Genomic DNA, 72,089 nt, shown 5'->3' on the forward strand with positions numbered 1-72,089 from the left:
TGAAGACAAGTTCGGAAAAAAACCCCGAATTTAAGCAGTAGGATTTTCTTAACATGGTGAGCTGGTGAGACTGCATGAACCAACGGCAAAAGTGGTTATTGTGAGTTGAATTAATAGGGGATGTGACAGAGAGAATGAGAGATCTAGCTGCATGGACAGTCACACCTCAGGCAGGGGTAGAGGAAGACATGCAAAAGATCAAGACTTTGATCTGTGAGCCTAAAGATGAGCTTAAATTTGTCAGCAGCACTTTGGAAACAGAAATTGACACTTTTACATTAGATCCATGCTGTTGTTACTTGTATTATTAAACAAGATGGCTTTATAATCTATTATTTAATCGTAATTCATTCATCTATTGTTTCTTTGCAGACGACTGTAAGAGTGACAGTTCAGGCTGTTACCACAGGGTGTCTCTCAGGGAAGAGTTTAGCATCCTATCAGTTATGACTCATGTCGTCTCTGGGCAGATAATTACTTTCTCTTATTTGGTCAAGATAATGAGCTTCAAAGGATTTCTTTAAATAAGCAAATCCATTCATATGATCTCTAGATAATATTAATGCTTCTTTGCTGGAGTCTTCTCAGTTACTGTTTGAACAGCACATTTTTCTGTAGTCCATTAAGGAAGATCAGTGTCTTTTGAAGTTTACTTTAATGAAAGCCTTTCTACTAATTAATATTTGCTAGGTTCCAGGATGAATTAATTGAGGAAAGTAGATCTATGTGATATTATTGCAGGAAACATTGGTGCCCATCTCTTACACGGACCAATTTATTGTAAATCCATAGAAGTGTTCACCTGAACAATAGTCTCATGCTCGGGTTTTCTGAGCCCATCCCACAAACTGTCACAATGCTACCCAAAATGCTGATTTCATACTCAGCAAAACAGACAAATGAAAGAAATGTTGTTCAGGAAATTATGATCTTTTTGATCTTTTTATTCATTTCTTCTAGGAAAGGAAGAAATGTTGTAAGAAACCTGTTAAAGGAAATTTATTCCTATAAGAAATGGAATTGCTGTCTCAACCCATGAAAACAACTTTCCTCACAAGCTCAATCATAGACATGTATTTTATTCAGAATTAGAACAGTCATGTTCTGAAGAATAGACAAAAAATAAACAGGGATTGTTTCAATAGAGGAATGACTGGGACATGTGTGCAGAAGACAGAGCAAGTTAAAAATATTTGGAGGTAATATTATATTTTAAAAGCAGTTGCCTAATTTATGGTGTGCACAGGTATATATTTTTTTGTTAAATATTTATGTGTGGGTTTTGGGTTTTTTTTTCACCCCACCATGCACTTTAAGCATTTTTAGAGAAGTATAATTATATTTTTGTTTTGGGTTATTCTGGTTTGGGGTTGATTTTGAAACTCCCATTTATCTGAAACTCTTAACAGACAATTGAGACAAATGATACACTTGCAACATCAGTGAAAAAAAAACAATCCTCCCTATGTGTATTCAACACCACTTGACTTCACTACAAACTTTAAATCTTGGTGTGGCTTTTTTGTCAGAGGAGATTTTGTATTATCTGATACTTCTTGCTTCCCCTAGTGCAGCACTGTGTTGTTTACACTGGGCTTTGCTTTAAGCATGGCTGTTACCCTCACCAACATCAAGTAGTAAATTCCACCTGAAATCATTAAGCTGCAACTAATTACTCAAGTGGCTGATAAGGTAGACTGAGACAGTGATTGTGCGTGCTGCTGGTGGTACCACACCTGCTCTGCCTGTCATCCACTTACATCCTTCCTCTGATTTAGAAATCTCAGGAGACAGTTGTAAAGATAGCTCACCTTCGGAATATTTTATGTCTGTATCTACCAAGAAAATAGCTGCCTGCCTCAGTTAATCTAAGTTATTGAAAGTATTCATGCTCATCTCTATTAGCTGTTCACTTCCTTTCCATGGAACAATTTAATGTTTGGTAAACTTAGCTTTTTATGGGACTATAGCTATCTCATTTTGTTGTTTCTGATCTTTTCTAAGTTGAAAGCAAAATGTGATGGTAAGAAGAGTTTCTGTGTAAGATTTCACTGATACTTCCATGAGATACAGTAATATTGTACTACTGGAGTTTAAAAACAGTGGGAGACTTTTATAGTGAATCAATTAAATATGGAGGGCTAGATTTTCTGTTAAGGGTAATTATGAAGAATAAAGCCTTCATAAACAGTGAACATTTGAAAAGAGAACCTTTTTTTCTTTCTTCTACATTTTATACTTTTATTTAAGGATAGATATTTCATGGTAACTAAACCATAAACACACATATTTTTTCAATAACAGCTGGAATTTCCTTAAAATGCAAGTTAATTCTCAGTGAATTAGAGATTGAGCACAGCTGTTTCAGCAGCATTCATAGCTGTTTCAGCAGCATACATAGCTGTTTCAGCAGCATACGTTGCTGTTTGATGTATAGTGAAGATAGCAAGTACTACCAAGAAAAATCTTAAACTCACTGTTCCCACCAATGTCCTATTCTTATTTTTGTGCTGCTCCAGATGTTTGAGATGTCATTTGCTCAAGTGAGAGTTATGGTCACTTGGCACACTGAGCTATGCTGTGTCATTTGGGGTCAGCAGAACCTGAGCAGATGCTGTCTTTTCTGTAAGTGCAATGAACTCACTTAAGCCTTTAATTTATGCATTCATAAATGTAAACTGTAGTTTCATTGCTATGTGAGGGAAAAAATTGGTCTCTATTACTGAAGTAATTTGGAGGGAATCCCGAGGCTTATGAAAGTATTTGCTCAAAGGCTGCCCTCACGAATGGATACATTTGAGATCCCTGGCAAGACCTATGACAATGATACAGAACATGAGCAATGATGTGTGTCTGACACAATATCTTTCTTTCCTCCCTTCAGCTTTTTGAAAGGCAGTGATGATCAGTGATGTGCTTTAGACACACTGACGATGAATTTTCTCTAAATTTCCCATCAAGAAGTATTACTGTGCATCGTTTCTCATTTAGGGGAAAGGGAGGCAGTACTTGTAAAGGAAATGTATGACACTAAGGAAGCGCTCTGGGTATTGTCCTTGAGTAATGGAAGCTGGAGCTCTGCACTGTCAGACTGCAAGGGAAGCTGGACAAGTAAAACACTGTGAAGTAATCATTTTGTTGGGGTTCACATGTTATGTAATCTGTAGTAAATGCTGTGAGATGTGTCTCCGGAAAGAGATGTAAGTGATCTGTGCGTGAAGTGGGGTTGCCTTGGGGCTGTGAATTTGACAAGATCAAAATAGGGTGATTTATTAGGATAGAAGTCTAATGATGTGAATGTAATAGCAATTTGAACTCAGCCTTAATGAAATCGTGTGGGTTTTTTTCCTGTTTTACTTTAGAAGGAGAACTAGGGTAGGAATTAGGACTGGAGAAAATTGAGATGTCATCTATTGCACTCATTTTGTGCCTTCAAATAACCTTTTATTTACTATGGGATTATTTTCCATTTTATATAGTGTTGCATTTTTCCATGGAGTGGAAATTTATGGAATATCCTACCTAGAGTCCTAGGATCTGTCTTGCTCAGTCCTTCATGTGCCTAAGAATGACACTTGGTCTGTTTTCATGCTAAGGAGATGCCGGCTGTTTCATAATTGCACTGATCGGAGTCCACATGTGGAGTTAGAAATCATGGACTCAGACTGAACTCAAGTAGGCTTTACTGCTTTCTGTTGCAGGTAGGTTTATGTTGGCACTGTGTGCTGCTTCACCAGTCTCTGCAGAGTCAGCTGAATATCAAGGGTTATAAAATGGTCCTTGAATATTCCCTCAGATGGCTGCAAGAGGATGGATGACTCAATCTTGTAAGATTTCAGACTTCAGCTCTGTAAGATTTTATATCAAGAGAAATTGTAACAGCATTATTATTTCTAAAAAGAAAAATATATATGTGTGTTTCCGTGTTTCTCCTTGTACCTTTCTCTGTGATTTTCCAAGCTGTGTTATTTCTCAGAGACACAACCATGTATGAAGACAGTCTACATATTCCCTTGCTGGCATTTCCCAAGCTGCTCAGACAGCCTGTTGTGAAAATATAAATGCATTTTTTGAGTAAAAACTCAAGGACTCTAGAACATAACTGACAGTGAAGAGTTTAAAAAACCCCATACATTAATTTTGGCTGTCTTTAGTCTAGTAGGAATAGAGCGTTGTGCACATTTTGCTGATGTTTGCATTAAAAATAAATGCATGATTTGTTTCCCTTTTTTTTCATTATCTCGCACTGCCCTAGCACTCTAGCACTCACAATAATATCTGTCCTGGATGGCTTGACTCCTTCCATCTCTTATTATCTCAGACTCCTTGGGAAAGGAAAATTGTCAGCATTATCTCCATATCTTACATGATAAAAATGTTGCCTATATACTGTATATTGTATAAGTATTAATATATAATATTGCATGTAAAGCACAATATGTCCTAACCCACCTGAAGATCAGTCCAAATTCTTGAAAATACTAATTGTAACTTCAGATATTGCCAATAACAGATTTTATGAGGAAAATCAAGTGTCTTACTGTTAGGAAGGATGCTATAGCAAGTCTGTGGCGTATGTGTCTTCACACTTGTCACTTCACTAGTTCCTTCTGGCAGGGGCAGCTTGCAAACGCTCTTTACAAAGCAGAAGCAGCAGCCCCTCTGCTGAAGGATAATCTCCCTGAGCTATGGTTTATTTATGGCGTATGTTATTTTACAAGATTTGCTTTCAGCTAAGAGGAAAAAGTGGCATACAAATGATAGGAAGTTCATTCAAACTGACACACTCAAATGTCTGCAGAGCTATTTCAACTCTGTGGATTCCCAGCCTTCTTCTGTGGTTTCCCAAGTTTTCCATTTCCTTCAGCCTAGGTAACAGCATAAATCAGACAGTTTGTATATTGAGCAGTTTGCTGTTGAAGGCATGTACAGTGCGTAATCCTGCTGCTGTGTTGGGCTCTCTCTCCCCAAAAGTGTTGGAAAGCACCTTGCTGTGCCAGTGTATGAACTCAATGGGAACAACCTGACTGATACATAAATGTCCACTTTGTTCTTCTGTATGGCATAAAAGTATTTTTGAAATCTAAAGTTTTATGGTGCATTTGACCTTTAACAATGGCAGTGATTTAATGTTCTGCTGAAAGGCTGTTCCTGAGGTGGAGTGTCCATGTACCAGATATGCACACTGGCTCTTTATTACTGAGCAGTACAATTATTTTTAGTTAAGAAAAGGCTTCTTTAGCAGCTTCTCAGTTGGGTGTTTCTTGCTGGAGATGCTAATTTCCTAGAGAGAGAGCTCCAGAACACATCCTTTTAAATATTGATGAAAATGAGGATCTGTACCATTCTATGAACAGCACCATACAGAGATGAAATGGCGACATGAAAATACATTAGGCATTTTCTTAGAGCTCCTGGCTGTTCTGCTCTGGTCCTGCGTAGGATTGGGCTAGCTCGCTGCCCGTGTTCAGCTATAAATATTAAGCATGCTAAAATCACAGAATCACAGAATGTTAGGGATTGGAAGGGACTTCGAAAGATCATCTAAGTCCAATCCCCCTGCTGGAGCAGGAGCACAAAAGGGCTGCAAGGTGGTGTAACACACTTGGCCCTCCAGCCCCTCATGCCTTCACCCCTACTGACAGGGAGTCGTGGCAGGAGAGGAGAGGCTGCTAGGGCAGAGGGCAAAGGGGTCCCTGAAGCCCTCAGACACTTGGGACCAGATCCTTCCCCCTCAAACACCCACCCAGCTTCGTGGGTTGGGAAAGGCATCCCTCTCGCTGCGGTTTTTGGAGGGCCCGGCTGTCACTCACACGTGCACACTTCCCGCTCACACGCTCCCCTCCTCCGCGGCAGCCGCCCCTCCCCGGTGCAGCCTCCCGCAGCCCGCCCGCAGGGTCCACCCGCCCCCCGGCGCTGACAGCAGCCCGGGGGCGGGGGAGCTGCTCCCCTCCGCCCCCGCCGCCGCCGCCCGGGGCTGGACGCCGAGCCATGGAAGAGGAGCCTCCTCGGTGGAGGGGCTGAGGCGGGTTTGGGTTCCGCGTGGCTGCGGACTGGCCGCCCCATGCGGGCTCCGTCCCCCGCCGCCACTCGCCGCCGCTGCTGCCCGCGTCGGGATGGAGGCGCCCGGCTACCGCCGGTGGCAGCTCCCTGTTCTGCTGCTGTGTGGTAAGTGCGGGGGGGCTGGCGGGCAGCGCTTGGCGGGGCTCGCCGCTACCGCCCTAGGACGCCGGCGGCCGCCTGGTAGGGGGCGGCGGGGACCGGCCGAACACCCTCGGGGCATGTGCGCGGCCCCCCGCGGCAGCGGTTTATGCGGGGGCACGGGGGTGAAGTTCGGGAGAGGTGTGAGCTCCCGCCGTCCCTCTGCAAGAGCATCCCTTGGGGAGGGGGTTTTCTCGGCGGGGCAGGGCTGGGGAGCAGGCAGGCAGGGCCTTGCGAGTGCGTTTAGCCGCGCAGGGCTGGGGGTCCCGAGCAGAGCGGGACCGTTCCGGCAGCGCGGGCTGGGCGGCGGGGCCGAGCGCAGCATCCGCGCCGCTGGTCCAGCCCGGCTCCCCTCCTGCCGCCCCCCAGCCACCGCCGCGGGGGAGCCCCGAAACACGGCACAGGACGCGCAGCCCTCCAGGAACAACGGTGTCACCGACTGCCGGCGCTGGTCAGGCTTTCCGTCTCGGATCCCAGATCCGATTCTGGGGTGGCGGGTTTGGCCGTCGGGGAAGGTTTTCTGCCGCAGGCGAGGAGTTGATAGCTGTTAGAGTGGTGGAGTTACAAACAAGCAGTTATGAAAGTGCAGATATTCTTCAAATCTTTCGCTTTATAGAAGACTATACTGCTAGAAAAACGGTTTCATTTTGCTTGTCGGGCAGCTTGTTTTAGGAGTCTCTGATTTAATGTGTTGCTGTCAGGTCAAAAGTTGCTGGGAGGGGTCAGTTCTGATCTTCACTCAATAGTTAACCCAGAGATGTAGTTAATTCCCTACGAGTCACAGCTATAGGAAAGAAAACCAGGCGTCTTATGTTTAGAAGGTTTATCTGAGGACTTTATAACTTTGTTTGCTGACTTTATGCTCCTTCCCTTTACAAAGCCAGTAAAACTGGACTATGAAAAGACCCACAAATAAATGGATAGTTATTTTGACAGTGGTCAGTAGCATTGTCTTCTGTCAAAAGAATGACATGTCAAATGCATAAATTTTCTGATTCTTTGTGGCTTGAGGTCTGCTAAAATCTTACCTCAATCACTTAAAGTTTTTGTTATTTCCCAGCTGAAAAGGAACGGAAAAATGGCCAACACCTGTCTTGACGTGTGAAAGATTTATGCAGTCTTGAACTTAGGTAACCAGGCAGCAATCTTTTTGTATGGGGAGACATCCTGATGTTATTGTGACTTTTATAAAGCTCACTGGAGATTTATTTTCAGAGTGAGTAGTGTGAGGGACAATGTAGCTCAGAAAGCTACAGAAAGACATTTTTCACCAGAGAAATACGGGTAAATCAATTGTGCTAGGCATTTTTGACTGCTAGTTTCTTTCTTAATAGAATAACACCAAAAAATGATTTTAAGGATATCTGTTAACTGGTAATGCATTACTTTCGCTTGGAATGCGAAAGGATAGATATCATCAAGAACTAATGAAATGAGACTTGATTTCCTTGTAGAAAAGCCCTCAAAGTTTTATGATGTCAAATTGAGGTTTTTAATAAGGAAAGCCTTAAGCGGTAGAAGACTGAAGTTCTTCTTTGAGTGACATGAACACACTTTTAATATCAGTTATTTCAGAAAGATTTTTACTTGAATGTGCTTTCTCCCTTTTTCCTGATGGCTTCTTTTGATTAACCAGAGACATGTGACCTCTCTCATCAAGATAAAACTTGGCAGGATTCCTCAGGGTTAGCTCTCACTGAATCTAGTGTTGTCCAGTGCTGTCTGGGTGGGGAGTGGGACCGTGCTGCTGTAACCTCAGACCAGCGCTTTCTGCATATCTTTCTGTATAGGGCTCCTGAAACATTATCACTATGTAGAACTATCTGCTGTGTTGTCCCTCCTTAGCAAGGATGGCAAAAAAGGCAATGTGTTCACTTGCTGGAAACTCTGTGTTTACAGGAGAAGCTGGATTTGCTGTGTGCGTGGGGAGGGCTGTATGTGTGTACTGGGAGGAAAGGAATGTGTGAACTGCGTGCGGTACCTGGTACACAGGCATGTCGTCACTGCTGTTTCCCCTATGAAGTGCTGATAACATCCAGAATGGGGCGAGATGCTAAGCTGGAAACGCCAGCTCTCAGGTGAAATACTCTGTACTTTGCTTAGCAGAGCTATAGATACTTAGAAGATATCTACTTACTGCAAGATCTAAGTGCCTTCAGAAATAATGATGTATTTACAATAATACCAGATTCTTTTATTCCACTTCTATGTATGGAAGCTGAGGCAAGGGTAAACTTAAGGGCTTCACCAAGACTCTTAGCAGACCAAGTACATTTTTTTACCCAAGTAGTTGCTGTTTTGGCATCCCTGACCAAACATTTACTCCTTCATCCTTTACAGAATGTCTGCATTTCAGTGTTGCTTTTTGTATATGAGTTGAAAGATGCTACTACAGTAAAGCTGGATTTTTAAAAAAATTTTAGAGGAATCTTTCTCAGTATGCATACCCATAGAGAGAGAGATGGTGTGATTCTTATCTGGAGCAGTTATCCTATGCAGATTTCAAAGACTGTCTGTACTTGTTCACATTTCATGATCCTGTTTCACAGTGGTTGGAAAAGCTTAGCATTTTGGCCAGAGGTGAACAACTGGACTCCCATTTTTATTTTTTATTTTAAAGACCGTATCTTATCCAGGAAACAATAATGAAAAAGCTATGTATTGAAGGCTGGATTCTCTGAGGTCCTAAGCTGCCCTTGGTGGAACATGGTGTCCATAACTTCTGGGGAGTCTGGACTCTAATGAGGAAAAGAAACCACATGCGAAACAATTTTATTGATTTAAAGTTTGAAAACCAAATAAAAAGGTTTTTTTTTTTTTCTGTTGTTTTCTTATGAATGTATCATGCTGTTCTGCAGCTGCAGAGGGTGGAATGAAGAAAGGGAAAACCATTGTGTGAGTCCTGAATTCAATAGACCCAGGTGGGTGTGTGTGTAAAACAAATAAACCTTTGCAAGGCAGAACATCTGATTTTGAGTCAGACCAGAGAGTTTTAACAAAAACACTTCTCAACAAAAACGATGCTTTGTTTTCCACAAACATGATTTTTCAATGCCAGACGAACAGGAGGACAGTTAGCAGACCTCATTAAAGAAAAAAAAAAAAAGAAAAGAAAAGCGCCAAGTATAAATGCGACCTCTATTCCAACTTGCTGTTTGATCCAGACATCCTTCCCACCATCCTTCACCCTTTCTGTGCCTCCTGATCCCTTTCTTGGGACAGTGTTGCCTTTTCCCTGAGGTCTGCACCGACAAGCATGAGACAGGTTCATATTCTGTGCACTTGATAGGGCAAACTGCAGTATTTTGAGTTCAGTTGTCTGTGATGTACGTGAGCAGACTGCAGGTGGTAGCACAGAGCATCAAATGCCATCTCCAGCTGGCTTGCTCCCAGCAGCCAGGAGGAATGGCACTCAGTGTTTGAAGGTAACTCCGGATTGAAGGTGTGAAGGAAGAAAATAGCCTTTCTGAACCTGGTTTACACCAATGAGATCCAGTCCTGGAAAGCATTTAGCTAGTAAACTCTTGCTCTATAGGAAGGTTTTCCTACCTACATAGTAGTTAAGGTTTTAAATGCCTTTGAGGTCTGAGGCCTTAGCTTTTAGGTTTGTTTTAGTCAAACATGTGAAGCAAACTGTCATAGGCTGTTAACTGAAGCTAGAAATATATACTGAGATAGACAAATACTGCTATAGGTGCAGAAATACGCAAACCATGAGATTTTAGGGAAAGGGTCTTGAGCATAGCTGGGTCAGCTCAAGGGGAAGTTTTGCCCATTAAATTGTATTTAGACATTTCAGTACCAGTGATTTTTGTACAGTTTGTTTCAGTTTCTCCCACCTCTCTACTTATAACAAAGATGATTCATGCCCTGTATTGGAGGCAAACAAATGAAATTGCGGTTTCTCCTACCAAGGAAATAAATATGGTGTTGGTGTCCTTTACAAAACAACATTTGCTACCATCTGTGTCTTTCCTATTGAAATTATTGCTTGTGAGAGATCTATGAAGTAAACAAACTCTGTTCTCATTTTGAGGTTGTAAAGAGATTAATTTTCACAAACTTAATGAAGCCTGTTTTAATTCACACCTTTTTATTTTAGTGAAAGCTTTTGCATGAACCATCTTATTTCAGAATAGAAGTATTATTTTGTGTTTTAGGAAAACATCCTGTTTTTTTTTTTTTTTTCTAAAATAAGAGTCTCTTCACAGCCAGGCTTGCATTGAAATAAACTGTAAAATAGAAACGAAAAAAATGACATTATTTTAATGTGACTCTATATATCATAGAATCATTTTGGTTGGAAGAGACCCTTAAGGTCATTGAGTCCAATCACAACCTAAATCTAGCATTAAACCGTGTCCCTAAGAGCCTCATATATACGACTTCTAAACACCTCCAAGAATGTCTTCAGCCCAAGAATTTTAATTAAAGTAGGTTCTAACTCATCTTTTTCTTACCTTTCTGGTAGGGCAATACAGAACAGGTAGAATATGCATTATAGCACTGTAGGGATGTTTGATCCTATACTGGTCTGCTGAAGATTTTGGCTGTTGCATGCTGAGTATGCCTTAGACATATTTGGGTTTTCTTTACCTTCCAGCTACTTCATAGTTTATCATGCAATGAATGATAAAAAAGTTTTCAGAGAAATAAAAATTGTTAGCAGAAATAATCTAAAATAAACACCTCATATGGGAAGTAGGGGATTCTCCATCACTTGCAGTCTCAAAGTCTACACTGGAAATGTTTATGGAAGAATATCCTGTCATTTGAGTAGATGTTATTGGTTTGGTGCAGAAATTATCGGAAGACTTTATTTATCTTGTGTTACAAAAGGAGTAGATCTGGATGATCTGAGGGGTTCCTTCTGGCTTTGGAGTTTTTAAAATAAAGATGTTTGTAAGTTTGTGAGGAAAAGAATTGTTGATGTGTTCGCAAAATGAGAGGGAGGGAAGTCCTCATTCTTCCCTACTCCCTTTTCTACCAATTTCTTGCCTGACTCAAAAATCCTGAGGAGGATTTTCTTCAGACTTCATGGTGAAAAAAAAGTTTACCTCAGTGTGGGGGCAAAACCATGGAAAATTTCAGCTCAAGAATGTCTCCGTGACTGTGAAAGCAGTCAGGTTTAGACAGACTGTTTTGCAGCTTCACTGATGGTGTTTGTGTTAAACAAACCCTTGTGTTCTGTAGATCTGTGGGGAATAACTAATATTGGTCAGATTATGTCTACAGTTACATTTAAGTTCCTGTTTTTTGGGCTGAAAGGTCTGAATATGCAATGAAGTGGCTGGAGGTGTATGGAGTGCTCTTTTCTTTAAGCTGGGGTGAGTTAAAGCACATAATTTACTCCTCAGGTCATCAGTAAAGAGTTATAAAGAGGTTCCCATAGCAATGCAGGAAAGTTGGTTTTATGCAAAACTAAGCAGTCAGCTCTAATGCCACTATTAAAGTCCTGGTTACAAAAGAGAACTTTTAGCTGAGGAGACAGCCACACAATAATAGCGAGACATAAATTTGTTTGCAGCTGGCTTTATGCAGATGTTTATTTGTCTAACCCCCAAAAGGAGCTTTTGCTTTATTCTCAAGGTATTGAAGGCATTTTTATTATAGATAGGGTAAAAACTTCGGAAAAAAACCTCTGCAAAGAAGGTTTGGATAGTGACCACAATAGGGTAGCTGTGCAGCAGGGGACTTGGGGCCGCACATCAGCCATCCCAGAGCTCAAAAATGTGCAGGTCTGAAGATCTTCTTAGGAGCCTGCTCTTCAGGGTTGGTAATTTTTACTGTTTCAAGCTGGTTCCACAAATAGCGATGAATGATTTCTTTTGTGCTCCCTAGCAATACTTTTATCTCAAGAAGAAATAGGGTTTCATATTTTTCCATCCAGTGTTTACTTTTCAGGTTTTTCCATGCTTGTTAACCAGCATATTCCTAGCACATTCTTTGTTTTCTCATGTAAATGTAAGCACTGCTGATCTGTTGTTGCTGAAATGTGTTTTTGGTCTTGGGCTTGTTGAGAAAGCAAGGTCATAAATACTACCCTCTCTTTAAATTTTCACAATAAATACTGACGTGAAAGAAAAACAGGACAGAGATTATTAATGGCTGTAAAGAAAACTTTAATTTAAAGGTTTTACTGTCTTGTAACATTATAGAATCATAGAATCATTTCAGTTGGAAGAAACTCTCAGGATTACAGCGTCCAAACATAACCTAACTCTAGCACTAAACCATCTCCCTAAGAACCTGGTCTAAACGCCTTTTAAACACCTCCAGGGATGGTGACTCCACCACTTCCCTGGGCAGCCTTTTCCAATACCTGACAACCCTTTCTATGAAGAATTTTTTCCTAATATCCAATCAGACTTGTGCTCCAGGCCCCTCACCAGCTTCATTGCTCTCCTCTGCACTCTCTTTAGTACCTCAATGTCTTTGTTATGATGAGGGGCCCAAAACTGAACATGGTATCCAAGGTGCGGCCTCACCAGTGCCGAGTACAGTGGGACGATCACTTCTCTAGTCCTGCCGGCCACACTGTTCCTGATACAAGCCAGGGTACTGTTGTCCTTGGCCACCTGGGCACACTGCTGGCTCATATTCAGCTGGCTGTCAATCAACACCTCCAGGTCCTTTTCCACCAGGCAGCTTTCCAGCCACTCTTCTCCAAGCCTGTAGCACTGCCTGGGGTTGTGTGTGACCCAAGTGCAGGACCCGGCACTTGGCCTTGTTAAACCTCATACAATTGTCCTCAGCCCAACAATCCAGCTGGTCCAGATCCCTCTGTATGGCCTCCTACCCTCCAGCAGATCAACGCTCCCACCTAGTTTGGTGTCCTCTGCAAATTTGCCAAGGGTGCACTCAATCCCCTCATCCAGATCATTGATAAAGAGATTAAACAGAACTGGCCCCAACACTGAGCCCTGGAGAACTCCACTCGTGACCGGCCACCAACTGGATTTGGCTCCGTTCACCACAACAGTTTGGGCCCGGCCATCCAGCCAGTTCTTTATCCATTGAAGAGTACACCCATCCAGGCCATGAGCTGCCAGCTTCTCCAGGAGAATGCTGTGGGATACAGTGTGAAAGGCCTTACCGAAGTCTAAGTACACAACATCCACAGCCTTTCCCTCATCTACTAGGTGGGTCACCTTGTCATAGAAGAACAGGTTGGTAAAGCAGGATCTGCCTTTCATAAATCCATGTTGACCGGGCCTGATTGCATTATTCTTTTGTATGTGCCATGCGATGTCACTCGGGATGATCTGTTCAATGACCTTCCCTGGCACCGAGGTTATGTATACCTTTGTTTCTGTAAGTTGTTTTACGGAACGCTTACTAGTAAGTGCTTTGTTTCTATTACTCAGGAGTGATTGTAGTCAACTTACAGGACAGCGTTAATGTATGAAGACTGTAGATAGTGGAAAGAAGAAATAAATTTAAACCTTTCACTCTTGTATCCTCTTACTCCTCTAAGTGGCACATGCTGTTTGAAAAACAAAGCAAAAGAACTGTGTTAAGAAATATGAAATGAAAAAAAAATACAGAAAGTGCAAACTGAGAAGCACTGGGTTCTGCCCGAGCAGCCAGAGGTGCCCTGCTATGCTGGCTAGGCATTGTGCCACGAAAGGGGATACCTGGGAGTTTGTGCTCCTCTGGGGTTTAGTTCTGCTCCTCAGATCCACTGAGAATCATGATTTACTCCAGGATTGGCATAAGTAATGCAAATCTGCTGTTGTGCAAAGTTTTCTGTATGGGTATCCATGCAGGGAAAATTACAATGCGCAGAGATCATGCAGGATGCTATTGTGAAGAGCCATGGACACCTGTTATGAGCAGGTACATATACAGCAGTATAAGCAGACATGCAAAGCTCTGAGATTTTGTTAGTATTTTATTGCTCTTGTGAGTTCTTCATGGCAATATACCATTTAAAATAATCTGTGATTGTATAGCTGAGTATCCAGAGCTCTGGAGCACTGGTAGGCAAGCTGGGCTACTGAAGAAAAACAACCCACATTTGAACAGTCAGGCCAGCTTACTATTTCATGGTACATATAGAGTTCACTGAAGGCATGACTCCATTGACATTCTGTTGATATAATGACTTGATACACTATGTAACGGCACTAGGAATCTGCGAGAGAAGTACACATAGCATGAATGTAGATGCGGAGGGTGGGGATTTTTGCTGTCTGGTCAAAAAAGGAAAAAAAAAATTCTTAGGCTTTTTATGATGGCAGTATCTTGATTTAAATATTCTACCTGTCAAGGGAAGAAAAAACTTAATGTCTTCAAGTATCCCATGGTTTCAAACACTTCCTCAGGAGAGAGTGTGCCGTGACCCTCGTCTGCGAAACCTTCAAAGGTAATTTCCCCTTCCCAGGATTATGTAAAGAAAAAAAAGAAAAAAAAAAAAAAAAAAAAAAGGTTGGTTGGCTTCTCTTTCAGGCTACTCCACAAAAGCAAGTTAGAGTCTTTATTTGCCTTGAGGGACAGTTTTTTTTAGACTCATTCACAGGTGCATAGGTACTTTAAAGTCAGTATTGTGCTGACCTTCTGTTTCCTTATGGGTTACAATAATGAGCACCCGTTAGATCAAAACTGTGCTTCCAGGTGATCAGGTGGTGGTACAGTGTCAGACCGAGGTCCTGGATGTGTATGACTGACTTTGGTGGCTATCACAGTTTGCATGCAGACTTAGCAGTGTATGCCTCTACACAGTAATTGCAAGCTGTTTGGCCTTTTGGGGGGAATAAATCTGAACTATGCTGCCTCATTTGTTGATGTACCTTTCCCACGACTTACAGAACAGAAACATTTCACAATCATCTTTTAGGCAGAGAGAAATTGTCATGTTCTTCAGTTGCTTTGGTAACATTTTCTGAGAGAAGGAGGTAGCGGTGAGACAGAGGTCCTAGCACAGGACCACTTCTGCAATCATACTGTACTTGTCATGATGTTGGTTCCTGCTTGTGACCTTGATGTAAAATGGAGACTGCAGCAGTGGTACATCACTAGGCTATAATGAACCTGAAGAAGTGCAAATGTTTAAGGGGTGAAAAAAAGACGTTCACCTCCTCTAGCTAGAAGCTTACATATCTGTAATCATAAATTATTAAGAGCTATGCTCTGCTTGGTTTAGAGATTGTACATCTGTATGACGACCACAGTATCCCAAGACTCAGAAGAGCACGTTTCACAGACAGAAATGACAACAGGGAGCATGAAGCCTTTGGAATGCCTGTAGATACATCCCGAACAGCAATCTTTTCCTGGCATGCTAGGGAACACACACAGAAGTGAATTCAGCCAGAGGTGGTTTGGGTTTGTTAGGAAAGCCATTCTGCTTGTCTCTGGTGGCTGTAGGCTGCAGCAACTCCTGAGGAACATAGTCCTCTGGAACTTTCTTCCAGCCACCTTAAATCAGATCATGGTCCTGGCATTGTTTTTGAGTGTCATCTTTAAACACTTGCTAATGCCACAACTTTCTACTCTAGAAACAAAGGAACTTCTCTTAGTAATCTCCAGTTTTACTCTCTGGGAGGATCTTGAGTTGGGATTTCTGTCAAGAAGTGCATTTGTCTATACCACTCTTCTAAAAGAGTGTGAAGAGAATTTACTTCAAACAACTGATTCTGCTGTTGGAATATTTAGTTCATCCACTGTCTGAAAGTCAGTGGCTGTAGAAAATACGATTTTATACTTCAGTTACGCAGTGTTTCATCAAAAACACAATGGGACAGAAAAGAGGTGAAGAAAACTTTATGTGGCATTTTGGGTTGAGTCATGCAACTTCTATTACAATACAGATCTTAGTGTTTGGTTGATTGCTAAGTAATCCCCTCCCTAAGTATGTTGTTGAACTGGTATAATAAAGTGAAATATTTATTTAATAAATAAATTATTAATGATATATAATAAACTTTAAAATACTGTATATATTAAAAATACTGCATATATATTTACATATCTTTAAATAAGACATACTGGCTTCAAACAAAGTAGCAGAAAACCCATGCAACACCTCTGGAAGTAGACATAGGCTGCTCAGAAGTTGTGAAGTATTATTTGTATGCTGTCAGCAGTGATTTAAGAACTTCACAAAGGAATGTAAAGCATAATCATTTCTATTCCTGCTCTGAAAAATTCCCAATTGAAGTATGAGTTCAGAATAATCATCACATTTCTTTGCAGTCACTGGAAAGCTGGGGAACTCTGAACGAACATGAAACTGAACAGTTGATGCCCTCAGTAATGCTCCCTGTTGATTTGCACTGATGAAATGAAAAAGCTTAAATTGCTTCATTTCATGCTTTTCTTGCTATGCAGGAAGAAGTTTCTAATGTCCAAAATTGTTAACTGTCTGAAATTGCCTTACCAATTCAAAAGCAATAACATAATGCCCCAAACTGTGATAAAGTACAGCACTGAACTGTGCTTTTAGTGAATATTACATTCCCGTGGCTAATATGCATCTTCCATATAGTTGACACAAGGAAAAAAGAAGTATTAAAAAAGATAAAGCATCAAAGCAGGGGATAATGCAAAGCTGACTTCTGTGTTACACTAGCTCTCTAGATAACTTCTTGGACATCAGGACAGATTAATCCACCCTGTCAACAGACAGATTCACCTTGCTTCTGCCTCTGCGTGTGCTGAGGCGTGTTTTTTCTGGGCCAGTTTTGAATGCTGGTGTAACACTTCTTTCAAGTACTATATTTATTGCAAGCTTCTGTTTCTTCCTGGCATCCTTCCTGTGTTTTGTGTTCCTGTCATTGCCCGGCTCTGTGAACTTCAGCTGCCTCATTTCCTCAGCTGCTTTCACACTATGTGAAACTATGTCACTATGTGACATTCTTGCATCCTGTTCCCTCTCGACCCCGTCCCGCTCCTCTTATAAAGAAAAGTGGCAAAGGGACAGTTAGTCACTGAGAACAAAAGATGACCTTCTGAGCCACATATATTGTAGGGAGGGTTATTTAAAGATGGGCAGGTTGGGCTTTAGTTTTTGTATCAATAGCATTATTTTTCCTTTCTGTGCTTTTGCAACAACTTCTAGATTTGAAATGGTATGGCCATTCATGTTTGCTTTCTCTCTGAGAGTGGGCCACCTGAGAAGGTATGTTTAATTTCCCCCATCAATATATGCATGCATTTCACTGTGTAGCAGGTAAAGGTATCCAGCTGGACCAGCTTTTGAATCATGTTCATTAGGACTGAGTGGAAAGCTGCACTCTGCTGGCTGCTTGCTGACGTGCTGTCAGGACTGTCTGTGCATTGACAGTGCCCTGAACTGGGTCCTCCTCAACTCTATGTATGGGCCTGGGTGCCCTGAGCTACTCCATAAGAAGTCCTGGGTTACTGGCTGTTTTTTTGTGTGTGCTCTATACCTAGCTACTGGGTTGCCCTATCTCCCATCCTGTTTCCTGACCACTGCTGCCTGCATTCATCCCCTGCCGCGCTGGAGCCATTGGTGGAGCCTGTTTGCTGGGGTCACTGCAGCTCATCGCTGGTCATCATTGATTTTTTTTTTCTTTTTTTTTTTTTCCTAAGCATGTTTCAGAGTTATTCATAGCACAAGTTTATGCTTTGCCCATGTATATAGCAATTTCATGCTAAATTATCACTTTGTTATTTCTGTGGAGGCTTTAACACCCTGGTGTGATTACCTGGAATAAGAACTGGGCTCAAAGAAGCAATTTATCATTTAAAAAATAACCTGGAGCTGCAGGTTGTAGGGCTATGAAGTAGGCCTGTAAGAGCAATAAGGATAAAACCTTAGATCCTTAAGCACAGGCAGCAGCACGGGGAGGACCAGCCGGTTCCCTATGGCAGTTGAGCAAGGTGTCTGGTGGCTGTTGAGAAATACATTGCTTCAAGCTTCCACAGCCCTGTCGGAAGCTATCCATGTTAAGACTCTTCTCTCTGGCTTGCAGGTGGTGGCACTGTGAGTGTTTAGCCAAATCTGTTTCAGTAACTTGGTTATCATGTCTGGTAAGTCAATGTATGTAAGTCAGCTCCTTAGCAGACTAAGATGGTCAAAATGCAATGAGTGCTCTTTTATACTAGCTGAGGATCAGCCCCTTTTCTCCCAACAGCTGGCATAGCAAACCTTGGGTTTTAGCTGAAAGGACAGAAATGGTAAGTTGTTTCACCTGTTTCTCTTACAGTCAGGACCAGTTTCTGCACTCCCAGCTCCATGGCCATATCCTACCTTGGTCCACCTCTGCCCTTCCTGCCAGCACTGTGCTCGACCTGGAGATAAAAAACTATGTGCCCTAATGTGATGCAAAATTGGAACAGAGAGATGTACCTTCATGTGCCTTTGAGAAATGCTTACTGACAGTATTTGGTTGGAGCTAGGTATGGAGAATTTCCAGGGAAAAAGGTGGGTTTGATGAAACATGTTTGAAGAAACTGCTTTGTCTTGCAGTCTTGTTATTCAAAGCAGGAGGGCTCAGACCTTGGTGAGACCTTTGTAGGCTTTCCCATGAAGTTTCAGGATTGCTCAGCCTCTTCAGAGTCTGAGATGTCTTGGCCACATACATTTGACTTGCTCCCATAGAGGGCTTTTAGAGAAGTCTTTGGAAGACAGCCATGTGACGCCTGTGTTAGCTGGTCTTTTCCTTCTGTGTTCATACAGACCTTAGTGAAATAAGACACTTGAGCTTTTTAATGCCCAGGAAAACAGATAATAAAGAAACCCTACCCCAGTTGTAACCAGTGTTTTTCTGATGCAGTAGGATGCTTCTTGACATTGTGTCAGAGCATAGATGAAGTTATTTCTGTGGAGTTTCTTATGCATTAGATACTCTGAACTGTTTGTGCATTCCTGTGAGAAAGCCTGTAATGGTATAACTTGAGGTTTACATAAAAGACTGGTGAATTTAATATGATCTTTAATACCACCTATGCAACCGTTAACTTTATTTAGCATTTGAATACCTGGAGAAACATTGGTAGACTTCTGTAAGATTAATTTGTTCAGTATTTAAAATCAGATTTTTAAAAGAAGTGTGGGTAATGAGATTTGATCAGTATGACAAAATGATATTAATAGAGCATTAATCTCTCTCCTGTGTTTCCAACAAATCATAGGTGTGTGACTGTGGAGCAGCAGTTGCCATTTCAAACTGTGGTTTTAATTCCTTTCATGGTCTGTGTGTCGAAAGAGTTCTTACACAGTAACATGCTGTTATCAATAGAACTTCAAATTCTGCAGAGAAACAGGTGTTTCTTTAGTGCATAACTTCCAACATAGATCTGATGTCCTGTTTACAAAAAGAGGGTAGAGAGTAGATAATAAGAGGCTGCAGTGAAGGCTTAGATCAGATTTTCTTTTTTTTCATATACAAGATTTTGTAGTTGTTAATAAAAAGTTTTCTTTTTTCTTTTTCTTTTTTTCTTGGTTTTCTTATACTCTATTACTTAATCCTATTTTGCTTATATTTTCTTTTTATTTTTTCTTTCCAAAGGCTCTTCAAAGCTGTTTTCTCCCATCTTTCACTTGATGGTGCTTTCTTTCACCTCATGCTCTGACTCTGAGCTGGTTGTTCCCTTTGCACCTGATTCCACAAATGCTAGGGGCAATCATACATGTGGCTACGCTGTATAGAGAAAAGAAAGCTAAAGGCCATAGCTGTGGTCCATTATTAACATGATTTAACTTGTAGGCAGCTGGTACAGTTAAACTAAACCTTCTTTTCCCTTCCTTAAATGTTGGCTCAGGTAGGAGTGTATGGCAACTCTTTGTTTTGGAATCATAGCAACATCTTCCAACACTTTGACCTACTTTGCTTCTTCTGTGTATCTTCTAATGAGATGAGATGGCATTCACCTTTCAAGGAATAAGCTGAACTTGCCCTTTCTTAAAAGAGCTGCTGGAAGGGTTATACTTTTTGTGTAAACTATCATGGCCAACAAGCTATAGTCTCCTGATTAAATCTTTATTATGAGTTGCATATCTGGGAGTAAAGACAACAAAGAGAGGTGGGCATGATAGCACGTGCTGGTCTCAATTGTTCCTTCTCTGAAGGTATCTGGACGCTTTTGGTTGAGGATAGGTGAAAAAAATCCTGTGTTACTTTGTTATGAGCAGGTCAGAAAAAGCAAAAGGCACATTTTCCTGTGAGCAGGGGGATTTGTGAGCACAAACCTGTGAGCCTTTATTGGGTACTTGGTTTGTCACAGTGCCCCTTGCCTGACACCGGGATAGTCACTCAGGCTCTTGTCTGTAAAACACGGATGTGTTGTTTTCTCTTACATGGTCTATCTCATGGTAATTCCTGTTATATTTGCCTCACTGTGTGGTATTGTGAGGATTACTGCAGCAATAGCTATGAAGGATCCAGAGATCAGTGATAGGAATTGATGGAATAAGAGTTGGAGGTGCAGTCTGTTGTCCTCAATGGGAGCATCTAGGGCACCTGTGTGCGTGTAGACTGTTTCCTCAGGATGAGTAAGTTTGGCTTCCTCATAAAGAGTGTACTTCTAATTTGATCTTCAGTTTTCTGCAGTTGATAAGGCACATTTTCAAGCGAGGATTAAAGAAAATCCTACTCAGAGACTCTAGTATATTTACTAGCATAAAAGCTAATAGTCTGGAGCGATAAGTGCTTTATTTGGGAAAGAGATGCAACCATCAGAGACTATAGTGGAGTTTTGGCGCTCTGAGTCTGGATGCAACAGATTTCTGCCCTTCACAGTTTCAGTACATTCTGGCTCATTAGTAACTAAGACAGAGATTAATGCCTGTCTGGAAGACAAAAATATGTTCCTTAGAAGGATCTAAATTCTTCAGATGTATGTACACAACAATTTGCAGTTAAGTCAGTTGAGAGCTTGGCATAGCTCAGTGAACGCCACAGTCTAGATCCAGATGATTGGGACTGATATTCTGCTACGTATATCTTGATTCATTTTACTGGAGTGATGTGTAGGGTATAAAGAAGCAGCAGGAGGCACCCATCTGTGTGAAATTACTAATTTTGTTTCTAATGCAAGATGAAGACTATACAGATTTGTCAGCAATTTCTTTTTTTTGAGTGGGACATAAAAAATAATTGAAGCCACATCACTCTTAGCTATATTTGCAAAACCCTAAGTGTGGCTGGAGCTGTGGGAACACAGTGGGCTTCTGTTAATTTAATCCATCTGTATATACTGCAAGTCATTTATCAGAAGACTCCTTCTGGAATAATCTGTTTCCATTTAGATGCTTTTCTGAAATACCTGTGTTAGCGTAATGTCTGCTTAAGAAGCTTTTGGGTTTTGAACATAATGTTTTTTGAAATGTATGACTTCGTTGTGCAAAAGGTGGAGATCATGAAACACAGTATTGCATTTCTAAATGAATAGAGTACACTTATTTCTAATTCCGTAGTTGCTTAATTTTACTAGCAAAAGGATTTTTTTTTTTTTTAGAATGTGCAGTTCACCTGCATTTTGAGTGAATTCTTTATCTTCTCAAAATTTTTCACCCTCAAGGAGCTAAAAGTAAAAATATCCCTGTCCCTAATCCCTAATGTTGGAAACTACAGGAAAGAGTGGTGTGGGCAGACCCATAACAAGTCTGCATGACTCAGCCATTTAAAGGACAGATAAAAATGAATTTAAAAAGATAATGTTCTCTAAATGTTCATTTTGCCATTCTTGACATACACTTTAATAAAACTGAAACTAATGTTTGAATGAACATTTTGAGTATTTTGTTGAAACCTAAATCATGCTCAAGTTTGCTTTTATCTGTACTAGTTCTCTTATATAATAATATGGAGATATCTAACTCATCTCTCTTTTTCCCCCCACCCCTAGTTAATGGTGTTATGACGCTTGGATTCACAGGTGAGCTTTACTTTTAAAATTCAAACTTCTATTTCTGTTTTGTTAATGGCAGCCATTTGAGAAGCACTTTCATCCTGTCTCATTTCAATTAACCAGCTGACAAGCATTTTTTACAACTTGTCTTGTCCATTGACTTTCTGAACAGAGAGTGTTGTACTGTTATGTAAAGGTCAATCTCAATAGTGATGGTAAAATTGGAGTATGTTTCATAATTTTGAACCCCTTTGGCTGGGGATTTAGATAGAAAGTCCTGTGTCATCAGATTGTTCCGGTTGAATGATTCTGTCAGAGCTTTTTCTATAACCCTGCAACATACCAAATCTCTAAAGAGAGCCAACCAAAAATACCAACCCATGGAAAATCCATTTAAACACCCCATTGAGAAGGGGCTGGAATAATTTGTCAATGCATATGGCATAATGGAGAAACTCTGCCAGGGAAGGCAGCTTTGCCTAACTTTTGTGAAAGGATCAGTGTAGGATTTAAGTTGCCAGCTATTAAATTTTCATATCTGGTTTTCAATTTTGCCCAGCTTTAGTGTTCATCTGCAGATCTAGCTGTGGGAAGTATAACTGCTGCAGCTGCCAGATGAATTGGCAGGGACGCTTGAATAAGCGAGGTCCATGCTATCGTGTTAACTTCCCAAGGACGAAATTACACTGTCCTTGTTTTGTAATTTTATAATTTCTGTCACTGGTGATTAATTGTCATTGTGATTTTTTTTTTTTTTTTTTTTTTTTTTTTTTTTTTTTTTCCCCGACGTAGATAGAGGCTTAGTTTGAGCTCTGAGAGCTCTGACAATCAGGTGTGATGAAGTAGGTAGGGTCAGGTCCCAGTGAGTCAGCCGTACACCCGGAGAGGTTTGTAGTCCTGTGAAATAGCAGGCTTGGGGTCTCAGGTGTGGTGTAGGTCTTTCAGTAACGGGCCTGCCACTGTTGGAATTTCTTTGGTCAGATGTGATGGCTGTCTCTTGTTTGGCATATGGCATCACTAAGTCATTGACTTACCCAACTAAAAAGTCAACTGCAAAAACTGCAGTTAAATTACAAGGCACTCCCACCTGGGCCCCAGAGGGGCCATCTCCTTTGTAAGGGAGACACTTAAGGTGCACTTGAGCCTGTTTTACAATCAAATGCCCCATTTCAAATGGAGGTGTTCAAGTTTCTGATTGATGGCTGGGTTGTGATGTGAAGCCGGAAACCATTCATCTTGCCTTAAGTTTTTTGGAGTAAACAGTGAGGAACAGTGTCCTGTTGAGAGTGAGGGCTGCATCTGATCTCTTTTCAAGAGAAGGCTTGCACACCTTTGACTTCACTTCACCTGGCAGTGTCTTTGGCTGTCACCATGTAAAATTAGAACTACTGTCTCCTTAAACAGTGATGGACTCCTGCTCTCAAAGTAACTAATAGAAGGAAAAGAAATACCTCCTCTCCCTGGTGTAGATAAGGTGTAAGAGAAAATGAAGAAGGAAAAACCTGTAGGAGCTGATTCCGCTTAGACTTCTTTTTTCTATGATTAAAAAAGGACAAAGTGGTCTGTTCTTTTTGGCTTTATTCTTAAAAAAGCTGTTCCTCCAGAGCTCTCAGGAGGGTTGCTTGACACATCCTGAATGGTTTGTTGAGGTTGCAGTTTTGTTCAGGTAAATGCTTTTCTCAGATTTGTGGTGCTGTGAAAAGAAGAAATCACACTGTTTTTTTCTGATTGATATAATTCAGGCATTTGTATTAAATATATTGACATACCTATACTTATAGATAATATTTAATGTTCTACAAAATGTATGCATTTTGTATATAGAAGAGCAATCAAAATAGTGGCAATTATAAAGACACGTTTAACAACTTAATCAAAACAAAGTGTTTCAGCCTTATCAAAATCAAATGCTTTAGTTAGTCTGAATAGATTTTTTTCAGAATTTTAATTTCATAAAAAAGTATCAAAGTACTGTCTTTGTGTTCCAATGCAGGCATGGGCTGGATGAGAAAAACCTTTGACTCTAAATATTGTGGACTTGCCATTATAGACTGCAAAAGATAGAGGCTTGCTCAAGTCAAGGTTCACTCTTTTCTTTGCAAGTAGCTATATCCTTGTAACATCAGCATCACATAATGGTAGATAATTCCTCTATTATGTACTAAAGAAAGCTTAATTTTGACTGTGGGATTTTGAGCCCTTTAGCTGGTTAGATATACAAATGTTTCCGACATCCACGTTCATTTACAATCATATGGTTAGTTCAATGGGACACATCTGTATAGGCTTGAGAAGTGCTTTCTACACTGAAGTATATGATCAGTAATTCCAGTTACCTTTTAACTATAAATGCAAATGGACAGTAGTAGGTTAGTATGAGCAGAAGACAGAAGATTAGAAAAGTGACTAGGTGGGTTCCTCTATGCTAGGTCTAAAAGACGATGCTGTCTATCAGGGGTGTCAAACTCATTTTCACTGTGGGCCACATCAGCCTCACAGTTGCCTTCAAATGGCCAAATGTAATTTTAGGACTGTGTACAGTTGGTATTACATTCGGCCCTTTGAAGGCAACCAGGATACTGATCTGGTCCCCGGTGAAAATGAGTTTGACATCCCTGCTGTATATGGTAACCTATAGTATTTGATACTAAGTTACATTTTTAATAAATTTATGTAAAAGTATATTTTATCTACAAAATTGTTTAGGAAGTTGAGTGTTAGGTTTGCAACAATGTAGGTGGCAAGTAGAATTATGTGAAGGGGTTTGTGAGTTATCTGTTCATGCTTCTTCTGTTTCAATGTTTGAGATTTAAGGTGCTTTCTGATTTTACCTAGGTGCATGTCAACGGACTAATCTCTGCAATGAATCTCTCATGTTAGAAAAGTTGCCTGCCTGTGGAAAGTTCTTTGAAGAGATGATGAAGAAAGTGGACTCTAAAAAATGGTGCAACCTGACAGAATTTATCATGTAAGAGTTAGTTTTGGTTTTGATAGTTCTCACCTTGTAGTGGCGTTTGTCCTTTAAAAAGAGGATCACCTAATATATCAAGAACACCGTAATACCTACAACCCTAATATATCCCTAATGCATGCAAAACATTTGTGTTCCAGGTAAACTGAAATCCTCCTCTGTGTGGTTGCCAGATGCAGAGGGTTAAGCTGTAGCATTTAAGTCCCTGCAATATGGGGACAGAGACCCAGCTCTTAAGGAGAGCACAAAATAGAGCACTTTAATGAAAACTAAGCACTGGGCTAATCAATACTATCTGCTGTTGGTTTTATCTCAGACAGTTGTGTTTAATTGATATTTCTCTGCACTGTAGGCAAATGTTACTTTAATCTTTTTGTATGTGTGTGAAACCACTAAAGCAATGTGCTTTTAGAATCCCACTATTCTGTTTTCTCTGGTGGAAGCAATGCACTTCCCTCCTCTGATTTCCTTTTTCAGTAAGATAACAGGAACATTTCCTCTTACACTGTTTCAGAAATCCATCTCTTGTGTGAAATAGTTCCTGTCCAAATGTAAAATGATTTGTCCTATTGCAACTGCTGCAGTTTGTTTCTTTGCCTGCCAGATAGCATGGAGTGAGTAAGCACCACCTGTTTTGTTTAGATGTCTAAAATACAGCAAGATGGACAGTAGTGAGGGTAGCATTATTATTTTCTTATTTCTGTTCCTGTTCTGTAGTTGCTGGAGGTATTTAAACATCTCTCTATAAAGATGTACACTTCAAACTCTGCTCTGGAGGAGCAGAATGGCCTTGTCAGCTTTGTGGAGCATCTGCTTCTTCAGAGCACGTCTGCTCATGCATAATGGTTGGTTTTCGGAAGCACCAAGTACCCTCTACACCAACTGAAATCAGAGGAAACTGCAGGTGTTCAGCACTTCAGGAATCGAGACTCAAGTGAATTAGCTCTGGTGTGGTACAAGCCAGCATGAAGCAGAAAATCTTCCTGGATTTGAAAGTGCACTGGTGCTGTTTTGGGGGCTGCTCCTGAGGCAGGGTAACCACAAGCTAGCTGTCACCACACTTGTTACAGCATCATTTAGATATGTTCTTGTCTCATATGATGGTTGGTCTTGTGTCCTATTTAGTATCACCTCAGGTGATGCAAGATTTTGCAGTCACCTTATGCAAGATTTTAACTAGCTGATCAGCAATAGACATGATAGATAACAAAAGGTTGGACTGCTCAGCTGTGTTGCAGCAGTTCCCCATGTTTCTCTTACTGCTGACACCCATGTTGACATGTCCCGTCTGTTGATAATATTTCATAATCTGACAGCATATTAACAACTGAGGGGCCGTTTCTTCTTAGCACTTTTATTTGCACACCCTAGATGACTTTACAACCTTGCAACCTTTTAAAAGGTGGATTCTTAACAGTCATGGCATGGGAGAGAAAGATGCTCTCATGCAACTCTCTCCAACCGTGGATATGAGCAATAGGAGGTAAGCCCTTCTTATCCAGCTTGCAGAAATTGCATTCAAGTCTGACAAAGAAATGTGTGTATACAAAGGAAAAGAAAATCCTTGCAATGCAGGTGTTGTTAAATTTATTTAACAAATATCTGTCCATTATGGGGCAATAATTTTAATTTTGAAATTCATCTAGGTATAAGTTCATAGAATCATAGAATTATTTTGGTTGGAAGAGACCCTCTAGACCATCGAGACCAACTGTTAACCTAACACTGTCACTAAACCATCTTTTAAACATGTCCGGGGATGGTGACTCAACCACTTCCCTGGGCAGCCTGTTCCAATGCCTGACAACCCTTTCCATGAAGAAATTTTTCATAATATCCAATCTAAACCTCCCCTTGAGGCAACTTGAAGCTGTTTCATCTCATCCTATCACTTGCTACACGAGAGAAGAGACCAATACCCTTCATGCTGCAACTACCTTTTGGGTATCACAGAATGTCAGGGATTGGAAGGGATCTCAAAAGATCATCTAGTCCAATCCCCCTGCTGGAGCAGGAACACCCAGATGAGGTTACACAGGAAGGCGTCCAGGCAGGTTTTGAATGTCTCCAGAGAAGGAGACTCCACAACCTCCCTGGGCAGCCTGTTCCAGTGTTCTGTCACTCTCACTGAGAAGTTTCTCCTCATATTTAAGTGGAACCTCCTGTGTTCCAGTTTGGTAGTTGTAGAGAACCCTCAGCCTCCTTTTCTCCATAGAACCAGAGCTCTTTCAGATGCTCCTCATAAGACTTGTGCTCCAGACTCCTCACCAGCTTTGTTGTCCTTCTCTGAACTCGCTCCAGCACCTCAATGTCCTTCTTGTAGTGAGTGGCCCAAAACTGAACACAGTATTTGAGGTGTGGCCTCACCAGCACCACGTACAGGAGGATGACCACTAAGTTATTTTGCTTATTTTGAAGGAAGCCCTGTAATTTTGCTCTATTTGATCTTCATTACAATCATATTACAATTGCATACCAGAGTTCTTTGCTCATATCTTTTTCATATTGATAAGTGTCCTCAACTAATGGGACTACTTACAGCAGAGAAAGGTGTCTACAGGAGTCTAAACATTAAATTCTGCCTTTATTAATGCAGGTGAAGAAGCAGGCAGCTTTCTTCAAGAGTTTAAATATTTTGTTGCAAGGTTTTTCCAAGGTAATTGCAGTCTCCGAGTTCTCCTGATTTTCGATTAGAATTAAGAATCTACCTTGCTTTTATTCTTTCCAATTGAGCTTCTCATGTGGTGTCATTTTCATTCCCCCTTCAAGAAAATTCCTGCCTATCTATGGATATTTTTTTATCTGAAGAAATTGGTCAGTCTGAGGCTTTGTTCATTTTTCCTCATATGCAGTACCAGAAGAATAATTCTGGCCTCTTCCAAAAGAAAAATCTTTCCCATCATTACATAATGTACAGTTATATTTCAAGGTCTAGCTTAGGAGAGAGTAAAGGCTGAAATTTGTTTTGGAATTCATTTCTTGAATCAGGTGTTAATCAAGCATTAACTGTCTGATTACAAACTTAACTTAGGGGTTCATGGCACTGAAGAAACAGCACATTAGGAATTTTACTCTTTTGAGAACAGACATTGTGATTTGACACGATGCTTTATATAAGAAGTATATAGGCTAATTTTTTCCAGCTCATTGGAGGAACCCTGACAGATGGGACTGAAACATTTCTTTATTTGGAGTATTCTGGCAAATTAATGAAAACAAGGTATTTCTAGCCATGATCCTTTGAAATCCAGATATTTAAACCTGGTAATATTAGTTTACTGTGATTTTGCATCTAGCCTCCAGCAGTAAAAATTAGTCAACTTGAATCAGGTAGTGAGTTAAAACTGAGAGTTTTGTATGAAGGAAGCTCTTTCTTCGTATAGTAATTTCTGCATGGTGCTTTTCAGTTACAAATGGCTGTCCTTGGTTATGGGACTGCAAGTAGCAATTATCTGCATGGCTTCACTGTTTTGTCAAACAGTTGTGAGAGAGATTTCAGTGACTTCAGTATGCTGTAACTTAATTCTATGGTAAGATTTTCTGACAGCTCCATTACTTATTCTTAACTTTATTCTTAACAAACTTGTGTTCTTCGAAAGCAGCCTTTTGACTGACTTTAGACAGACTTGTGTGGCAGCTGGTACTGAAAACCAGTATAAGAGTTTTAGCCTCCACAGCCGATCTTGATATGGCTGGATATGTATAATGATCACATAAAACCTGTAAAACGTCAGGTAAAGTTTTACAGAAGCACTATCAGGAGAAAGTTTACATGTTAGTTTTCACATTTTCCTGTGAGGATTCATACAGAAATTAGGATATGAATACTCTGGGTCAGATTGTTCAAAGGTATTTGAAAGCATAAATATAATGAGGGATCTAAGTGACATTTTAAAATATTTAAAGTCCTTTAGATGTGGTTGGTTTCAGTGGTTCTTGCTTAGATACTGGGATATGATGGACAACCAGAAACACCTTGCCACAAAGGTAAAAACTTCAAAAAACAGCTGGAGACATTCATTGACAAAAGAGGAGGGGATCAGCTGTTCACAGTTTTGCTGATGCTTTTAGGCTATTCAGAGAGAGTCCTGAAGGTGAAAATGCAACTCAGTGGCTTCAATGACAGGAAATTATGATGCATGGCAAATGAACAAACAAAGACTGAAGTGTGGGTGAAAGCTGTGGGGAGTTAACAAAAGCAAATATACTTTTTGTTCGACACAATACTGGAAATCACAGAAAGCTTTTATTATTGATGTGTACTATTTCTGTTATTTTATAGATATTTATAATAACATATATATTGTATATTTTTGCATTACATAGAATACATATATAACATTATATTTCTGTATTCTTAATATTTTGCAACTGCAGCTAAATAAATGAAATAACAGTTGATAACTTAATATCCAAAAGATAGTGGTGATATGTAATTTCCAGTGTTTGAGTCCTCTAAACATTTTCTGACAGACCAGCCTCGGTAGCATTTATTTGCTGTTGGACTGAAATATAGAATTTGGTTGTTATCTTTCATCTAGTCAAGTGTCATCTGTTTCAGTGCAAGGCATTCTGTTATTCTGTGTTTGCCAGCCAAGGAGTAGCTGTAGATTGAAAGGCTGAGCGTGGAATAGGAGTTTGTGTTTTGGAAAAGAGTCCTAGCAAAGTGGTGCGTGTAACACAAGTAAGATCTGTCTGACTTTTCTGTTTCGGAAAAAGAATTGATTGTAAGAGACTTCTTCCTTTGATTTCCTCATCAAGCCTCTTTATGGCACCTAGAAGATGTTACAATTCTCATTTTTCTGAAGTTTTAAATTTGAGTCCTTAGCAGAATAGGAGAGGGCAATATTTTTCTTTAACTGTATCTCTGAAGCTGATTCCTTGCAAAGTTTCGTGTATCTGGTGGAATTCCCTGCTTTGTTGTGAGCATGGTCCAAGTTCTGTCCCCATGCTGAATGATTTTATTTTCTGTACAGCCTCGGTGTAATTTTCCCAGAACTCTATCATCAAAAATGAATTCTATAAACAGAAGCAAGAGGCTTCAGTCTCATTGAAATATGATGGAGTCCACTCATGTTCTGTACAGATGTTGAAGATTTGAAAAAGGCATTAAGGAAAGAAGATGTGTATGACTAGAGCCAAATTTGATGTAATCTTCTGGAAAACTACTTCTAAAGCTGTTGCTCAATTTTAAAGTCAGTGAGAGTTTGCCTGTTACAATTGGCTCAACTAAACTAAGCTAATCATAAAAGTGCCTAGTTTTCAAAGAAACAGTAAAATAATAAAGAGAGCCAGATGACATTAAGATCAATGGGAAAACAAATTGTGGAAGAAATGTGCAATCCAAGATGAAATTGTATGCCCCCTGTTTTTAAAGCTTGGTGCTAATAACCTCTGTTTGGCTGAATGTGTAAGAGCCCTCCAAACTGAGTCATTTTCTAGGTTGATTGTGTAAGTTTTTTTTGGTCTTCCCCATTGACTGCTGCAGGAAGTCTGATCTAGCTGCTGATTGGTGATTGTATCCAGCTGTTAATGTCAAAACATCTGTAGAAGAGGAATGTACTGTGAAAATCTCAGACAAACCACTGGGTTTGTTTTGCTGCTAAGGTGAGGCACTGATTCATGTGAGCTAATCCGTTTCCACAGTAATGTGTCTCACAATTAGAAAGCAAACAACTTTGGCTTGTTCTTTTCAACATTATGAGAAAAGTCCCAGTTCTAGATTTTTGCATGTGATTTTGTCACATGAAAGACAAACTAGGGCTGCCTGGAGCTGGACCTTTGAGTGGCCAGCACAGATGCGATTTTAGATCCAGGGTAGTACTGATTAAAGGGACTCCCACTCTTCCTCAGTTGTGCCACATAGGGGTGTGTGTGTCTATATTTGTGTCAGGATTTATATAGTGGTAGGCAGACTAGACATTGGCTATGCTTTACCTTGGACAAAGTTACGGTAGAGTGCTGCAAATCACAGTTGTGTTTGCACAACAAAAGCTCACTGCATTGTTGCCTGGTCTCCAGGTTATCTTCTGCAGTATTTTTGTGTAAGGTTCTGTATGTGTCTGAAGAGTAATTCCCATTTTTCCCCGAAGATCTACTGGGGAAGGGAGCCAAAATTCCTTATTTAGCCTGCTTTAACTCCTCACAGTTTCGTCAGTCCGAATTTTGTAGAAGAAAATATTCTTTGTCAGCTTAGTGTCTCTGTGAAGGAAGGTTAAAGAAACCTGCACTTTATGTGGCCACATGTCAGTGTAATTTATTTACCATTAAGTGTTTGGTGCAGTATAGAAAAACAAGGATTGCTGTGGTAGATGCTAGCATTTCCTCCTTATTCCTTAGTAGGATGGTCTTCCTCTGGGCTTCCCATACAGATACAGTTGCTGTGGGGTTTTTTTTTTTGTTTGCTTGTTTTGGTTTTTTTAAGTTCTCAGTGAAATGTAGATAATACTGATATTTCATCCTTTCTACCTGTGTTTTTCTTTCATTGTCTTCATATATAAAAACTTACAATACTTCTGTGTTTAAAAAATCCTTCTAAAACTCCTAGAGGTCAAGGCAGCAGTGGCAGAACTAGACTGGCAACAATTACCTTCAAGAGCCTATTATTTTCCTTTTGTGACTTAAGCCTTTCTTTTCAAAACCAAAGAAAAGCAGCTTAGAAATCAGTTAGGCGTGAGCAAATAAAACAATAGAAAAGAATGTCGTATTTGAGCAGTTGTGTTGCCATCATGCTGGTAGCTGACAATAGCAATTTTTCATTGCAGAGATAATGTTTGCCATCCATTACTTAAAAAAATGGAAATAAAAGAACCTTACAATTTATAAAGTTTCACCAGATTGTGAGATGCAGGGCTGTGCTGAAAATGTGTATTTTAACCTGCTATTTGGGATCTGCTGTTCTAGCCACAAAGTCTTTGTGAAGTCAATGCAAAGGCACAGCTTTTCCTTTAATGAGACTATATTAGAAAATCTTTAAAAGGAACTCCATTTCAGGTGAATCTCCATTACTTTCATAGGAAATATATTAGGTTTGTTTTACATTGCGTAAATAAGTGTATGTCCTGATGAACGTGAATTCATTTGAATTCAGAGACCAGGATTCCACATCACACAAGAATACTCCATTACTGCATAATTGCTTTCCTTCTGATAGATGCAGAGGCTGAAATATGGTTACTTAATGCAGTTATAATGTTTCTCCTTTACTACATAGAAGGAAGGACATCTTATACAATTCATGGCTGTGAAAATGGAATATGTATTTGATAATTCCAGTTGGGGGGCTGAATAGGTGATATGGTTTTGGACACTCATTTCTAATATTTTTTCTTTCTTTTAGTGCAAACTTATGGCAATGTGCTGCTAAATCTGTGTCTGCTGTGGCCACCTTACATGATGCAGAAAGTTAGTGAAAAACATTCATGAACATTGAATTTTTGATGAATTATTCTAAGTATGACTTCTGAATTTTAATGATGTATTAAGGACACTGGCATTTATAAATTCTGTGAAGACCTGCAGACCCTTTTGTTTATAAATGCAAGGCCATCCATTTGTTCTGCAACATATTGTTGAAATAGCTGTGCTACGAACTAGCAAAGCTTTGTCAGCTTTTCATCTGATGAGATTTCTTGGGTTTTTATTTTAGACAATGAAAAATCTTGCATTTTACGAAGAGCTTTGAAGAGCTTCTTTGAAACCAGTAAACAGGTTGAATGAACAGGATAAGGAGAAACTATTTTGGGAGGCTGTTGAATTAAATACACAAACTTCCAAAAGCTCAGATGTGGTGAAGTAAAACAATGTTATTTGTTATTTATACAACAACATGTTGTATTTGCAGTCTACAAATCCTTCAACACAGGGTTACCATTGCTGAGTAATGGGGAGAAGAGAGGATGATTGGAGTTTATTCCCCATCAAGGATAACTGTTTCTTTCTTTTTAAACCACTCGGGATGCTGGATCTGCCTTTGAGAAAATGATGATGATTGTATCATTCCAAAATAGTATGCTTTAGCAGCCCGTTCTCTATCTCTTCAAGGTTTTTAACTGCTCTGACCTTCCTGTTTTCGGTTTAAAGATAATTTTGCAAATCTTTATGGAAGTTCTTACTAGTGTGAGAAAAGAGAGGGATCTCCTAAGCTTGCTGCTAAACAGGGAAAAAAATTCCATTTAATTACCAATAGCTGAAAACTCTTCAATTTTTAATATCAGATTTCAGTTTTTCAAATGCTTTTTTTCAGAAAGTTTTGACATCTGTGACATTTATTTGTCATGAGTCGTTTTCACAAAGGGTGAAATCTGGCATTTGCCAAATGTAAATCACCAATGTAAATATTGCTAATTGCTTCTTAAAGTTCTGAAAGCGTTTTCAACACTGGTCAAGTTAGGGTCATCAGAAGATGTCAGTTACAATATTTTAGCCATTCTAGCTGTGAGTCAAATTGACGTGTACCACAGTAGATGCATTGGACTAGTGGCCAGCAGCTTGCACCCACAAGGTGTGAATGGTATGTCAATGCTTACTTTACCAAGTCAAACAACAAATAGTTCAACATGGAAGAAGATAATAATCCTAATGACTAAAATCACTTGAAAAAATTAAGCAATTTAGAGGTGATATTAGAAATCACTCCACTGTTAAATCTAATGACTAGCAGCTGATATACCCTTTCATGTCCTCTTTGAATTTTACTGTGCCAGACCAGTAATAGAAAACAATCTTCATGGAGCTTATTATTGAAGATTGTATTTCAAAATAAGCAAAACTTAAGATTTCTGTCTAAACTTAATTGGTGGTAAAATAAATATGGCATAACTGATAGACTGGTATCAATTATGCATTGCAAATATTGTAGCATATTTTTAGAGGCAGTGAAAATGCAAAAGAAGATAAATATGTTATGCAAATGAATACTTAAAAGCTTTTGTGGTTCTTCTGTTTTGGTTTGCAAGACCGTTTCTACATTCTTGTTTTCTGAATGGATCAACCATGAACATGTAGTAACCCAGATTAACTCAGCAGAGGTAAAAAAAAAGATTTTCTTGCTTCAGGCTACATGTGCTGTTGGTCATGTGGCTAACTGTTGACAGCACAAAGAGGTATTGATTAATAGAATCATAGAATAGAATCACAGAATCATTTTGGTTGGAAGAGAGTCTCAAGATCATAGAGTCCAACCATTAACCTAACTCTGGCATTAAGCCATGTCCCTAAGAACCTCGTCTGTAGATTTTTAAACACCTCCAGGGATGGTGACTCAACTGTTTCCCTGGACAGCCTGTTCCAATGCTTGACAACCCTTTCGATGCAGAAATTTTTCCTAATATCCAATCTAAACCTCCCCTGGCGCAACTTGAGGCCATTTCCTCTTAACCTATCACTTGCTACTTGGGAGAAGAGACCAACACGCTCCATGCTACGACCTCCATTCAGGTAGTTGCAGAGAGCGATAAGGTCTCACCAAGGCTCCTTTTCTCCAGGCTAAACACTGCCTCACTGTCTTTCTTGTAGTGAGGGGACTAAAACTGAACACAGCATGCTAGGTGTGGCCTCACCAGTGCTGAGTACAAGTGCACTTCACTAGTCCTGCTGGCCACACTATTCTTGATGCATGCCAGGATGCTGTTGGCCTTCTTGGCCACCTTAGCACACCGCTGGCTCATGTTCAGCCAGCTGTCAACAAACACCCCCAGGTCGTTTTCCAACAGACCACCCACCTTACTTCTCCAAAAATAGAAAACTCAATCATTTTGTGGTTGCTACACCGAAGGTGACCTCCAGCTGTCACTTTACCCAAGAGTCCTTCTCTGTTTGCAAACAATAGGCCCAGTGGGGTGTCTTCCCTAGTTGGCTCACTGACCAGCTGTGTCATGAAGTTGTCTTGTACTCCAGCAACCTCTTAGACTGTTTCTTCTCTGCTGTGTTGTATTTCCAGCAGACATCTGGTAAGTTGATATATATAAGTAGATAATACTATTGATTTGTTCTGTAATCAGGGTCCTGTTTCAGTTGCAGAAGTTTACTACATAATTATACTTTAAAAAAAATAGTTTACACGGTTAATTGTTAAGGCTCTGGCATTTGTATTTACCCTTGCAAAACAGTCTATAATTCGATGTTGGAAAGTATATATAACACAAGACATGCAGTGTTCTGCATTCTTAAAGACATTAGTCACCTTTTTCAGCCTATTGTATAATTTGCAAAGGGCAGACACAGAACTTGCTAGTTGCATTGATAAACTTGATGGCAATGTATGAAATTACTATTGTATTTATGAAAAATAATACAGATACAGTGGTTTTGTAAAATTAAAGATCTTTTCTATGATAAAAGCTGACTGTGTAACGGGTGGAAAGAACAAAGGTTGCCCTGGTGTAGTGCATAGGTGAACAATTCAGCTTTCATGAAACTGATGTTTTACATTTCTATTGGGTCTACATATGTCCTTTATACATTTCAATGACTGCTAATTTTAGCATTTCATGTACCATTTCATGCTGAGTATCAGTTCATAACATATATGGATTTTGTGAAGGGACACGTTAAAATGAATATTTTGGCATCTAGAACTGTGTTCTTTGTCTGCCTCTGTTATGAAGCCTGTGGGACTGGGAGTTATCACTGATGCTCTGAGTCTGATTGTTATCTGTAAGAAGGTAGCTTAAGAATCAGATTAATCTTATGATGATCTATAATTTATTACAGAATCACAAAATTGTGGAATGATTAGGGTTGGAAGGGACCTCTGGAGATCATCTAGTCCAACTCACCTGCTAAAGCAGCTTCACCTAGAGCAGGTCACACAGGAATGTGTCCAGGCAGGTTTTGAATGTCTCCAGAGAAGGAAACTCCACAACCTCTCTGGGCAGCCTGTTCCAGTGCTCTGGCATCCTCAAAGTAAAGTTTTTCCTCATATTCAGATAGAACCTTCTGTGCTTCAGCCTGTGCCCATTACCCCTCATCCTATCGTTGGGCACCACTGAAAGGAGTCTGGTCCCAGAGACTCGAGATATTTATGAACATTTGATGAGATCGCCACTCAGCCATCTCTTCTACAGGCTGAACAGACCCAGCTTTCTCAGTCTCTCTTCATAAGAAATGTGCTCTAGGCCCCTAATCATCTTCGTAGCCCACCGCTGGACTCCCTCGTTAACCTTCTTAAACTGGGGAGCCCAGAACTGGACACAGTACTCCAGGTGCGGCCTCACCAGGGCAGAGAGGAAGGATAACATCCTTCAACCTGCTGGTCACACTCTTCTTAATGCACCCCAGGACACTGTTGGCCTTCTTCGCCACAAGAGCACATTGTTGACTCATGGTTGACTTGTTCTCAACCAGAACTCCCAAGTCCTTCTCTGCAGTGCTGCTTTCCAGCAGGTCCACCCCTAACCTGTACTGGTGCCTGGGGTTATTCCTCCCCAGGTGCAGGACCCTACACTTGCCCATGTTAAACTTCATTAGGTTCTTCTCTGCCCAGTCCTCCAGCCTGTCCAGGTCTTGCTGAATGGCAGCACAGCCTTCTGGTGTGTCAAACCTTCCTCCCAGTTTGGTATCATCAGCAAACTTGCTGAGGGTGCACTCAGTCTTTTCATCCAGGTCATTGATGAACAGATTGAACAGGACTGGACCTAACACTGACCCTTGGGGAACCCCACTAACTGCAGACCTCCAATCAGACTCTGCACCATTGATCACAACCCTCTGAGCTCTGCTATCCAGCCAGTTCATGATCCATCTCACTGTGCATTCATCCAGCCCATACTTCTTGATCTTGCCTGTGAGGATGTTGTGAGAGATGGTGTCAAAAGCCTTGCTGAAGTCAAGGTAGACAATATCCACTGCTCTTCCCTTGTCTACCCAGCCAGTCATACCATTATAGAAGGCTATCAGGTTGATCAAACATGATTTCCCTTTGGTGAACCCATGTTGACTACTCCTGATAACTTTCTTTTCCTACACACGCTTGGAGATGACGTCCAGAATGAGTTGATCCATCACATTTACAGGGATTGAGGTGAGGCTGACTGGCGTGTAGTTTCCTGGGTCGTCCTTCTTGCCCTTGTTGAAGACTGGAGTGATGCTGGCTTTCCTCCAGTCTTCAGGCACCTCTCCTGTTCTCCAAGACCTTTCGAAGATGATGGAGAGTGGCTTTGCAGTAACATCTGCCAACTCTCCCAGCACTCGTGGGTACATTCCATCAGGGCCCATGGATTTGTGGATGTCCAATTTGTCTAAATGATCTCTAACCTGATGTTCTTCAACCAAGGGAAAGTCTTCCTTTTGCCAGACTTTCTCTTCTGCCTCCATGGTCTGGGATTTCTGAGGGCTGGTTTGAGCAGTAAAGATGGAAGCAAAGAAGGCATTCAGTAACTTTGCCTTCTCTGAATCATCCGTCACGAGGGCACCCACCTCATTCAGCAGTGGACCTACATTTTCCCTAACCTTCCTTTTGCTGCTGATGTACTTGAAGAAGCCTTTCTTGTTGTCTTTGACATCCCTGGCCAGATTTAATTCCAAGTGGAGTTTAGCCTTCCTCACCACATCCCTGCATACTCTGACAGCCACCTTGTGTTCCTCCCAGGTTGTCTGTCCCTTTTTCCACATTACATAAACATCCTTCTTCCACCTGAGTTTTGACCATTGCACTGTAATCTATCGTGGCTTTTTGCCTCATGTTACTGGGGAGTATATATACCTAATACATATCTAGGCTGACATGTAGCGTACAGGTGTAAGGTATTAATGTTATTACCTGAAAAACAAGTACAAAAATGTGAGATTGTTTCTGCTTTTGACTCTTGCTGTGCATGGGAAAAAGTAGGGCTTTCTTTTACTGTCATTGTGGAAATCAGACAGTATTTTCATCACTCAAAGAGGAATTAGATAAAGGCTCCGAAAGTAAAGCCACCATTTGGCTAGTCAGACTGCTTCAAAATTAACAGACCCCATAATAGCTTTCTTATGGCAAGGGTTTGTGATCTTTCACAAGTGATGTGCCATATTACACTGTTCTTTCTAAAATTAAGGTAGAGCTTAGCAGGACCCAAGAAAGTGTGTAAACTCAGCAGAGCTGAGGACCATCTGCTTCTTTCAGGTGACACCCTCAAGATGCTGGGTCCCTCCACGTCTGATCTGTAGCCAGTCTTGCTGAATGTCATCCAAAATCTCTTGCCACAGAATTTTTTGCACCTGCTTAGGAGACTGCTGACTTGTCCTTAAGCAACTCCAGGGAGTGTTGCAATACTCAAGTCTTCCATAAAAGTTGTGGAGAAGGAGTTGGGCCCTTCGGGTCCACCATTTGCTTCTGTTGTCTGTATGAAATGTCAGAAGAGACTGAGGAAGCTGTAAAGCACAACAAGAAGTTACTTAAGGAGAGGGCAGGTGTCTTTACCTCCATGAGTAAGAGGGGAAGATGTAAGAAAGGAAAAAATCCACATTCGATGGTGTACAGGCTGTACCATGGAAGTAATGTTGGAACATGATGATGTACTTTCGCAGGACTTTTCTATACCTGGCGCTTCCCATATCAGATCTATATGCTATACCTTAAATTCTTTTCTAATGTTGTTACCGTTCCTCTGATTCTGTGGTTAATTTTTCATCAATTTCAGTCTCATTTGTGAACTGTCCATGGACAGATTGCAGTTTTAAAGAATATATTATTCAAAACCACAAAAATCACTTGTTCATTAACTAGTAGTTGATGTGATCTGAGGGTTAAGATCTGTAATTTGTTGCCTGGTTTTTGACTCCCATTATTTGTGTTCTGCTTGGAACAGAAAACAACTGCCACTCTCCTCCCAAAGCAAATGGATTTTGTAATTACAAGAATTTTATTGGTGTACATAAAACCTATTTTCCCTACACAACCAGAAAAAAAATCTACATTCTTGGCATGCTCATAAAAATTAAATAAGGAGGGATATTGAAATTATAATGGAAAGTTCAACTTCGAAGCAGATGAATTTTTTTAAAAATTTCTTTTACGACCTGTACACATGCTGCAGTGGGTGCTTGTCAAAGTGCAAGCCTGGTTGACCTGTGATTTTTGTTTCATAAGGTATTTTTCTCCTCTGTTTCCACTTTAAGAAATGATGCTGTGGTGTTACAAAAGGCTTGGGCTACTTTGGACTAAGTGGAATCTAATAAAAGCTTCCATTCAGCAGATGACACTTTAATATCCTTTTAAAAATCAAATCTGAAACAGTTGTTTGTAGATATAAGCTGGAACGAATAAGGAGGGCTCATCTGATACTTCTCCCCTGAGTTTCTGTCTGCTGGTCAGAAAAATGACTATGTTCACAAGTGCCTGTTTTGAATAGCTGTCTGGAGGCCTGGCTGTGTAGTACTGAACTGGATTAGAGCCACATTTGCTCTGCTTGCATGTCAGCTTGATTCATCTAGATGGAAAGAAAAGCCTTGAGCTGCTGAGATGACACAGAGTGTGCTGCGAATGACCAGCTCAGAAAAGTTCTGAGGTGGGGACTGGCTTTTCCCTCCTGACTCTGGCTCCTCCCTAGGTGTTGGAGGATTGGAGTGAAGATGAGTGAGCCTTTCATTTTGGAAGCAGTGGTGGAATAATGGTTTTAGCATGGAGTTGGAACACTTTGAGAAAAGTGTTTTCAAGCCATTATTCATACCAAGCTTCAGAAGTTGAATGAACAAAGTGACTGATGTGTTTGGGAGAAAGAAGAATTGCCTCAACAGGTAACTGATGCTAGTGACTAACTTGAATACATGCATGCACCAAGTGCATTTGCGCTTGGGCTGACTGGAGGGAAGATTGTGCAAACCAACGGTGATCGTTATACTTTTGGAAAGGAGTTGAGCTTACGTAGATACAAGGATAGCACACTGGTTGTATGTTTCTCCATCACTGACAGTGGTATATTTGAGTGTAATTCTTGACTCGCTTGCTTTTTTGTGGTGCTTTTTTTTGCTACATGGAACAGGTGTGGGATTCATCTGTCCAATGTAGTACTTGTCCTGGACTCCCTGTTCAGTGGAAACTTAAGGAAAGCGTCTTAGAAAGAGATCATATATCATGGAATATACATCACGCCCTCCAATTATTCCAGTGTCTCCACTGACTGTAAAGGCAGCCTAGTTTCTAAGCATGCCTAATCCATGCAGAATTTTGCTTTGAAATCTAACCTGACAAGTGTGTTCTTGCTGCTAAACTGAAGATTTATTGCTTGCATGCACTGAAGATATTTTCTACTGGTAAAATTTTCCCATTCTAGAGGCAGCAAAGCACAGCTAGAACATTATTTTTTTGAGATAACTGTCCTTATGAAATGTTTATTTTCCTCAAAACTCATGTTGTGTCACACAGGTTTGGAAGTACCTAGGGCTTTTACAAAATTTAGCGTTCAGACCTATTCTGCTTCAAAGTAATACCCTAATACGAATTAATTAGGTGGATTTTTGGAGAGAAATGTGGTTTTTGTTTGTTTATTTTTCTTAAAGAAGAATCCCTGCTGAACAGTATTGAATTGTTCAATATAATGCCCTTATATCAAGATAACTGTCTTCACTTAGGATGTTCTATGCAATTAAATTCTCGGAGTCACTGAGCTATCTTGTGCTTTTGTACAATTTCTCCTTTCGGCATGCTGTTAAGCTGTATTATTTCCTCTACTGTTTGCAAACAAATACCTGTTTGTGTATGGAAAGTCCACAGCCACCTGCTATGTAATTTCAACTGGGAAGTAAAGAGCAATGCTGAGCAGAAAATAAGTATCAAATGTAAGAGTTTATTAGTGTGTGTGTGGGGGGGTGGTATTTGAGGATGCAGTGTTACCAGCCAATTTGTAAACTTGACACAACTGAAGTTTTCAACACACAGGTAGTGCTTTGTGCAGTCAGAATACTCCAGGAAGGAAAACAACTATATTGTAACAATAAGAACTCAACATTCAACATTCACAGACAATGTTCAGGGTCCTTTAATTGTGTTGTCTCTAGCTCTGCTTACTTGAGGATAATTAAGGAATACATCAAGTCCCCTTTCCCTTGGTTGTTAGATTCATTTACATTCAGCTTTGTTTTTTCTTGAAAGAGGCTGGAGGAGCTATAGAAACCTTGGAACAATGAAGCTCAGTAATCTTGTAAAAATGTTGCTATGACATTCCTTAGACTTCCAGTGACATTGCTTTGAATATAAATGGGATAAGAATTGATCAACAAGGGCACTTACCATTTGTCTAGATGATGTGGGTCTTGCTATTCTTCATTTCTGAGTAGTGCTGAAAACCTGGCTCCCCTTGCAGAAGCATGGAAATATGTTTACTAACAAATTGTGATGTTTACTATTGGCTACAGTTCTGCAAGTGAGATGCCCATTCTTCAAGTGAGAGCAAAGAAGTTTTCTTCTCATTCATATGAATTATTGCTTTTTGGAGTTGACTAGGGACCTATTCTTTGAGATTCAGAAGAAAAGGACCCTTTGTCCACACAAAAGCTCCAGCACCAGCTGCAGTGTAATGCCAGCTCAACTGCCTTACTTCAGAACAAGGTAAATTCAGAACAATACCACTTCACAGGAGAATGGAACAGAGCAAAGCTGTCTGCAAAAATGAGATACATGATCTTGTTCTGAGGTGCATGTAAGGAAGGATAAACTGTTTCTAATATTCAGGCTGGCTAATTGAAAGTTACCGTGGTATGGTTGTATTGCACTGTGTTGGTTTAGTGTCTTACTATCTACAGATTGAAAAAGCATCTTTTCATTTGTGATCCATTTACCATAGGAATAAAGTTTATGGACTGATGTTTTATAATCATGATTACAGGGACAGCTGCTGTGTTAGAGTTACCTGAGTTCTTTCCAGGGAATAATTAGTGAGAAATTATTATCTTGCTGCTTAGCCAGATTAATACAGTTCAGTCCCTTACCACTTTATGGTACTGAAGGTAGGAGTTTTTTAACATTAGGTAGGCTGTTTACAGGGAGGATTTTGAATGCTGTTCCCACTACAACACCGCCTCCTTTATCTGGCTCTGGAAGTGATTATATAAATGGCAATAAAACATTACTGTTGAGGAATTCCATTCTAGGTCTGTGGTTTAGCTGTAATTTTGTTTTTCCTGTTGCTGAAGTTGAGAGTTAGGATTTCTCAGTATGTTCAGTGATTTGGCTGGAGGAGGAACTCTGTTCCTATGGGAACACTATGTTTCATTAGACCTAAGTTAAGCAGCACATTTGCTGCAGCTTAGCAGTGACCACTCCCACATTGGCTTGCCAGTAAAGCAGTTAATATCCACGCTCATCTAAGATGTTCATCTGCATTTTGAAATAGATTAATAATAGTAGTATTGATATGTTTGGTTTAGTAGTAGGATTAATTCTTAGATTAGAGGCTAGTTCATTGCTGCAGAGTTTGTTGGAAAGGAGTACATCTTGCTTGCAAATTCCCAGGAGTTTTGCTGGGGCCTGCCATGTTAGAGAAAATGTCTTTGTGGTTTTGAATGCATTTGTTTTGCTGTTGAGACTTAGTTATTCAAGACAGTTGACTCTAACCAGGGCCCCAGACAAACTGCCAACTCTGCTGCTCGTGCAGGTTTCTGTCTTTTAAACTGCTCCTATGGGTAATTTTGCTTACTTTAAAGCTAGCAGCACAGTATGTCTTTAACCAAAACTTACTTCTGCCTTGTGGGTGGGTAAAAAAAAGCCAATGGCACTTGGAGAGAAGACAGTATGAGTTGGTAACACCCACCACACCAGTACTTATAATCTAAGGAGAAACAAGCTTGCAGAACATATCTTGTGAGAAGTCTGACACGTTTTGAAAGTACAGAAGAACCTAGCTATCCGTCAGCAAGTAGAAACCCTGCTTTTTGTCTGTCAGGACCATGTTCCATTTTTGCAGTACCTAGAGAGGTGATGAGTCATCACAGATGAGTTGGTGGTGATGAGATTCCATTGGTGACAGCAAGCCGGGTGCACAAGTATTGCCAGGAGCAAAAAATTCCCTCTCACTAGGGAGTAAACTATTATCAGGTGTCCATGCATTTTCCATGTTAAAGACTGGAATCAGTGTCATGACTTCATTCTGAAAAATCAGCTTCTTTAGCGCACATAAATGCTTTTGGTCTCTCAAGAACATTCCTGGTTCCATGTATATAAGGAACAGTGAGATTTCTTTTGGCATGGCTCAGCTCAACTCAAACATCCGTTCTATTGTTAAATGGAATTATTTATTTCCTGACTTATTATTTTCTGCTATGAAACATACATTTTCCCAGACATCAAATATCTTTGACAAGGTCATCGTTTTAATGAGAAACTGTGGAAGGGAGAAACAGTAGGTGTGAAAATCAAGTTTAAAGTAGTCACAAAAATGTTGTTTAAACTGTTTTACCTCCTCACCTTTATGGACTTGTTTGCAGCATGTCTCAAAGGTATGATTTCAAGTTGTCAGGAAATGCAAGTCTATGTAACATAAATTTATTTTAGTGAGCTGTGCAGGACCTTTGCAGAACTTAAAATTGGCAAGCTGTTTGTTGAATGGAGACAGGGGTTTGATCTTTGGGTGAAAAATACAAACTTGATGCATTCGCAGGGGAATAAAGCAAGACGAAAGCAAAGTGTAATGAGTGCCACCTCCATTTTGTGTCTGACTTCTGGTGTTGTGGTGTGGTTCACTTGCTATGCAATGCTCCAGAAGCTTTATCTTCTCAAAGCCTGTTATTAGAGTGCTGTTGAAGCATGTCAGGGGGCTCATTTGGCCTGTGTGCTGAGGTTTGCTTTTTGTGGAAACAAAGGGAGAGAGGAGGTGGATAACTATGAAGAATTAGTTTGTAACTGAGTTCCCCTTAACCTGGGAACTGTGTTGCCGTCTTCAGTAACATAAATGAAACTGGAATTTATACAAAGCTCTCTGGAGCTTTATAATGTACTTATCATGTACTCTCTTGGAGCAGAGCCTCTTGCATGTGCTCAGGACTGAGGTACGGGGTGTCTTTAATACTTTGAATTAAAGGTGGTAGTTCATATATTCCTTATTTGCAAATGACCAGCTCAGGTTTCAGTCACTCATGAATCTCTTTCAGGCTGCTGCAATTTTGTGTATATTCTGAGATAACTGCTCGGGTGTAACTTGGTGCTTTTTTTTTCTGTCCCTGAGTTCAATATGGACGACATTTTCCTTTCCTGCGTATGTCAGTCAGGTGCAGAGCAAAAAGAAGTTCATGGCATCCGTCCGTTCTCCCATGTAACGTTCTGGTGTACCTGGTGCTCTGCTGTCCAAATAACCCCTGAAGACTGAGCTTTTCTCTGAAAAACAGGCCACTTTCTGGCCTGTTTTCCTAAGGAATTAAGTCATATGTAGGCATGTTGTTTGTGTGTGTGTGTGTAGCTTAAACAGTGGAGGTTTCACAAGGAGAGTGTCGTTAAGTCCTGTAGCTGCAGGATAAGAATTGGAGTCATTGTAAGCAGTGTGGGTCGTATCCTGAGCCCAGCAGATTCAGGCTCTATTCCTGGTTCTGTCATGAACTACTCTGCTGTGGCAAAATTGCGATTCTATATTATGGTTGAGGTTTCTCATCTAGAAAACAATGAGGATGTTTGCTTCCCTTGCAAATTAATGAATAAAAGGTATTATTAGATGACACATAAGCATCGTTAGCAATGTTTTTTTTGCCTGTAACCATTAGTAAAAAACCAGAAACCACTGAAATGCTTGCATATACAAGTCAGTGTCTGAAATAGCAGTCTTGCACCTTCTTTTTGTGTTACCATCCCTTATTTCGAAATCAGTTGTTTTATTTTAGCTAGCATTTCATAATAGCCCTCTGATTTTGAAACAAAAACTATACAGTCATCCATGCTGGTTTAATTTGTTTGTTCATTTTTCAGTGGTCTCTCACTGTCACTGCAGGGATACTTACATGTGTGAGTTTTAGAAGTACAGATGTCGTGAAGTGATATGGAAAATATGCCACATTTTTCTGGCTCTTTTATAGCATAAATTGTAAAGGGAAGGCTTTCTTTGCTTTGCTTAACCTGCTACCTACAATTTGAGCAGCACAGCAAACAAGATTGAGAATGGGAAGCAGATACAGCTACTGTGGCTTCATTTTAACACTTAAAAGGCAATAAATCAAAGAATACAGGGATTATTACACACTTGGGAGGTTTCTGGACATCTAAATTGGGTGCCAACTATTTGTATGTGACATATGTGGTCTGTCTTAAGGTAGTCATTAGAGACCATATAGTCTTATTACACAGTAATTTTGTGAGGTTGGACGATGCTACTTTAGCATAATTTTACAGAGGGACAAATAAGGAGCAGAGATGTCAAACTGATGAGCACGTATAGACTGGGTTAGCAACACCTCTTCTTCATGAGCATCTACAGAGCAAACCACCACAGTTTCTTGTGGTCCTCCAGCAACGTGCTGTACAGCGTGATGATTCAGAAACCAATCCGTGAAGAGTGCATGTTGTGGTGCTGGAGGAGGAATACAGCAGAGTGTAGAAACCTTGTCATCTGTGCCAAGTTAAACTGCGCTTGCTTTTTGGCTACATGACCTGAATTCCCAAATAATTTTTGAATGGTTGCAGCTGAAATTCAGCTGCAGAAACCTTACTAGTCACCAAACAAACTGGAAAGAAAGAGGATTTACATATACCTCCCAGAGAATTCATGTGTGCCCAGTTATATATTTTCTACTGGCTGCAAAATATTATGCACAATTTCAGGGGCTTTTAGTGACTGTCTTTAGGGATTTCACTAGTTTTAAAAACCAGTTGGTAAACAATTGTTGTAGATCTCATAATGACTTGTGTCCCTCCAGACCCACACTACACACTTAAGCTCTGCTCATAAAATTGTGTGCAAAATATTAAACAAATATGTCCCAAACAACCCTTCACAGAAGACAGAAGAAAACAGGAAAAGTGAGAAAATACACTGGAATTACTGTTATTTTCATCAGCTGTAATATCACAGTTTTCTAAAATGAAAGGTACAGTATAGTAAAGAGGTACATTTTTAATTAGTCCTCTTTCTCCTCCACATATTTATCTCATTCTCTTTCCAAGTACCATTTTGTTGTTAAGCTTTTTTCTCAAGGTTTGGGAATTGGTGGTGTCTTTTTTAGCTCACAGCACTAAAGTCTGTTTTAAAAATTTCTCTGCTTTCTTTCAGCTTTCAGCGAATAAAAAATAGCCCTTCTTTCCTTCTTGCCTTTCTCTCTGTTTTCCATCAAATATCAGTGTTACTACAATAGCTGCTGGTGTTGGACCAGGGCAGAGACCAGGCATCAGACTTCCTAAAATAGTACTGAATCCCTCAGTACTGTTCGTGCTGTTACATGTTAACATCACTCTGAATTGAGATAGCGGGTTTCCACTGCAGACATGGGGACATCTGTTTACCAAGGAGCTTGTTAACAAGCAACCCTACTATGTCTGATGAGCTTACACAGAAATGAGCTACGGTTGTAACTGTGGTCTTTATCAGCTGTACTATCATCAAAGCTGTAATTCAAGTCAGCTTCAGAAACTGAGCTGTGATGATTTAAAAGAAGTGAGTCACAGACGACCCTATTCTTATGATTAAGAAATGTACCATTTTAAGCCAGAAATGCAAAGTGTCTGATGTGTGTGTTAACTAACATAGCAACTTAATATCTGTTGTGTCAAACTGCTGGAAGAGATTTGCCTCAGTTTTGGCAACTTGCAGGAGAATTCATGTTCACCACTAAAATAGCATGTGTTTCTTGCTACTCTGAAAGCTAGCTCCAGAAGGACTTATTTGGAGAAGTTCAACCTTCTTCATTTGAGTCTTTCTCTCTGATGAGTTCATGATTAAATAATGTATTCTGACATAATTAATTGTTCATGTGATACCGTAGTAAATAATGGTTTAGACAAACTATATTGAAGCCACATCTCTTGAGCCAGATCACTGCATAGAGCAGAGTAACACTGAAATGTTGTAATCATATCTAAGGAGCAAAACAAACCCTTATCTGGAAGACACAATATATGAATGAACCTTTACAAGCCAGACATTTGCAGAGCGTTTCAGCATTTGGTTTGCAGGGTGCCTGTTCCATGTGCTGGTCTTGCAGCCTGCATTTTCATGTGCCCTCCGCAGAAGATTCCCTGTATCTCTGTTTCTCTCTTGGCTGGAGAGGTGGGAATTTTTGAGGTGGCTGACAGCACCTGAGACCCAGTACAGACTTTTCTTCAGTATATTAAATGAACAGTTTTCCACACATCATCACTGATGGGAATGGCTACTTTAGGAATTGTGGTGCATATAATAAGTTGGATACATATGCTTAATTTTTTGTGGGATTAGGATTTGCCTCTGCTTGCTCTTCTGATTTTTTTGTCTTAATTCAAGGGAGTTTTGGAACTGGCTCCTGCAGACATAGTATTGATGGCTTCAGAGAACACTTTCCTTCTGAACTGGTGTTCCCCAAAAATGGGCTGAGTTTGCAACTGAGTAATCATTAAAATATAGTTCAGGAATAGTGGAAGGCAAAGCCCACTTGCTAGTAGAAGCTTCTGGCTTAGTAAAATTCCAGTGCTACTAAATTTTGGATCTTTATAACATAACACTGTGTGTCAGGCTGGATTTCCCTCCTCGTTCTACATTTGCTTAATGTAGTAAATTTTGTTACTCATCAGAGGTGGCTATTGGGTATATAAACGATATGCTTACATCTACAGTTGCTCGTTATATTTATATTTTCTTGTTGTATCTTTAGGAAATTAATAACAATTTAGTAATAGTTGTGCATTTTAGGGTTTTCAGTTAGGTTTATTCAAACATTTTTCATTTTTCAGACAGCTGTTGATGTGAAGCCAAGGGTGGTGATCTGTAATTAGTTCAAAGGACACCAGAATGTATTTATTATTTTTAACCTAAGTGAGTAAATCTGTCACAATGCCTATTATTTAGTGACATGAGAGTGAACTAAATAATGTTGTCATTAAACCAGCAAGGGGTTTTTTACCTTCCCTCCCCCGCATATTCATTTGCTTTCTTATGTTTTGTAGTGCATGATTTTCTTCTGGCTGAATTTTATATCGGAGATGCACAACAACAGATCGGATCTGATTAGGGCGGTAGAAGTATGTCTGTGGTAATACTCTTCTTGGCAGAAGATACGTGGTTAAAGAAATGGTGAGATACAGCCACAAATATGTTTGGAGAGATGCTGAATGAAAAAAGCTCAAAAAGATTCCACTGTATTTGTAGGCTCATAGCTGATTATAAAACTAAAGTTTGACTTTTAATGTGATGGTAAAATCTCAGGAGATAATCATCTTAAAGTTTGGATTGTTATTTGAAGTTCATCCAGACTGTTACACCCCGTTCTACAGAATCTGGCTGCATATCACACAAGAATAGGCTCGCTTTTTTTGTGAGGTACTTCCTGCCTCCACTTCATCTGGAAATGCTGTAAAAAGAGCCTTTCTCATCACATGATATTTATAATTATTATTTGTGCATTTCTCATTCCAGACTGGGTAGAAGTTGCAAGGATGATCATTCACTTTAAACTCTAATTTAATACATGACTATGTATAAAGATATTTCTTGCTTGAACCATATGGGAGGAAAAAAGAGATTTAAAACATCTTTATTAAAGTACACCATATAACTTGTAGTATCCTGGAAGAGCGCCTCTAGATTTCTGTCCAAGATTGTAGAGCAGCAGAAGGAGCAAGTGTCCCTGGAATATTTATTACCTGATTTACATCAAGACTCGTTTATGCTAGAGAGAATATTCTCTGTATTTTCCAAATACTTAATGAACTCAAAATAACAAAAAATAACTTAAAATATACATATGCAGTGATTTTTTTTTTTTTTTTTTTTTTTAAATTTATGACCCATCTTATTAAGCAATGGCTAAACATCCTTGACTGCATGTGTGCAGAGTGTCTCTGGAGCAGTCTATCCATGAGTTCTGGAGAGGTGGCAAAATTCTCTTACTGGAACTGCTGTTGGGTCTACTGGCTGCAGCCAGCGAATGTCTTCAAAAGTTTGTCTTCAGTAACATGACATATGGTACTCTGCTTTTTGAGAATTGTTTGGGATTTTTTGAAAGAACAATTTTTCTTCAGAAAGTTCTCATTTGTTGAAACTCCTAATGAAACAATCTATTTGTTTTCTTAGAGGAGGGAGTTGTATTTTTTGTGTGTGTTTGTAAACCAGACATCTCTGCAGTTTTTCTGTGCATCGTTGTTGTGGAAGAAGAGCAATAATTTATCACATTCGTCCCTATGAGAAACCGTGGTTGAGATTCAAGCCCCCACTTACACTGAATAGTGCCCTGAGTGGTATACAACTGAGTACCCTGAGACGGGTGAGACATTCAGCTGTCTAAATAGTTTGAGTGGGCACTCCACGAAGCACTGTCACATTAAGGCAAATGTGTACACTAGTATTCCTAATAATAACTGCCTGTTGTCCAGGTTCTTGGTTATAGGTAAATATATATAAATGCATTTTCTCATGGGTAAAATAACTCACAAAATAAAATTTTCCAGTTTTTACAAAAACTAACCACATGATTGTTATTATCTGTTTTAGTGGAAACATAAAGTACTGGAGAAACCATTTGTGCTCTGAAACCGAAGTATTGTTCTAGAATATTGAAAATTGTCTTTCAAGACAAATGTGTCACAGCTCAGAGATTGCTCCAAAGATGAATTAAGTATTTTTCATGTTCTCTGAAAGTAGTTTCAACAATATGCAGTATGACCATCTGGATAAACACACAATACAGTGGGTGAGCAATTGGCTGATGGGCCGGGCTCAAAGGGTTACAGTAAACGGGGTAATGTTGGGCTGGTGACCAGTCACTAGCGGGGTTCCATAGCGATCCATCTTAGGGCCAGCACTCTTCAATGTCTTCATAAATGACTTAGACTCAGGACTTGAGGAAACACTAAGTAAGTTCACTGATGACACAAATTTGGGAGGAGCTGTTGACACTCTTGAGGGCAGAGAGGCCCTACAGAGGAATCTGGACAAATTGGAGAACTGGGCAATCACCAACTACATGAAGTACAACAAGGCCAAGTGTCTGATTTTTGCACCTGGGACATGGCAACCCTGGCTGTACATACAGACTGGGGGTGAGATCCTGGGAAACAGCTCCTTAGATAAGGATTTGGGGGTTCTGGTCCATTGCAAGTTGAACATGGGCCAGCAGTGTGCCCTGGCAGCCAAGAGGGTCAACCGTGTCCTGGGTGCAGCAAGCACAGCATTGCCAGCCGGGCAGGGAGGTGATTGTCCCGCTCTGCTCTGCACTGGTGCGGCCTCACCTGGAGCACTGTGTGCAGTTCTGGGAGACACAGGATAAAAAGGGTGTAAAGCTACTGGAGAGTGTCCAGAAGAGGGCTATGAAGTTGGCGAAGGGTTTGGAGAGGGAGCCGTATGAGGAGTGACTAAAGTCACTGGGTTTGTTCAGCCTGGAGAAAAGGAGACTGAGGGGAGACCTCATGGCGGCTCCAGCTTCCTCACAAGGGGAGGAGGAGGGGCAGGTGACGATCTCTTCTCTCTGGTGACCAATGACAGAACCTGAGGACATGGCAGGAAGATGTGCCAGGGGAGGTTTAGGTTGGACATTAGGAAAAGGTTCTTCCCCCAGAGGGTGCTGGAGCACTGGAACAGGCTCCCCAGGGAGGTGTCACAGCCCCAAGCCTGACAGTGTTCGAGAAGAGACTGGACAAGGCCCTCAGACACACGGTGTGAACTGTGGGGTTGTCCTGTGCAGGGACAGGAGTTGGACTTGATGATCCTCGTGGGTCCCTTCTAACTCAGGACATTCTGTGGTTCTGTAACCAAGTAGTTGGTTCCTCAATAAAACTTACAATGATTCTCCTGAGTGTATCAGGAGAAAGCATATCTTTATATGGATTTTGGTGCTTAGAATATGCTTAGTTTTTTGGTTTTGGTACTGGCCTACTGAACAGAGTTGAAACTCATAGATGCATTAATTCTTCAGCCCACTGTTCAGAAAGCTTGTGACCTTGCTCCCATTGAATTTACCTTTTCTGAGTATTAGCTAACTACGGTCCTTGTAGCTAGCCTGAAAGAGATGAAAATGTGACTGAGCACAGAGAATAACCTTTCCATACCTCTTTATAATATGAGAGGTGAAGGAGCTTGTGCTACCGTACTGCGCTCCCATTACTTGTTCTAGGAGTAAGTAGAAAATGTCATTTCTTATTCCTTCCTTTCACAAAGTGTGTAATTTTGATGCATTTGTGTTGAAGTACCTCCAGTCACAGGCTAGGGCATCTTTGTGATAGTAATTTTATTATACAGAATGAAAAGGTTTCCTATTCTAGCCTTTACCATTTAATTAAAGAGAATTATGTAAGGCATAGGAAAATTAAGCATAGGAGAATTGAATTGGAATTAAATAACGATTAACCCCTAGCTCTGTCTTAAAAAAGCCCAACAAGTTGCAAATGAATTGATCAATTGCAAAATGCCCGTGCCATAGTAATGCGTTGCTCCCTTCCAAGGCAGCTGTTACATAGTACCATGCAGAGGACTTTTACTACATGAACTTTGTGTTGCTGTGCATAAACTCTAAATTCGTAAGTTATATAAATATTTAACTGAATTGAGCTTTACTGGCAGACAGGTAATTCTCAGTTAGCTGAGACTTGTTTACCCACCTTCTCACAATTGTATGAAAAAACAGTTATAGTGCAGGTAGCTTTTCTTTTTTTCTTGAGAGAAAGGGTATTAAGGGAAAATTGTAAGGAATTCAGACTATTAAGACAACATTTTTATTCTAGTTTGGCTCTTAGGGATTCAGTCTTTCCAATACAACATAACTCCCTAATTAGTTTTATCTGGCCTTTTGTCAACATTTAACCAGGTTTTTCTAGCTATGTTGTACCTGAAATGCAAAATGAGTGGGAAATGTTTTTGTTTACACCATCTAACATTTATGAAAAAAAATCTACATAATTCTTGGAAGAACACTGGGCTTCCTATAGGATTTTACACCTAGAAAAAAAACAGAAAAGAATAAAGAAAGGTTTTATATAATTACTTTTACATGGAGTTTGCTCAGGTTGTTGTTTTTGTCATTCTGCATGAAGAGATGGGCAAACTGAGGTGGCTGTGGCAGCAGTGAGCTGAAGCAACCATTGATGGGACCAGCTTGCTCGCCAGAGCATGGCCTAGAGCAGGGCTGGAGCAGAGCCCGACGTTCTCTGGAGCCCTGTCTGGTGTTTGTGCCGCAGCACACTGACCTGTCTGGGCAACTGGATGCTAGCTCCACTGTCTTTGCATTGTAGTCTGTTAAACCTTGTGGGCATGCCTTTAGATGTATTATTCTTCAGGTCCTCTGGGACCGTCTCTCCCATATTCAGCTAGACATCTTCAGCTTCTAATTTAGTCCAAGGACACAAAGAATGGATGCTCCTAGGTCACATGGAAGAATGACCCTAGTAAAATAACAAACACTAAGATTTCTGTTTTATTTTTAGCTTATTTCCTGTTGTTTCCGTGTAGCTGCTGACATTGTCACAAAAACTTCCTTTCTAGCTGCTTTGCTTAAAATATACATACATTGTGCATATGTGCATCTGCGTGCCAGAGTATCTGGGTGTGGACTTGTCAGATCATCCAGTGTATTTGGTTATGAATAAAGCAGTATCAGCTCAGACTCCTTGAGAACTGTGAGGAGGTTGCAGAAGGACCTTTCTGCAAGGCCTTTTCTTCTTCTGTGAACACGGCCCTGAGAACATAGATACTCTGCAGCCTGTATTCTCAGTCTATGTGCTTGTGGCATGGGCAGGCAGACATTTCCCCTGAAAGGTAGGCAATAGACAGTGGACTTCAGTCTTGACCCAGACACTGAATATCTCTCCTCCACTACTTCACAGCAAAGGATTGAGTCAGCATTAGTCACCTGTAGTACTTAATATCAGAATGAGTCATTCATCAGGAGTTACTGTATTTATATGTGCTGAAAAGGAAGGAAGCGCCTTTAGCTAATAGTGCAGGATGCTATTCCTTGGGGTGTCATGTGGTTTCTTGCTCTCTCCTTTCTATATTTAATTTACCTTTGAAGTGAGTTTATTGAGTCACACAGGACTGAAAGAAATATTTAAAAATGCATCAGACAATAATTCAGCTTCCTTATGTCTTACCCTATTCATGTACTGACCAGACACTCTTCGTCTTCTTAATTTCTGATCTCCTCCCCCACACTCCATTCACTTCCTGAATTTCCTTGGCTTATGGTAACACCACAAAACCCATGCAATTACTCATTTAGGCTTTTTTTTTTTCCTTTTTTTTTCTTTTTCCTGAGGGGTGGCCAGTTCTCTTAAATATAAGTTTTCCTTGGACAGGCAAATTTCAGCCCATGCTGTGTTGAAGTGTTAGGAATTACAAGGGGTTTCCAGTCTTTCATGAGCATTGCGAACATGTGTAATTGGGATTTTTTTTTTTTCCTGCTGAGCATTCGCTGGAGATGGGAAAAAGATAAAGGTTGTCAAAAGCTAACTTTGTGTGTTTATTTTCCCATTATCTTCTTGCTGCCTGGGGGTACAACAGAATTGAAATTGTTACACAGTAATGAATGTTGTGGCTCAGCCCCAGAGTCACATCATCACTTTTGCCACATCATCATGCCCAATGATGGATAAGGTATGAATTATCCATCTTTTCCTCAGAATGTCTTGTTCTTGGCACATTTGTGTGTATGTTTTTTAAAGATAGCATAGATGTCTCTAGTGAGGAGGTTCTTATTCTACTTAAGTGGCATTAGGAGGTCCTGGCTGAAGTAACAGCATCCAAAATACCGGGTTTTGACCACCATCCATCCAGGATCTCAGTATTTCACGTGAAATCTCTCAGTTGTATGAGTACGTGTGAGTCAGTTCTCCTGGCTCCACTGGGTAGGATTTGGTACCCACAGCCTCCATTAAAGGTCCTTCAGCAGAGTATCTACATGATAGACTTATTCTTATAAATTCTGTATGGCTCCCTATGTTGCTTTCTCTAAGTGTAGTATGCATGTGTTCTATTTAAACTTCTCTTCATTTTCTTCTAGGTATTATGACAACTTTACCCAGTGTACAGAACATGAAGCCAAGAACGCGAGTTGCTTTTGGCCAAATCCCCTCACAGAAGGCTTTATTACTGGAATTCATAAACAGTTTTTTTCAAACTGTACTTCAGAAAAGGTTCACTGGGAAGATCCACCGGATGAAATTCTCATAACTCTCATCTTGATCCCAGTCATGTTGACATGTGCCATGATAACCCTGGTAGTATGGTGCAGCAAGAGAAGTGATATCCTGGTGTAAGTTGTTCCTCTGGACTTTCTTTTTCTCCATTTCCTTCTTCCAAAGTCTTAAGAAAGGAGCATGAAGAGCGAAACTCAACAGAAGTATTTCAAATCTGCTGAAATGGAACTTGTGAGATACTGAGACAGAGACGAGGCTCCTGTGAACAAAGACTGCCTGCTGCTGAAAGTCACTGTTTCTGAGCTTGGTCATCGACATTGCTGGTGCAAAGCTCTCTGCTTCCATCAGGCCTCATCATCACAGAATTCACAGGCAGCTTGTGTATGTGTGCACTGACTGCAGAGGAGATCATATCTGTTGAGTTTTTGTGCAGGACACTTGGGATTTTCGTCTGCGAACCTTGTGACTTGGATAGATGACTGGCAAAGGAACTGAACATGGATGTAACCAAGTGGCAGCTTTTCTTGGAAGCTAATCAAAAACATTATCAAGAACTCGAAGTATTGTCCTGGCAAAGGAACAATTTATGTGTCCAGTGACTTATCTCCACCGGGAAATTATCATGCCACGTTATAAAACAGTTTATAAAATGCCTTTAAGCATGGCTATTTGGAATCGTATGGCTTACAAACAAACTCTGGGAAGATATGCAGGTCTTATTTTACAGAGCTGGAAAATGTGAGAAAAAAACGGTTGATTATAAATATACTAAGGAACTTTTATATGCCAGGCTTTTTATTTTTCCTATTCTATAATGACTATTCTAAATGACTTGTGTTCACTGTATACTCCCCGCTCTCACTTCTATTTGTGCAATGGATATCCTACAAATAAATATAAAGGTGTCATGCTGATTGAGGTGCCTTTCAGAGTATAAGTTTGTACATAAATAATTCTTCATCCCATGTAGAGAGTGGGAACTAAAGTATGAACATTAAAGATTGGAACAGACACAGGAGGAAAGAGAAAAAATTCTACTCAGAAATCTTATTGTATAAAGCTATTCCTATGTAACAGTTTAAATAAATATCATATGCCCAAAGTAAAACAACTTCTATGTTTGTGTTGTACACCTTTATTTTCTGTCATTTTACAAAATGCATTTCAGTCAAATGCTCTTCTATTACAAGTGAACAATTTCTGTTACAAGTGACTCTTAATTTTTCCATACCTTATGCACATTAAAAAAATACAGGTTGAATGGCCAAGTAATGGTGTTTCATACCTCTGCTAGTTAGATTTTTCTCCTTTAAAATCCTGGCCCAGTGTTTCAGATTTAGGTTTGTGTGTGTGCAAAGTGTTTCTAAGCTTGGATCATATTAGAAGTGTCCTCCTTACAATAATTGTTTATATGTAGTTAGATAAATAATACCTGTAGGTGTATTGGTTTGTTTTCATATCCTTTCACAAGGGTTGAAGGCATTGGCTTGTTTTTTCATTATCCTGGTGTTAGAATAATTAATTTTCTAAGGTGTTCCCTGTATGTTTTTTCCAAAGATACTTTTTCACTCTTTAGATGCTAGCATAAAATTGCTCTTCATAAAGGAAGAATGACATATGTACTAAGGATTTTGGTTTAGTTTTCTGCTTAACTATTACTTTCTGCATTAAAATGTTCGGCCCAACAAAACTAGTGGTGAAGTAAAAAAAAAACCCCACAACCCATTCATTTGATCCAGAAGATTGTTTGGTTAAGCATTTTGTGTGGCCAAAACCAAATAATTTTCTCTTCTGCATGTAGTTTTACTTTAATCCTCATTTTACTTTAAATTTAAACAAGCTTCAAAGCAAGTTTCAAAACTTGAGTTTGGAAACCACATAGCAAAAATTTAGACTTTTTCAAAAACACGTCCATTCCAATCTGATTGCCATATTTGGTGCAAATTCTTGATGAGTTCTGGTTCATTTGAAACTGTGTTCACCTGATCCAAGAGATATCAGCCACCCTAATTCAATATAAACCAGATTGGCCTAGGTATTAAACTGAGAAGAAACTGACACCTGATGACATCATACTGATAGATATATATTGTGGTCTTTTAAACAAATGCCAGATCTGGTTTAATTTGAAAATAAAATCTAGTGTGAACTTTTCAAAGAGTCTAAGAAATGTAAGATTCAAAGAATAAAAGATAGTGGATTTTCCTTCATGTGCTGTGGTAGAAGGAGGAGGGATTCTGTCACTGCTGTGTGCTTTGGATGTGAAAGTTTAATCTTCTTTTGTTTGTCTTCTTCATCCAAAGTGTGATCTTCCACTATTCTTTTGGTATTCTAGATAGAAGGGCAGAGAACAGTGCGTGGGAAGCAACGCTGCTAATTTAATGCAGCTCCAGTGGTTAAATCTGGAGAAATATTTAGGGTGTTTTAAGAAAGAAAGCAACCACAGTGTCCAGTTCTTAACAGCTGTGTGCATTAATAAGGAACCAGAATGGTAACTCTTGGATCTTTTGACCTAACTTGTACTATGGGTTACTCAGAGTTAGTGGTTACTGTCTAGTGCATGGAGCTTGTGATCTTTACCCCAAAGGCTGTTTCCATCGCCAAGAAAATCACATCTGGGACCAAGAATCTGGCTTGTTTTCTATTTCCAAATTAATTCTATGTTACAACAGGATCTCAGGGGAAAATAGACAGAGCTTCAAACAGAAAGAAAATAACTGGTTCAAAATCCCTTCTAGAATTGGAACAGTAGTTGATCCCCAGCGATATGCTTAGGCCATGAGAGAAGTGACACGCTTGCTAAGCAGTTAGCTGACATTGCTTAATTGCTGCCAGTTGTGGGATTTTTTGCATTCAGAAACAACTGGGAAAGTATGTATTCCCATGGGATATAAGAGCTTCAGCAAAGAGTTAACAGAAGAAAGAAGATGGTTAGTAGCAAGAGCAAGACAAAGGCTGAGAAGGCTTCCATCACTTTTGAGAAAGATAACAAGGGTGAAGGGTGAAGGAGAAGAACTACTGAAGTGCAAGGAAAAAGATGGTCGAGAACACAAAACAATTTGGGCTCCCATTCCAAGAGGACAACCTCACCATAAGCAGGCTATTAGCAAATGTCCCTTGGTGCATCCGTAAGGAATTGGGAGAAAATCCTGCATGTTCTCTATGTCTCTGCAAAGTTTATGCAGAGGGAATCAAATACCTTTCGTTCACCTCTGGCATGCCCACAGCCAAAGGAATGTCTATGGTATCAATGCCCTCCTTTACACAGGCTGAATGTACAGACAAATGTACAGGGCTGTCCAGCAGCTGTGCCCAGTGTGTGGCCACTAAGGGCAGGGACAGCCCCTTGGGCTCAGGAGCTGCCTGGGGGCAGCACCCCAAATGCCTTCTTCTGAAGCATGCTGGGGGGACGGGTGGCAGGCAGGGCTGCGCAGGGTTGCCCCGTCGCCCCCATGTCACAGTGCCACCACCCGGCAACGCAGCAGTCACAAAGGCACAGGATAAAACGGACCATCCTCCTGTGTCCCAGCCAGAGCTGGCCCGGGGGCAGCCTGAAGACATCCCAGAAGAGGTCCTTGAGGAGCTGGTGGAATCACTTGGTGGGGGCTGAGAAGGAAGACTGCAGGAGGCTGGACAAGGCTGCTGGAAGTTCTCTGCTGCAAGGTCAGCTCCCCAGCAAGGGCCAACTTCAAACCTCATCTGAGGGACAGAAATCCTTTTCAGCTGGAGAGCAGTGGCAAGAACAAGGCAATTCCTCCTTGAGGAGCAGTGCAGGGGCTCATTGTCCTCATCTCCTGCAGAGCCAGGGGCAGCAGCCATAAGAAATGGGATGCAGAGATGTTGCCAGGGGTCCCAGCTGGAACAGCCGCTGGTGTCCTGCCAGGTGTGGGAAGGCTTCTTACCCCAAAGACAGATCAAGCTGGGAGCATTTCATCGCTCTCAGAAGCCCCTGAGATGGCTCCAGGTTGAGGGAGGACAGGGCTTGGGCATCTCCTGAGAGGCAGGACCAGCCTATGTGATGAGGAGGCAGGTCTTGCTCACATGCTCAGGGAATAGCTGATCACCAGTGCTGGGGTCAGGAAGGAATTGGCAGATTGTCACTCGTCCCTGGGGTTTTTTTGCTTTCCTCTGCAGTATTGAGCATGACCCCTTGTCAGGGCTCCTCTGCTCCCTTCTGGCTCGGATACTGCCTGCTGCTCATGCACATGAAGGCAGCCTCTCGTGCCCTGCCACTTGAGGGAAGAAGGCTTTTTTTCCACCACGGCGAGCTAGCAAGTGTCCCTGTGGGTTTTTTGCCTTCCTCTGCAGCACTGAGCACAGTCCCTTGCCAGGGCCCCTTTGGGCCATTTTGGCTGGGTGACTGCTGCTTGTGCTCCACAAAGGTAGCCCTTGTGCCCTGCATCTGTGGGGGAGGAAGCTTTCTAGACTCTCAGGGTGGGCCCTGAGGGTGACTCCCAGGGGTTCCTTCTTGTCCTCTGCAGCACTGAGCACAGCCCCTTGTCAGGGCTCCTCTTGGTCCTTTCAGCTCTGCTCTTGCACCTCCAAGGCTCCACTCATGCACTAGTGCTCTTGGGCTCTCTTTCAAGTTTGTAGCAGGAATGAGCTCTGCTCTTCCCTGGGCTCCATTTCCCAAGGGCTTCTTGCTTGTGCAAAGTAGCCTGTGCTTGGAAGGGCTCCAGGCTTGCTGCACCATCTGGAGCTGCCACTTTTCAGCTGCTACCTGCGTGCAACACAAGCACAGGGCAGGCACAAGAACCCTTGTCCTGCATCACTGGCCAAGAAGCACACCGGAACAAGTTTTGTAAGGCAAAAAGTGTGTTTGTCACTGCTATGTGCCCTTCTTTGGAACATAGCCCATGGTACCACACACTTCTACATTTGTTTGTGGTAGGTATCAGTCCTCCTTTTGCTCTCTGCACTTCCTCAGAAAGCTGGAGAGAGCAGTGAGTTTGCCCCTCAGCTTCCTTCTCTCCAAACCAGACAAACCCCAAATCCTCAGCTGTTCCTCATAGGACAAGGCTTCCATTCCCTTGCCCAGCTTTGCTGCCCTCCTCTGGATGCAGCCAAATACCTGAAGATCCTTTTTAAATTGTAGGTCCCGATTTATGGGATTGTATTCCTGCCCTGTGATACCCCACTGTATGGAAGTATGATTAATACAGCTATCGTGAATTCTTTCAGGATGCGTTACTTCAGCATGTGTTTGCCTTGTGGGAACCCTTTGCAAAGAGGAAAGGAAAAGGCATAATAATTAGTGGGATAATCAGCGGGATTGTCAGTGGGATAATCACCTCTTTGGACCAGCTGGTTATGTAGTGTTTAATGCACCACAGAATGCAGTTTCCCCTTTTGGCTGCCAGGGCACACACTGCTGAGGCGTGTTGGGCATCCTGTCATCCAGCACCCCCACGCTGCTTTCTGCAGGGCTACTCTCCAACCCCTCCTCTCCCAATTCATACTGTGCCTGGCATTACTCCATTCCAGATGCAAAATCCAGCATTGCTTGATTGAACCGTAGATGGAACCTACAATCCTGGTAATGCTAAGTGGAGATTTGAAAACAGGCCTTTAGCCTTTGCAGAGTTTTTGAACTGGGAAGAGTCTGGCTTAGTAATTTCTGCAGGTCAGTTGTGGCCAAGAACCTCTCTTCCTGACAGATTCTTATTCGCTACCTTGAGGAATGAGATTCAGGATCATCCCCTTCTTTGGCTGATGTAGATGGTGCCACTACTGGTCTAAATGTCATCCTTGGATTCTTGTAGCAGGTGTCTACCTGCTCCAATACATTGTTCTTTGCTCTTTTGGAACCTGATGCAAAGTACGAATTTTGCAAGGCAGAAAGACAACATGTAGGTAACACCGCAATATTGGACATTCTGCTTAAGCTGTAATAGTCAAAGGCATGAGGGTACTTCATTCTCAGAGACTGAAAGATCTTGACTTGAATTTGCAGTGTCTGAGTTCCACAAGGAAAACAAAAGATTGTGGTTTTTTTACCTCATGGATGTGTTGTAAGGATAAGGACAATTAACAACTGCCATTGCTTCTGAATACAATAAGAATAGAGCTCTGTAGGTGCTTGGACAGAAACGCCTAAAAGCATGCAGTGTTACCTTAATACTGAGAAGTACTTCAGGACACAGCACAAGCTACTAAATTTTAATTAAAGAATCTGTATTTCTGCTACTCTAACAGAACTTTGCAAGAATAGGCTGAGACCCAAAAATAGCTCTGTGAATTTGATAAGAAAAGCATATTTTTTGCATAATAGGAAATTCAAGGTACTGAGAACCGAGAGTACTAGAGGCTCTGGAGCACTAATGCTACTACCATGTAACTCTCAGCAGAACGTTTGGAAAGGGGACAAATAGTAATGGTGCATAATGCACATATTTTGTCAACACCAACTGGGCAAAGATGCTCAGGGAATGGAGGTGGGAAAATGCCATCTTTCTGGATCCAGGGTGGTCACAGGTAGCATATAGGCACCAATCTGCTTTAGACCTCACTTGTGAAAGCTAACTGTGCTCTAAAGTGTTTGGAGCTGCATTAATACAATACTGTACTTGTCTTTGAGAGATGTGCCTTGTTGTATTGCCTTATGCATAGAGCCTTACTAATGCAAGGACCTGACTGCTGGGCTGGAGACAGCTTGAAACATGGGACTGGAGAAGATATGCCTTTGTAGAGTTTCCTCAGGGTACTCGTATATAGACAAGACTACTAGGCTTTTTTGGGAACCTGCAGGGCTATCAGCAGTGTAGCTGGAATTACTCCTTAAGATTTGCCATTCCAAGATGTCTGAATTATGTCTGAATCTTTCAGGGTGGGATATTTTTTTCTTTGAAAGTTTTTATATCTAGTGTGTAGATAGCTACATGAGACCAGGCTCTCATTTTCATCACATTCTAAGGGAGACGTGTGGTTTTGGTCAGGTTAATGGTCAGAAATGCTCTCAGGAACCATCTAATGATCCTAGTGACAGTGTCACTGTAGCCTCAGCTACAGAGTAGACATCTAAACAACAGAGAACATTAATCATGTTCCAAAGCACCTTAGTCCTCTGCTCTTCAGTGCCCTGTCTGAAAAGGGAATAATCTCAGAGGGGTGTTATGAGGATAAAAACGTGAATGATCACAAGTTACTTAAAGAAAACTGAGTATGTAGAACATATTTACAACAACCCAACAATTCAAAACAAAGGCAGTTAAAAAATCAATGGGAAATACATTCAAGGTTCAGTCCATTTGGGTCATTGTTTGCTGTTATTTTTCTTTGCAGTTTTTCTTTTAAAACAATAAATGGACTAGAAGGGAGAAATAAAGAGCCTATGCCTGTTGAAGAACAGCCATATATATTTGAAAGATGCCATTGTATTTCTCCTCTATGATTAACATTATCATTGGTCTTCTGCCATTTTCAATCTGCTGCTTGGAGCAGCAGGAAAACGCAATTTTTGCCTGACAGTTTCTGTAGCAATGAATACAGAATGACAACAGTGGAAGCTTTTTAGCATATAGCTGCTTAAATCTGAAATACATTGACTGACTTGGAAACCAATTGAACTATTCTTGGAGAGCACACCAAAGAACTGCATATGTGTATATACAGACAGTGAGTAGGAACACACAGATAATTCCACTGGCACAACTCTACTTTAAATCCTAGGAAGTTATGATACATTTGATTATTTGCCTCATACAAAGCTTATTCATTCAGAAACAACTGAAGAAAGCCTAACTAGCTCCGTCATAAAGGTAAGAGACTACCTTATTTCTCCCTTCCCTTTAACAGGACTGTAACACAACTGCAAGGGGATATGCTGCTATTTTCCAGCTGGGCTAATAGTTTGCATATACCTTACGGAGACTCCTCTCTGCAACTGTGTTTATATGATTGTGTGTGAATGATATATCTCCTCAATATTTGATGCACAAACACACTCCGTAGAAAAGAATCAGGGTTATGTGTGTGCTTGTCGCTGCAAAGAGGAAATCCCATCAGTTTACCTGCATGACAAGCCATTGGAGACACGTATGCCATTTCAATGTGTTTCAGTTACTAGGAAGAGCATGGAGCCAAGCATCATTAGAACCAAAATATTCGAGGGAGACCAACCGATACAGTTCTTGAAGCACGCCTGTGTGTGATCAGACTCCTTTAACACTGTTACCTACAGATCTTGCCAGATGAAGCTGGAGAGGGCTGTTAGGAATCCTATACTGGGTCAACTGCTGTAAAAGCAAAGATACATAATCAGAACTGAACAAACACGTGGTTTTGTTATGAATTTGAATAGGAAGTAGTTTTGAAGGCAATGTCACATTAAATCATTCCTATTCCAAATGACTGGAAAGAGGCTTGGATTTGAGTGAGCTGTAGGAGTTTAATTAAACTAAATATTCACTTCTAAACAAAATGATGCATGTGAACTTACATAGTGATTTTTGTGTGGGTCTTCTTTTGCTATGCTGTGGATTAGTATTAATATGATAAGTAGTTCTGGTTTTCAGAAATTTTAAGAACATTAAATTCAAGACAACAAACACAGCTCATCAAGTAAAATTTATAAAACAGAGTGTGGCTTAAGTAACGTGGATTCCAGAGGACATAATGCAGTGAATTCTGCATGAAAAAGCCTACATTGCTCATCTTGTTTGTGGTGGTGGTGTTTTGTTTGTTTGTTTTCCCCACAAATAATCCTGCTTACATTCTCCTAGTGTTATCTATTGTATTACAGTTTTAGCCTCTGAATGTCTATTGATTTGAAGTGAAATCTGAAAATGAAAGGATCTGACTTTAGTCTGAGATCTGAGTGTTATGGTCAGTAACCACCATAATGGCAAAATTTACTTGGAAGGCTATGTATGTAAACGTGATAATACTCTTCAGTTATACTAGTGCTCAGTCTGTAAAAGTGCCAGTGTTTGATACACATTGAGAAAGGATCAACATTCATCTAGCCTTTCAAATAAAATTATTTGAATATATCAGCAACTGTGGAAAGTGCATTAAAACCATTAAAAATAGTAAATAATAAAAATAGCAATAATAATGATGCCTTTTTTCTCTGTAATGCATTTGTGCAATTAGACCAAAATATGTCAATCGTTGTAATTTTCTGCTAACAGTAATTCTATTTGAAAAAAATCTATGTAATTGGTTAGCTGGAATAAAAGAAATTAAAAAGTGAGTAAAAAGTATCCAGATGAATCCAAAGTTGTAGGCACTTAGAACTTAGATAAAATGTCTGAGTGCTGTTAACTCAGCATGAAAAGAGGATTATGGAAAGAAATAATCTATGTCTCACTGAAAACACTAGAATCCTAGTAAGTATGTATCAATAGTCTTTAAAATCTAATTAAAAATGTCTTATACAGGGTATTTCAAAAAGATGGACCCAATTTGAAAACTATACTGCTTTGAAATTGGTTCATCTTTTTGAAACACCCTGTACTTCTTCAAAGAGCATAAAAAACTTTTAAGTAAAGGTTTGGATCTTGCTTAGACAGTACACTGTGTAACGCTTCATGGGTAGAATGGAAAGATTTAATAAAATCTACTGCAAGGTGTATGTAATATAACTGAGGCTGAAAAGTTATGGTAAAGAAAGAATATATTGAGAGCCTGCTTCATCCAGACTGATACATTTAAAAAAAATGCTAACAGGAGACACTTAAATGTGCTCACAGAATGTTGCATATAAATTAATGATATACAATAGGCATGCTGAGATCTATCCAGAAATCCCTCCTCAAATAGTGATTTATATGAATTTCTGTGCAGTGAATTAGTATCTTTGATATTACTGACAACCTTCACTCCAAAACAATATACAGTATTGGAAATCTGTCATGATATGGGGCTATAATAAAATCCCCAAATCTTCCAAGTTTTGACATATAAAATCAATAAAACATAATGCCTTTGCGTTTTAGGCATGCATCTTTATACAGTTGGCTGTGGTCCATTGTTCTGAAAATTATCAAAAATTGTACATAGTAAGACATAGCAGTAATGCAATAAGTGAGTTTTGATTTCACTGGGTTAGAGGTGGGATAATTGTACAGATTCGAACTGTGCTTTGCATTCTCTAAGTGCATGGTATTTATAGAGTCTTATGAAAATAGTAATTTTCTCCCAATGTACTTCATGGTAAGAGATCAGAGCTGGTCTCCTTTACTCTCAAAGCAGTAACAGGGAGGACCAGCTCTCTGGCTGGAGATACAAGGTGCTTTCTGAAGTTTTCCTCTTCTGGATGTTAAGCAAGCAGATTAATATCACCCCAATGGTCATGATGAGAAGGTTCTGGGAGAAGTGTGGTAAGTAAAGAAGTGTATCCTTTGGCAATCATTTTACATTTTCTTCTTAAGAACAGCCAAAGAAATATAGTTCTGGATCTGATCCTTCCTAGTCCTCCAGTACACTTTCTGTTTGGCTCAAACGCCTTGGAGTCCAATGATGGAGATACTCTGCAGTCTGGAGAGTTCAAAATACAAGAACTTTCCTTTTGGAACTCAGTGTGTGACAGTCTTAACACCCTCCTTTAAAGAAGTTAACCTTCATTTTAGCTCAACAGCTTTAAACAAATGTCAGTCAAAAATTAGTTCCACCACTACATTTCCCCACTCTCAATGCAGACTACAGTCTTAGAAACTTTAGGCCTCCAGAAATATACCAATCAGCATTTAAGGTTCTTTCAATGTGTTGCTGGTATCAATAACATGTTATCAGGTGGAAAATATTATCTATCCCCCTTTATCTTGTCTGCTAGATAGGTTAGAATGATCTATATAAGGAGAAGTGAAAAGAAATGGTGACATATTTTCTTGAGAAAGTTTTACAGCAGCTGTAGCAAGTGTGGTGACAAAAATCATATTATCAATGTAAGTATGTGTTTAAATTTTCATTATATCGGTATAATTAACTTAGGCAAAAATAGTTATAGACTGATGTTTTCCCTTGGTTTCCAAATTTCTCTAGTTATTAAAGTAAATAATGTACAGAGGTTTTATAACACAAGTAGGGACCAGTAGGATGATTTGTCATACTCATGCCAGATGTTTGCTGGAAATACAACACAGCAGAGAGGAAACAGTCTAGGAGGCTCCTGGAGTGTATGGAAGACAATGTCCTGACACAGCTTGTCAGTGAGACAACTGACCTGTTGTTTACAAACAGAGAAGGACTCATGGGTAATGTCATGGTCAGAGGTTGCCTCGGGCATAACAATCATGAAGTGATCGAGTTTTCTATTCTTGGAGAAGTAAGGCAGGAGGTCAACAGAACTGCTACCTTGGACTTCCAGAGGGCAAACACAGACCTGTTCAGGAGGCTGGTTGGCAGAGTCCCTTGGGAGGCAGCCCTGAAGGACAACGAAGTCCAGGAAGGCTGGTGGCTCTTCAAGAAAGAAATATTAAAAACGCAGGAGCAGGCTGTCCCTATGTGCCAAAAGATGAGCCAGCAGGGAAGGCAGGCCTGGCTGAAGAGGCAGCTTCGGCTGGAACTCAGGAACAAAAGGAGAATTTATAACCTTTGGAAGAAGGGACAGGTGACTCAGGAGGACTATGAGGATACTGTGAAATCATGCAGGGAGAAAATTAGAAAGGTGGAAGCTCAACTAGAGCTACTGCTGTGAAAGGGAACAAAAAAATGTTTCTATAAAAGCATCAGCAACAAAAGGAGGACTAAGGAGAATCTCCACCTCTGGTGTATCTGGCAGGAAACATAGTGATAGAGGACGAGGGAAAGGCTGAGGTACTAAATGCCTTCTTTGCTCAGTCTTTAAGAGTAAGACCAAGTGTACTCCAGGTACACACCCCCCTGAGCCAGACGAGAGGGATGAGGAGCAAAACGAAGCCCCAGTAATCAAAGGGGAAATGGTTAGTAACCTGTTACACCACTTAGACACACAGATCACTTAAATCATACAGTCTGGGGAGCCAGATGAGATCCATCCAAGGGTACCGAGGGAGCTGTTGGAGGTGCTCACCAAGCCACTTTCCATTATTTATCAGCAGTCCTGGTTAACCAAGGAGGTTCGAGTTGACTGGAAGCTGGCAAATGTGATACGCATCTACAAGAAGGGCCAGAAGGAGGATCTGGGGAACTACAGGCCTGTCAGTCTGACCTCAGTGCCAGGAAAGGTCATGGAACAGACCATCCTGAGTGCCATCACATGACACATACAGGACAACCAAGTGATCAGGCCCAGTCAGCATGGGTTTATGAAAGGTAGGTCCTGCTTGACTGACCTGATCTTCTATCACAAGTTGACCCTCTTACTGGATGAGGGAAAGGCTGCAAACAGTCTGTACCTAGACTTCAGCAAAACATTTGGCATTGTTTCATACAGCATTTTCGTGGAGAACCTGGTAGCTCATGGATTGGACAAGTGTACTCTTTGCTGGTTAAAGAAATGGCTGGATGGCTGGGTCCAAAGAGTTGTGGTGAATGGAGTCAAATCCAGTTGACAGCCAGTCACAAGTGGTGTTCCCCAGGGCTCAGTGTTGGGGCCAGTTCTGTTTAATCTCTTTATCAGTGATCTGGATGAGGGGATTGAGTGCACTGACTTTGCAGATGACACCAATTTGGGTGGGAGTGTTGATCTGTTGGAGGGAAGGACGGCTGTACAGAGGGATCTGGACCAGCTGGAATGGTGGACTGAGGCCAGTTGTATGAAGTTTAACAAGGCCAAGTGCTAGGTTCTTCACTTGGGTCTCAACAACCCCATGCAACACTACAGGCTTGGGGAAGGGTGGCTGGAAAGCTGCCTGGTGGGAAAGGACCTGAGAGTGTTGGTTGTCAGCCAGCTGAACGTGAGCCAGCAGTGTGCCCAAGAAGGCCAACCCCATCCTGGCGTGCATTAAGAATAGTGTGGCCAGCAGGACTAGGGAAGTGATCGTCCCACTGTACTTGGTGCTGGTGAAGCCATGCCTTGAATACTGTGTTCAGTTTTAGGCCCCTCACTACAAGAAAGACATTGAGGTACTGGGGCGAGTTCAGGGAAGGGTGACGAGGCTGGTGAGAGGTCTGGAGCACAAGTCTTATGAGGAGCAGCTGAGGGAACTGAGGCTGCTTAGCCTGCAGAAAAGAAGGCTCAGGAGAGACCTTTTCACCGTGTACAACAATCTGAAAGTAGGTTGTTATATGGAGAGTGTTGGTCTCTTCTCCCAAGTAGGAAGTGATAGGACGAGAGGAAACAGCCTCAGGTTGCCTCAAGGGGAGGTTTAGATTGGATATTATGAAAAATTTGTTCACGGAAAGGGTTGTCAAGCATTGGAACAGGCTGCCCAGGGAAGTGGTTGAGTCACCATCCCTGGACGTGTTTAAAAGGCATGTAGATGAGGTTCTTAAGGACATGGTTTAGTGCCAGAGTTAGGCTAATGGTTGGACTTGATCATCTTGAGGGTATCTTCCAGCCAAAATGATTCTATGGTTTTATGAATCTATGATTCTATATCCTGTTGTGCCTAAAGCTATTATTAAAATCAATGTGTTTAAAGGAGAAAATCCAATGTACTAATGAACTGGACCACCCAGCTCACAGGCAAAAATAGAAGCAGCATTCTCTTTGTTGCACATATGGTATTCTAAGTCATGGGAATACTTAACTGAAGGGAAAAATGTGGTTGTTGATCTTCCTAATATTTCTTATAAATGGAATGCTTGGTTTAAATGGAAGCCTTGGAATTAAAAAAAGAATGCAATTCATGGTGTCTCTTATGAAGCACCTTTTTCAGTGTTCAGTCATAGAGCCAAGGGAATAGATGCCTAAGTGCCTTTGGTGGAATTTACAGTCAGCCGGCCATACAGTATGGTGAGGATCCAACAGAAGTTGTCTCTATTTTGTATTTATGCAATGCACTTTATTGACATGGTGTCACAGTCCATTCAGTGGACTCGTGATGGTTCATTTACCTTGATCTCGAAGCGCAAAATTAAGGCGACCAAAATCAAACAGTGTAACTTTATTATTTTGCCCATAAAGTGGCATGCGATAGAGAAAGTGGAGAAAAAGGAAAGAAAAAAGGGAGGAGAGAAGATTATAGCTACCACCACGGGTCCAAAGGTGTCCCTATGCTCCCAGGTCCTGAACAGCGTCCTGCCGTTCCTCTGTCGTGATCCGGATCCTTTGATGGGGAGATCTCTCTGATGTTCGGTTAGGAACCATCTTTTATGCTAAGCAACAGTGCTTCACCCCTTCTCTCTCCCATGGATTGAGGCCAATCTCCGCCTTTGTTTCGCAATCCAGACTTAACTGCGCAGGCCCCAAAACTCCCCGCTTTCCTTGCCGAAACTTGTCTGCGCCTGCGCCACCTCGCATTCAGGGGTCTCTTACTTGTCCCCTGGGCGACCCCAAGACCCTCTGCGAGCCTCTGCGCATTCTCCTCTTTGTTGGCCTTAGTAACAGGGAGGAGGTGGGGCAAGTTTGGCTGAGGCAGCAGGTGAAATCCATCTTCTGGACAGCAGCTACTTGTAGTCCCAGGTTGGAGAGTCCCTGTAGCACGCAGTTCTTTCTCTCAGGCCATTTGTCTCTTGGTGTCTCTCCAAGTTCCTGATGGCGATGTTGAGGCAAATACTGCTCTTCGGACCGACTCTTACAGATGGAGAATGAGTTTGCCACTTATGGTAGATGGTAATCACTTGTGATTCATGTACTAGGGTTTCCAAGTCATATTTTTATGTATGACTTCAGTGAAATGTTGCATTTCACTGATAGCCAGTCCAGACAATAAATATCCTTGATCAAACCTGAGTATGGCTTTATGAGTAAAAGCTTCTCTAGAAGGTCCTTCCAAATTTTTTTCAGTCCAGGCAGGAGGAAGACCTCAACCATCAGATGTGAGCTGCTTCTCATTTACCCCAATATGGAGGAGACACATGGACGGTGTGGAAACCCAGGCCCTGTGGTGGCATGCAAGGTGTTGGCATTGCCTTTCCCTCAGTGAAGCTGTGTTGTTTGGCCACTTATGTAGGGAAGCAGCCTCTTAAAGAAGAGAAGACAGTGAAGTCAGTACACACAAGCTATAAAAAAATCCTCTGTCAAGGAGGATTTCATTGCTGCTGATCTAACCTGAAAATCAATAGCTGAGAGTGGAAGATGTTGGCTCCCCTGCCTCCTGGGGCTCTGGGGATTTGTTCCTCCTGCCCTGGGGCACCTGGTGACTGTGCCCAGCCAGACTTGCCAGGGGCTGCTGTGGTGCCGGGACAGGATGTCTTGTGAATCAAGGTGATGCAACTGTGAGTGGATGGAAATTTGTACCAAAAAAAAGGCAATTAATTATTTGTGTCCCTGTTATTATTATTTTAGAATAAAAATCTGCGGAAGATTTTTGCCAATTCCCAGGTACATAACCTGCAGTACCAGACAGGTGCACAGTACAATGACACCAAAAAGAAATTCATTTTACTGGGGAATGTTTATTAGTGATCAAATATGAGAATTATACAGTGATACTTTTCGGGAGTTGATCTTTTTGAATTCTGAGGATGTCATAGATCAGTAATCTTAACTGAATGGAAACAAAAGCACACAGTAGATTTGGCGGTAATTAAAACAGTGATAATTTGCTTTATTTTGTTCAAAATACAGTTCCTTTCAGTAAGAAGGATGTATATTCACATAGTTGGTAGGAAGATATCCATTCATATTTGTGCCCAAGTTTTTTAAACCGCTGTGTCAAGGAATACATCACGGGTTTTGTATGAAATACAGAGAAGTTTTGAATTTTCCAATTAGATTTTTTTATTAACCACATTTTCCCTGATGTGCAACACATAAGTTGGAAATACTAGGTAGATTTAATATATACAAAATTCTAATCTAGTGAATTTCTTCACATGAAATATGGTTAAATTATGGAACTTACTGTCCCAGGAAGTTGTCGATATCAAGATTCTAGTGATGGTAAAAAACATTTACTTACTGTATGGAAGTCAAGAACATTAATGGTATCAAAGTATACAGGAGTCCTTGATATATTTGGAGACCATATAGGTTTCTGCCTTCAAAGCTAAATAAATATAGGCTGCAGAGAGTGGCTTTGGAGGAGCAGCAGACAATTTTGTGTGTGCTTCTTGTTCTTGATGTATAACTTTCAACTTTCATTTGGTTTCTTGAATCCACATATTGCCTGCTGGAGATTGAGAAGGCATTTCAGGAGAAGTACTGGCTTTGCTGAGTATGACCTCGGAGTAGGAAACAATAAGATGCCATTTAGCACAGAGAGGATTGTATTAGGAAATGAAATTTTTCCTAAAGGAGCTGGTTTGTCTCATTGGCCACAGCTAAGCATCCAAGCGGTTTCTGTGAGGGGAAAAGGAAAGAGAGGAAAAGGAAGAAGAGCTTTTAGCAAGTACAACCTCCAACATTGCCCTACTTTTCCAAAGATAAAGTTACTGACAGAAAAAAAAAAAAATCTTTCTCCTGGACGCATACAAGCTTGAGGCAGCTGTGAAGTAGCCGGCTAAGGCCTATTAGGAGAATAGATACCTTCCTAGTTTTGAGCTGTTCACAGGCTGACAATATAAGTCCACTTTGCCAACTCAGTTTGAAATTTATTCCTACACAATGAGCAGATTACAAGTCAGGTGACTTCCAAAAAGCTTTGATATGTTTGCAGAGTAACTGAGGTGCCAGAAATCCTAGAATGGGGATGGGATGAGTTGGGTAGCTACTACTTATTTGATCTCTAACTACTCACTTTGACCTCTAACTAGTCTTAAGTACTTTCTGCATTAAGCAATAGGCTTTATTCTTGGCAAAGTTGGGATGACTAGAAATGATACACTTTTGTTGAAATACTGTAAACAATTTTGAATATATAAGTAAGGGGTTGGCTCAGCCTAGTAAAATATGAAGAACAGTAAATGGTAGGGTAGGTGAATTACTGCATGTTGTACTGTAGGTATTTACTGAGCAGCTCAGAGTTTTGTCGTCTCATTTGTCACAGACATTTGTGAAGGAAAAGTGCATCTGCTTGTTATTCAGACCATTACTTTCGATGGAACTTGTAAATTAAATTCTAGTACAAATTAAAGTATTAAAAAGAACAAGCATTTTTTTTAAGGTGGCAACAGATCTGGCTCCCGGAATTATGAACAGGTTGCTAAACCTTCTTTTAGTAGGCTTGAAATTACTTATATGTAATTGCAATATCACTGATCAAGTTCTGAATTCGGGCTACAAAACTTTGAAAGTGCATATTCTAATAGACACCTCACTATTTTCTATACTGTTTCTGCCAGGACCATACCATAGACCTTATCAAACATATTTTCAGAGCTTTTGGAGTCCTTTGAGATCTCATCTTAACCTTAATATTCTCACTATGGATTGGCTTTTGACACTGATGGAAATTTTACAAATGGAGTGTGAATGAGATCAGGCCTTGAACATAGAAAAGAAGGAATTTTCCACATGAAGCAATGCTGCTTGGTGTCTGCTACTGCTTACCCTGTCCTAGGCTTTGAGCTGCTATTAATTGTGCCACTTTGCTTGCTTGTTTTGCTCAGACATAGCTGGTTGCCTCAGTGCTCAGGAGGATGTTGACATAGATGAGTCTACAACACAGATATGGACCTGTTAGAGTGGGTCTGGAGGAGGGCCACTAAAATGATCAGAGGGCTGGAACACCTCTCCTATAGAGAAAGGCTGAGACAAATGATGTTGTTCAGCCTAGAGAAGAGGGGAGATCTTATTGTGGCCCTTCGATATATAAAGAAATACAGGGAAAGACTTATTACAAGGGCATGTAGTGACAGAACAATGGGCAATAATTTTAAACTGAAAGAGAGTAGGTTTCAAATGGATATGAGGAAGAGATATTTTATGATGAGGGTGATGGGACCCTGGAACAGGCTTCCCAGAGAAGTTGTGGATGCCCCACC

At 40.6% G+C, this 72,089-nt stretch overlaps 1 protein-coding gene across 2 annotated transcripts; it reads left to right on the forward strand.

Moving 5' to 3' along the window:
* The first annotated feature begins 5,894 nt into the window (after positions 1–5,894).
* Positions 5,895–55,423, forward strand: RAMP3 (receptor activity modifying protein 3). Of its 2 annotated transcripts, XM_065629447.1 has the most exons (5): positions 6,101–6,168; positions 18,375–18,592; positions 22,018–22,047; positions 24,856–24,988; positions 54,062–55,423. In XM_065629447.1, the coding sequence occupies exons 3-5, from the start codon at positions 22,029–22,031 to the stop codon at positions 54,315–54,317; spliced, it is 408 nt and encodes a 135-aa protein (XP_065485519.1). In that variant the 5' UTR covers positions 6,101–6,168; positions 18,375–18,592; positions 22,018–22,028; the 3' UTR covers positions 54,318–55,423. The 2 variants fall into 2 exon arrangements, with proteins under 2 accessions (XP_065485518.1, XP_065485519.1); XM_065629446.1 differs by lacking the exon at positions 18,375–18,592 and having other exon boundaries at positions 5,895–6,168.
* The last annotated feature ends 16,666 nt before the right edge of the window (positions 55,424–72,089 follow it).

Source organism: Caloenas nicobarica, chromosome 2 (assembly GCF_036013445.1).
Source record: "Caloenas nicobarica isolate bCalNic1 chromosome 2, bCalNic1.hap1, whole genome shotgun sequence".
Lineage (NCBI taxonomy): Eukaryota > Metazoa > Chordata > Aves > Columbiformes > Columbidae > Caloenas > Caloenas nicobarica.

What these genes read in the sequence shown, in the direction of transcription:
- RAMP3 (XM_065629446.1), top strand. Translation starts at nt 6,117, where the DNA reads ATGGAGGCGCCCGGCTACCGCCGGTGGCAGCTCCCTGTTCTGCTGCTG. An exon ending in TATGACGCTTGGATTCACAG is followed by an intron (nt 22,048 to 24,855) that starts GTGAGCTTTACT and finishes GATTTTACCTAG; the next exon opens with GTGCATGTCAACGGACTAAT. An exon ending in AACCTGACAGAATTTATCAT is followed by an intron (nt 24,989 to 54,061) that starts GTAAGAGTTAGT and finishes ATTTTCTTCTAG; the next exon opens with GTATTATGACAACTTTACCC.